Consider the following 67349-nt stretch of genomic DNA (forward strand, 5'->3'; position numbering starts at 1 on the left):
GAGCCTGAGAATGGTGGGAAAGCCTCTTCCAGCAGAGTGCGTGGGCAATGGTGGCCACAGGGTAATAACAACCCTTGGAGAGACCCTGCTGAGGAGTGGCCAGGGAACAGAGGGGAGCAGGGGCAAGTCCCAACAACCCCCGGAGGGGGGTCCAGGGCAGAGGCTGCGTCTCCAGGATCCCTTGGAGAGCTAGCTAGCTCCATGCTCTTCCTGACTGTCAGAGCTTTGGCCTGGGCAGAAGGAAAGAACAGGGCGGAAGCGAGCTCTGGAAAGTGGGAAGAGGGGGGTGTGGGGGGAGACCCAGGGCGGGATCCAGGCTTTGGAACGTTGGAGGTTTCCGGCCACAGAGGCAGGGCCTCAGGGGAGCCAAGAGAGGCGGAGAGAGACACACATCGAGGAACAGAGAGACGGGAGTTGGGAAGAGAGGGACCAGGGAGGAGCTGGGAGAGGTGGGGACCACGGAGCTAGTGATCTGCGCACACGCCAGTCCCCAGAGATACCCCCTCCCCAGAGACATTTGTCTGTAGCCTTGGGCGTTGTGAGCCCACCCTGATGCAGGCAGCCTGGCTCCTGGGGGCCCTGGTGGTCCCCCAGCTCCTGGGCTTCAGCCACGGGGCTCGGGGAGCTGAGAGGGAGTGGGAGGGGGGCTGGGGAGGAGCCCAGGAAGAGGAACGGGAGAGGGAGGCCCTGATGCTGAAGGTGAGTTGGAGAATGGCGAGGGTGGGGGGGGGGCAGGGAAGGAGTGGGGGGGTGGTGGGGGAGTACCACCACGACCGTGGGTTTGGGAGGGGGCATTCTGGGGTCAGGGAAATGGGCAAGAGGGAGGGATGGGACAGGCTCAGAAGATGGGGGTGACTGGTTCACAGAAGGGACTTGAGGGCAGTGAGCCAGCTTACAGCTGGAGAGGGATGCTTGGCACATCTGGGGAGTCAGAATGGGGAGACAGGTTGTCCCCTACTGTCTCTGCCCTGCCTCAGCATTTACAGGAGGCCTTGGGGCTGCCCACTGCGAGGGGAGACGCTGCGAGGGGGGACGAACATCCTGAGGGAACACCTGAAGACAAAGGGGCCAGGGAGACTGAGGAGGATCATCAGGGGGAGGAAGAAGAGGAAGCAACGCCAATCCCCTCCTCCAGCCCCAGCCCTACTCCCACCCCAGAGGACACTGTCACTTACATCTGTGAGTTATCATTAGCTCCGCCCTGCACCCCAGGCCTCCGCCATCATTTTCAGCCAAGGGAACTGTCCTGTTACTGTCCGAGAGCCTTTCGATTGTTCACTGTCCAGCCCGTGGCGCCCACACCCCCGTGAAGTTCCAGCCTTGCCTCCCAAAAACCCAGGGCCACCTTCTAGGACCCCCGAGTTTCCCCAGCCCCACAAACTCTGTCCCCAGAGGCCTTAGGTCCCTGTGCCCCTCAGGGCCTCCGGTCCCCCGATTTCGCCCTCAAGGTCCCCGTCCAATGTGCTCCCTGTCCGTCCGCAGTGGGCCGTCTGGCCGGCCTGGACGCGGGCCTGCACCAGGTGCACGTTCGTCTGCACGTGTTGGATACCCGAGTGGTCGAGCTGACCAAGGGGCTGCGGCAGCTGCGGGAGGCGGTGGGTGACACCCGCGACGCCGTGCAAGCCCTGCAGGAGGCGCAGAGCCGCGCCGAGCGCGAGCGTGGCCGCTTAGAGGGTGAGTCTGCACGGCGCGGGGCAGGGAAAGAGGGATGACCCGGGTCTGGCGGGGGACTAGCGGGAGGAGGGGGCCCAGAGAGGTCTGGGGACCCTGGGCATCACGGCTGAGGGGGTTCCTGGAGACTTGGGTGTGGGTTGATGCGGAGGTTAGCGTGGCGGGGAAGGTGAATGCCGAGAGCAGGCAGGCGGTGAGGGGAGTACACTCCCCACGAGGCAGTAGAGCCTACCCCACTCTACACGCGCCACGCCCCCTACAGTCCGGTCCTCGCAGTCTGGCACCGCCCGGGACGGCCCTGACTCCTCCTCCTCGCTGGATTCTGGCCCCGCCTCCTCCTAGCTCTAGCTGATAGGCTCTTACCCCTCCTTCTCCCCGCCCCGGGAGATTCTGACCCCGCCCCACCCCGCCCTCCCTGGACCTGACTCCACCCCGCCCGCAGGCTGCCTGAAGGGGTTGCGCCTTGGCCACAAGTGCTTCCTGCTATCGCGCGACTTCGAGGCGCAGGCAGCGGCGCAAGCGCGGTGTGTGGCGCGGGGCGGGAGCCTGGCACAACCCGCGGACCGCCAGCAGATGGAAGGGCTCACTCGCTACCTGCGTGCGGCGCTGGCTCCCTACAACTGGCCGGTGTGGCTGGGCGTGCACGACCGGCGCGCCGAGGGCCTCTACCTCTTCGAGAACGGCCAGCGCGTGTCCTTCTTCGCCTGGCACCAAGCGCCCCGGCCCGAGCCCGGTTCCGAGCCCAGCGCCGCGCCACACCCGCTCAGCCCCAATCAGCCCAACGGCGGCGCGCTGGAGAACTGCGTGGCGCAGGCCTCGGACGACGGCTCCTGGTGGGACCACGACTGCGAGAGGCGCCTCTACTACGTCTGCGAGTTCCCCTTCTAACGGGGCCGGTCCCCGCCTCGTCTTTCCATCCCTCCACCCGCCCTTTGCCAAGGCCGAGCACTTTCCGAAAACGCCCTTCCCTTCCTCCCTCTCTTCCTTGCCCGTGTTTTTCCTGGGAGCAGTGAGCACCAGGCTTAGGTACGGCGACAATAAAGCCTTGTGGAATCGGACTTGAGCGGGCAGTGGAAAGCACTTGGCATTTGTCTCTCGCCGCGTGGGAGGACGGGAAAGGCAAGAACCTGGCCTTTGGATGCCCCAGAATCAGTGATGGAGAACACCTGTACATATGTACACATGGTCATCCACTCCTGCACATAGATGTCGGGAGTACATAAGTGCACACGCTGCTGACAGCTTTATCCCCATTGTGCCCTCCACTCAGGGCCTTGGGGACCAAGGGCCGGTCAATCATTGTCCCAGGTCTTGGTACGGATCAAAGATATTGGAATCACAAAGGGGCTAAAGGCTCTGACAAGCTTTGCAAGAAATTCCTCATGTAATATTGTTTAGTGTGTCTCACACTTGTTTCACCAGATGGTACTGAAACAGTATCAGACACCCCTCTGCTCCCTTCCTTTTCCCCCGCCCCCAGGGGCCTGTGTTGAAACACAAACTTGAAGACCTTCTAGCCTGGAAGGGTAGCCTCCCTCCCAGTGTTCCCTCCTCCACTCCCTGCCTGTGAGGCCATGAGCCAGCCTCTTCCCTGCCCTGAGCCTCAGTTTCCTTTTCTGAGCATAGACACAATCCTAACTCCTATTTTGTATGACTTTCGGGATGTCCAGGCAAGCCCAGGAACATGAGCCACACCATACCTTTCCTTCCCCACGATTTTTCATACTTTTTCCCTGGGGCAGAGATAACACCCAGAAATCACCCCAGTGTCCCCCTGAATACTGGCATCATGGTCCTGACCCTGACATAGTGTCACCATTGGGTCAACCAGTGTCAGTCACCCCTTTTTGGAAGGGGTGAGCACCACACAAACCCTCTAGGAGGCATTTCTGTGCCTCACCGCTCCCACAGGAGGTGCAGAACGAGAGGCTGAAGGGTAAGGTCGTGGCCTCTGTTCAGGAAGAGGTCAGTCCGGGGAACTGAAGACCTTGCTCTAAATTCTTTCCCCTGAGCTTGTGTCCCAGGGTGGGGGTGAGGCAACCAGAGGATATTGACGAATATCTGCTACTCCTCAGGAGGGGTCCATCCTTACAGACTGGACATTTTGGAAACTAAGTGGATTGGGCAGTTCCACGGTTGTGTCTGCCTGGACTCTGCAGCTGGATGGCCCAAGTTCTAGTCCTACCTAGACCGTTTCCTACTGGGCAAACTTGAGGGAGACTTGTCTCCTGAGTCTGCACTTATCAGCCCGACCAGGGTACCGCTGTGGGGCGGAGCTGGGTGTGACCAACTCCCTGCGCCCAGCATACCCTGGCGCATGGGAGCCGGCTGAATGGAGGATGGCTGTGTGGGGCCAGGTTGGGCACCTTGAGATGAGTCGGATCTCTAACTGCCTCTCTCCCCCGGGCTCCCACAGGGTCCGAGGCTTTCCCCATCACACTCTCACTCTAGATGCTACTGTCTGGTGAATGTCTGTCACACCAGCCCAGAGAGAGAGTTGTGGGGACACACAGAGAGGTCCGAGGTGGTGAGTGGAGGGCATTTGCTAGGACTGTTTATGCATCAAATCAGCACGCCTGTACGCGCAGCATTCTGATTTGATTTCTGACTCAGTTCTACGTATGAGACCCTTACCACTGCTCCGAGAAGCCCTCCCAGACCAACCAAGGGGCACCATTCGTAAATGCCCCCTCCCTGTCTTTCCGCAGAGCATCTGCTTTGACAGCTTGGAGCTGCGGAACAGAGAAAGCCTCAGCAACTGATTGGGGTAGATTCGTTTATGGATCCTAGGGAAGTGGTGGAGAAAGACACAGGGACCGAGATGTCTCAGCTTGGGGAAGAACTACTGGTAGCCTCACGGGCTTGTCAGGACTACAAATCCCAAGAGGCTAAGCGACAAGCCCACTAAGGCCTTCTCTGAACTGCGTTGCCCGGCAGCCATCGGGTGCCTCACGCAGATCCATCTGCAAGCCCTGGCCCCTCCTTCCACGTGAGAGTCGCCCACACCCCCCCCACCCCCCGCCGCACTCCACTCCGCAAGCTCAGGACCACGCCCATCGCAATAACCTCTGCAGTCTCCAATTAGAGTTCGCACTCCCTTCTCGCCCCCCCCCCCGCCCAATCGGGCTTCGCCCCGAGGTACTATGGGAAATGTAGTCCAGCCACTCAAAAATCGGTAGAAAAACCCAAAGCCGCAGAGTGTAACAATTTGTTTAGGCTTAGACTGTAACCAGCGCTCAAATCTTTCCCACAAAGAGTTTTTTCAAAATATGGGTGAATTTTTATGTGTAGATCCTAACCATTTTCAAAACAAGTGAAATAAGTTCATAGAAAACGGTTAGAAATAGTTATCACAATTTGAGTGCTTAAGTACTAAATTACTAAGTAAAAATTTTTCCTTTGCCTGCAAAAAGTTTGCTGAACACTGGTCCGAACCAACTTAACTTTTAATAATAAAAAACTTTTTATTCGTAAATAATTTTGAAGTTACAGATAACTTACAGAAATACAAATAGTGTGTTGTATTTTATATACCCTTTCCCCAGATTTATTTATTGTTAACAGTTGACTGCCACTGCTTTATATCTTTCGATCTATCCATCCACCCACCGTCCATCCACTACCCACTCATCCATCCTAATTCAATCACCAAGGACAAACTAGAGTCAGGTTTACTGACCCAGTGCAACGAAGGAGACCACATTCCAGTGGAGGAACTGTGATCGCGCAATAGGATTTGGTGAAAGAGAGGAATCTGCGTGAAATTTAAGTGAAACGTTGTTTCCATAGCTTCAGAGCAAAGCAGTAATGTGTATAAATGAGTCAATGTTAGCTCTGGCTGGTGTAGCTCAGTGGATGGAGCGTGAGCCTGCAAACTAAAGGGTCTGTGGTTTGATTCCCAGTAGGGACACATGCCTGGGTTGCATGCAGGTCGGGTACCCAGTGCGGGCCGGGGGTGGGGGGGCGTGTGAGAGGCAACCACACATTGATATTGCTCTCCCTCTCTCCCTCCCTTACCCTCTCTAAGAATGAATAAATAAAATCTTTTTAAAAATACATGAGTCAACATCAGGTCTGAACTGAACTGCAAAGTGGACTCAGGGTCCTGTTTCTTCGGAAACCACAAAGTTAAGATAAATGTGGTATATGTTGTGCCCAGCTCTTGCATCAAGGCTGAAAACTGAGGCTTTTTGTCTGTGACAAAGTGCCTTAGCTCTTCCAGGCAGGAGTAGGATGTCTCATTCTTTATTTTTTTTTCATTTTCCTTTTTTTGTTTGTTTTTTAGATTTTATTTATTTTCAGCGAGAGGGCAACAGTAGGAGAAAAACATCGCTCTGTTGCCTCTCTTGCGCCCCCAACTGGGGACCTCGCCCTCAACCCAGGCGTGTGCCGCATCAGCCAGGGCGGATGTTTCTTCCTCTGCCCTTGAATGGCTATGCTTTCAAATAGTCGAGTTTCCAAAGTACATTAGAGAACAAAGTTTCTCAGTGGGCAAGGTAGCCACAGCCACAAAAGGGGTTCGTTAGGACACTTTACATCCTATCGCTAGGAGAGATATTTCCCGTTGACTTGGCAGCTGGCTTTGTCTGTGTCTGGAGATGGTGGGCAGATTTTTTACAGTCCTAGGTGGCTTTTGTTTCTCTCTCTCTCTGTTTGTTGAGGAATTTAAGGGTTAACTACCTACACACATCATGGCCCTTCACCCCTATTTCAATGCGTATTTCCTGAGAGTGCAGATGCTCTCTTCCACAACCACAGTGATCAGCCTCAGTAAATGCAACATTTACATAATTATTCTATCTAATCTATTGGTGATATTCCAGTTTTGTCCGCTGACCCAAGTGCACTTTCTCCTCCAGTTCAGTTTCCAGCCTCGAGGTCCCGCGTTGCACGTAGTTGTGATGTCTCCATGAATCTAGAACATTTCCATTTTTTAAAAAAGATTTTATTTATTTACCTTTAGAGGGAAGGGGAGGGAGGGAGAAAGAGAGGGAAACATCAATGTGCAGTTGCCTCTCGCACGCCCCCTACTGGGGGCCTGGCCCACAACCCAGGCATATGCCCTGACTGGGAATTGAACCTTCGACCCTTTGGTTCACAGGTCAGTGCTCAGTCCACTGAGCCACACCAGCCAGAGGTAGATAGAACATTTCCATTCTGATGATACCGACATTATGGAAGAACAACTTCCCCCCACCCCACTCCTTAAAACAAAAGAAAATAGGAGTAACTCACTCGAGTTTACTTGATGTTTCCTCATAATGATTAGATCCAGGTAATACGTTCTCCACCAGAGCATAGGAGGTGAGGTCAATGGTACAAAATGTGTAAAGCATGGAATGGTTTATTTTGTTGTAATTACCTCATTTCTCTACCGTCGGTGGTTCACCTGGCCTGTGACTCCTTCCTGGCTTCCCCAGGTTTTTCCCTCTGTTAGCCTCGGGTCCTCCCTCATTCATTTGAACGGCCTCTCCTGGGCTCCGGCCGCAAGCCACCACTTCCTTCTGAAATGCCAGCCGCATCATTGCCAGCCGCAGCAGGATGCTTCTTTTCAAACCATGCGTGGTTTGTGTGAGCCACACCCACGTCAGGGTGAGCATGGGTTTTGTAAATTCCTGTGGAGAGGCAAGTAGCCGCCGCCTCTCTATCTCTCTTCCCACCTGTTCCAAACTTGAGTGGGTTCTGACAGCTCCTGGCAGCCTTGTGGGCAGGAAGTCACGGCTGGTGGAGTTGGGGGACAGAGGGGCAGGGACTGGAATACCAGCTCTGCCTTAAAAACAATCTTCTTGGCAATTTTGTAATGTCTGATCCATGTAAAATAATATATGTGTAAATACTGAGGCACAAAAAGACTACCCATTAGCCCACAAACCTAAGAATACTGGGTTAGTCCTGCGTGTGGCTCAGTTGGTTGTAGCATCATCCCATACACCAAAAGGTTGTGGGCAGCTCTCTCACATTGATGTCTGTCTGTCTCTCCCTTCCTCTCTCTCCAAAATCAATTAAAAAAACACATATCCTTGGGTAATAATGTAAAAAAAAAGAATGAAGTATTACTCTTTAAAAATTTTATTTCTTTATTTTTAGACAGAGGAGAAGGGAGTGAGAAAAAGGAAAGAAACATCAATGTGTGGTTGCCTCTCACATGCCCCCTACTGGGGACCTGGCCCACACCCCAGGCATGTGCCCTGACTGGGAATTGAACCAGCGACCCTTTGGTTTGCAGGCCAGCTCTCATCCACTGAGCCACACTGGCCAGGGCTGAATAGGGTGTTACTCTTTTTTTTTTTAATTTTTAAAAAAATTTTAATCATTGTTCAAGTACAGTTTTCTCCCCCCTACTCCCATTCCAGCCCACCCACCCAACCCTCCACCCTTCCCCCCCATTACCCCCCACCCCTAGTTTTTGTCCATGTGTCCTCCGAATTTGTTCCTGTAAACCCTACCCATTCCCCCCTGAATTCCCTCTTCTCTCCCCTCTGGTCACTGTCAGACTATCCCCTATTTCAGTGTCTTTGGTTATATTTTGCTAGTTTTTTTGTTTTGTTTTGTTTTGTTGTTTAGATTCCTATTAAAGGTGATATCATGTGGTAGGGTGTTACTCTTTAAGTCACCCTTCCCTTATTCCATCCTCCATCTCTGGCCCCCTAGGGCTGCCATAGCAAAGTGCCACAGATTGGGTGCTTTAAACAGAAATGATTTCTCACAGTCCTGAAGGCTAGAAGTCCAGAATAAACGGTGTCATCAGGGTTGGTTCTTGGGCCTCTCTCCTTGGCTTGCAGATGGCCACCTTCTCATGCTGCCCTCTTCTTATGAGAACACCAATCAGCTTGGAATAGGGCTCACTCTGGCCTCATTTTAACTTAATCATTTATTTTTTTTAAGATTTTATTTATTTATTTTTAGACAGAGGAGAAGGGAGGGAGAAAGAGGAAAGAAACATCAATGTGTGGTTGACTCTCATACAACCCCTCCTAGGGACCTGGCCCACAACCAGGCATGTGCCCTGACTGGGAATTGAACTGCCTGGCCCTTTGGTTCACAGGCCGTCACTCAACCCATTGAGCCAGGGCCAGTTTGCTTGAGTGTTAACAGGATATTTCCTTTCCTCATTTGAATGACCAATAAAAACCAATTGGCAAGTGAAAAGAGGGAATAGCTCATTTCTTTTTAGCACTGAATAATATGCCATTGTCTGGCTAACCACAGTTTATTTATTCATTCACCTCCTGGAGGGCATCTTGGTTGCTTCCAAGATTTGGCAGTTATGAGTAAAGCTGCTATAAACATCTGTGTGCAGGTTGCAACTTGCTTTGTAAAGGTAAACTTATATTACAAAGATTTGCTGGTGTTGCTATAGTGAGTGCATTGTCGCCGTGGTGTGGGGCTCTCCGGGAGAGGTGCCATAATGAATCTGCTCAGTTCTGGCTGACATTCGTGGCTTTCACAAATGAGCATTTGTGTTTCTATTTTCCGCTATTGTGAACAACGCATCTTTCTCACTCTCTACGTCGTCATCATCATTGCTCCTCACCATCAGGTGTAAAATTTTTGTCAGTCTGGTAGGTGGAATGTGGTATCTCACTGTGGTCTTAACTTCCATATCCCCAATTATTAATGAGGCTGGGCTTCTTTTGATCTGCTTATTTGCTCTTCTTATGTTCCTCTCCATGAAATACCTGTTGTAGGCTTTTACATATATTTGTAATATTTTTTTATACTGGGTGCCTCCTTCCTGGTAATTAGTAGTCTTTATATATTCTGCATACTAATACTTTGAAGGCTATGCATTGCAAATCTCTGGCTTGTTTCTTGTACTTTCTTGATAGTGTATTCTATTGATCAGAAATTTCTTAATTTAATTTTTTTATTTTTATTTATTTATTTGTAAAGATTTTATTTATTTTTAGAGAGAGGGGAAAGAGAGAGGGAGAGAAACATCAATGTGTGGTTGCCTCTCATGGGCCCCCTACTGGGGACTTGGCCAGAAACGCAACCAGCGACCCTTTGGTTCACAGGCTGGCACTCAATCTACTGAGTCACACCAGCCAGGGCATCACTAAAAATCTTTAAAAAAAAAGTTTTAACTTCCTTCCATGGCAGGTTGCTCATTAATTATAGCATCATCCCCGTGCACCAAAAGGATGCGGGTTCAATCCTCAGGGCGCACATGGGAGGCAGCTTATCAATATTTCTCTCCCTCTCTTCCCCTCTTCTTCTCCCTACTAAAAAAATCAATAATAATGAAAAACATCCTGGGTTGAGAATTAAAATTTTTGACTTCCACATTTAAGTCTTTCATCCATCTAAAGTTGGTTGCTTTTTTTTTTGGAGGTGTGATGTAGAAATCCAATTTCATTTTTTTCCCATCAGGATGACAAATTATTTCTACAGCATTTGCTGAACACTCATCCTTTTCCAGGTTCTCTGTGGTCCCTGCTCTGTCATATTTTAGGGTTCGTGGGCCTTTTTGGTGGCTCTCTGTCCTGAACCTTAGTTCAAAAACCCCTAAATAAAACATTACCATCTGATGTCATCAGCATATAAAAATAGGGTACTTGATGAGGACATACCAGATATGAAGGTTGTTTAGCATTAGAAAAATATATTGTCACATTAATAGAGTAATGGAGGAAAACCAGGTGGCAATTTTCATAGATGGAGAAAAAGCATTTGATAAAAATTTTATCAGCCTTGGCTGGCATAGCTCAGTGGATTGAGCACGGGCTGCGAACCAAAGTGTCACAGTTTCGATTATTCCCAATCAGGGCACATGCCTGGGTTGAAGGCCATGGCCCTCAGCAACCACACATTGATGTTTCGCTCTCTCTCTCTTTCTTCCTCCCTTCCCTCTCTAAAAAATAAATAAATAAAATCTTAAAAAGAAACGAATTAGAGCTAAGTTAGGACAAAAATTTAAAAAATATATTTTTTGGTAGAATGAGCTAAGCATCTAACTCAAATGGTTGGAAATTAGCAGTAAAGCAAATTCACAGAAACAAACACAAAATAAATGATAAACATATGGGCAGAAATGAAAGATGAATGGGGTGAAGAAGACTCACAAAGGCAACAGCTGTAGACTGACTTTAACAAAACTGGATAAGAAAAAGAGATAGACCATGAAATACAAACTATGAAAGTGAATAATTATAGCCAGGCAGAGCTATAAAAAGTAAGGAAATAATAGTATGATCAACTACTTGCTAACATGTAAAAACCTGGATGAAATGGCTAAATTACCAGAAAAATATAAAGTGCTAAAAGTTATACAAAAATAAAAGAACTTGAATAAATCAGTAAGTACTGAAGTGTTTGAAGTTATAGTCAAAGATCTCTCTTTCTTTAAAAAACACAGGTGGAGACTATTTTTTGGGTGAGCAATATCAAACATTCACGGAATGCTTAATTCTTATCTTTTTATTTATGTATTTATTTTTAGAGAGGGGGAAAGAAAGGAGAAAGAGAGGGAGAGAAATACCAGTGTGTAGTTGCCTCTTACTTGCTCACTACTGGGGACCTGGCCTGCAACCCAGGCATGTGCCCTGATTGGGATTCGAACCAGTGATCTTTCAGTTCACACGCTAGCGCCACAGAGCCACACCAGCCAGGGCTTAATTCTTATCTCATACACATTGTCCCAGAAACTGGAAATCATGTAAAGTCTGTCTAGCTCTCTTTGGGAAGCTGCTGCAAAATTGGTTCCAAAACCAGATAAGAAATATATACAAGAAAAGGAAATTAGAAGTCCATTTCACTGTGAATGTGGGTATAAAAACACTAACTCAAATAATGGCCTACTAAATCCAAGATTATATCATAAGTTACCATCATCGAGTAGGATTTATCCCACTAATGCAAATACGGTTCAAAATTTCAAAAGGAGTCTTTTAATGTAATCCATCATATTAATGGACCAAGAAATAAAATGTAATGATTTCAACCAATGTAGAAAAATCATTTGATAAGGTTTTATATCTATTCATTATTAAAAATCGAAATAGTAAACTAGGAAGAAAAGGACATTTTTTTAAACTTCTTAAAGCTTCCAGCAAACACCATAGAAATTTTGGGAGACTTCCTTGTAAGAGTAAGAATAACATTAGGATATTCTCATCATGGCTAGTGTTTAACACGTATTGTCCATAAATCCTGACTAATGCTTTATTAAAAAATAAAAGGAAAGAAGGTGTGCAAAGACCAGAAGGGAATAAAAAAAGCTTTCAATATCTGAACACGATGTAATTATATACCCAGTAACACCACTGGAATGAACAAACCATAAGAACAAATTATAAGAGATGTCCACAAGGTTCCCAGTTACAAGATTAACTTACAAAAATCATTTCCATTTCTCTATGCCAAAAATAAAGGTTTTAGAAACATAGGATGTGATGAAAACACCAGTCACAATCCCAACAAAATCTTGAAATCATCTCAGAACCAGCAAATAAGAAAACATAAAATTCTGTGAAGGAAAAAAAAGTCTAATAAAGCCCCTAAAAAAGATGATCTGAATAAATGCAAAGGTATGCCGTGCTCTTGGTTGGGGTGATTAAATATTATACAGTTGTCAATACCTCACAAATAATTTATAGATTCAGTACAATTGCAAGCAAATTTCCATTTGAATTGTTTTATTTTTAAAAAATATTTTATTTATTCATTTTTAGAGAGATGGGGAAAGGAGGGAAAAAGAGAGGGAGAGGGACATCAGTCGGTTGCCTCTCACACATCCCCAGCCTGGGACCTGACCTGCAACCCAGGCATGTGCCCTGACCTGGAATCAAACCAGCAACCCTTTGATTCACCAATCAATTCCAATGAGAATGAATTGTTAGTCCTATACAACTCTATTCCCTTTACTCTTTCTTTACGTGGTATTACTGTTATACATACTGATGTTACAGATCGAAGAACACACAGTGATCATTGATACTTTACCATCTGTAGCCTCTTCCTTAGGTTTACTCTCGCCTGCCTCCTTTGTGTTATTATGGACAAATACTTACAAAAACATTACATTCCTATATCGTGTAGTCTCAACAATAAATTATATACATATTATTTTCTACAATTGCTTTTTTTTAAAATAAGATTTTATTTATTTCATTCTTAGACCGAGGGAAAGGGAGGGAGAAAGAGAGGCAGAGAAACATTAACGTGTGGTTGCCTCTAGTGCACCTCTTACTGGGGACCTGGCTTGCAACCCAGGCATGTGCCCTGACTGGAAATCGAACCAGTGACCCTTTGGTTCATAGGCTGGCACTCAATCTACTGAGCCACACCATCCAGGGCTGCAATTGCTTTTAAAATCAGTTAAGAGCATAAAGGAGAAAAACGACGCCTGTATACTGTTTTATAATACCATCATAACCTTTGCTAGTTTTGTTTTTTTTTTTTCCCCTGTGGATTTGCATTAGCTCCTGGAGTCCCATTGCTTTCAGCCTGAAAAATGTTAAAATTTTTTTTTTTTTGTAAAGCAGGTCTGCTAGCATCAAACTCTCTCAATTTTTGCATATCTGGGCATGTCTTTATTTTGCCTTCAGTTTTGAAAGACAGCTTTGCCAGGTACAGGATTCTTGGTTGACACACTTATTCTCTGAGTGTTTGGAGTATGTTATTCTACTGCCTTCTGGCCTCCATCCTGTCTGCTGAGAAGTCAGCTATTTATCTTATTGGGGTTTCTTAGCAAGCAAAAAGCCATTTTTCTCTTTCTGCTTTCAATATCATCTCCCTGTCCTTGACTTTCAACATTTTTACTAGGATGTGTCTGACTGTGGGTGTCTTTGTGTGGATCCCATCTGAGTTCATTGAGCCTCCTAGATGTGTAGGGAGGTTAGTGTAATAAACGTGGGAAGTTTTCAGCCATTACTTACTTGATTCTCTCTCTCTCCCTCCCCCTCTCCCTCTCCCTCTCCTTCTGGTACTTCCGTGCTATATATGTTTGCTTAATGGTGTCAACAACAGGAATAGGCTGTGCTAGAGACTTTCTATGTTTGGGCTCAATATTTAAAAACAAAATGGCTAGAGGAATGAATTGTCTACTCTGCACGTTGGTTCTTTCAGCTCTCCTGTGTTTCAAAATATTTAAAGTAAAAGGGGTGCAAGGGAATTTTGGGGTGGTGGTCATGCAGCATGTATGTTTTTCAAAACCCTAGAATTGCACCAACAAGGGAGAATTCTCGTACGCAGATAATGCCTGAATTTTCAAAATACTTAGTTTAGCAGAGTGGCGCAGCGGAAGTATGCTGGGACCATAAAAATACTTACTTTTTTCCATTTTTTCTTGTATTAAGGATACAGGTTTGACAACCTGAAATTTAAAAGCTCTTTGTAGAACAAACAACTTATGCTAAAATAAAAAGTGAAGAAATTGACTTGAACAAAATTGTACTTCATGTGACAGAAATCACACTAATAATCTCTTCATGTCAAGTGACAGAAAAGGGAACAAACCTCTTGGATTCCAGGAAGCCAGTGGGCAAAAGATAGGAAGAGACAGTTCATAAAAGAGTGGATGTTGCCCTGGCTGGTGTGGCTCAGTGGACTGAGTGCCGGCCTGCAAACCAAAAGGTTGCAGGTTTGATTCCCAGTCAGGGCACATGCCTGGGTTGTGGGCCAGGTCCCCGGTAGGGGGTGTGTGAGAGGCAGCCACACATCGGTGTTTCTCTCCCTCTCTTTCTCCTTCCCTTCTCTCTAAAAATAAATAAATACATAAATAAATAGTCTTTTTTTTTTTTTTTTAAAGAGGGAACATAGTGAGCAACTGACCATTCTGGGAAGATATCTCACCACATAAAAAACCAAAATCATTCCAATAAGTCAATAACCAGGGAACGTTTTTTAATGAGAAGACTCAGAGCTGGTGGGTGAGGCTGGGGCGGATCCTCTCCTGCCCTATGGCCTATCCTCCCATCCTTCTGGGTAACAAAGTCGAGATCTTTTCTCCTTTGGGGTCCACTTCTGGGAATCCAAAGAAACAAAACTCACTGTGGAAAAAAAAAAAACACCTTTATCTCTCCAAGTGTTATTCACAACACTGATTAGAATAGCAAAACACGCGGCGGCAGTGGTGGGGGGAGGTGGTGCGACAACTTCAATTTGTTCCAAAAGGGAATCGGGCAAGAATGTCCCAACCACAGAGACGCAGGGACGCGGGAAGGTTCCCAGGACTGAAGCCTGCCTCTGTGAGTGGACGTCAGGGGAAGACAGAAGAAAGAGTCTGCCACTCCAGCCCCCTAATGAAATAAAACTGATTACGGGCAACTTCCATCTGAGGCGCGCATCTTGGGTTGCTGCGAGACGAAATGGATCCCCACACTGCTTAGCGGGAGCCGGAGAATTAATAATAGAGGGGACGACGGGACAGTCACAGGTACGTGAATGCCGGCAGACACAGGAAATTACACGTTTGAGCCAGCGGGTCAGCACGACCTCCGGGAACCGGCGTGGGGGCAGGAGGCGGGGGAGGGTGCCAGCTCCCGTCAGAAGGAACCTCCAGGAGGCTCAGGCCGTCCGCGAGGAGGGTTTGCTGGAACGAGCAACCTCTGCTCTGGTCTCATCCCCTCCGTAGGTCACAGGTCACGTCACGGAGCTGTCTCTCCTCCACACACTGCAGGAGGTGTTACATTTTTAAAAGGTTGAAGACTCTAAAGCAGCAGGGGAAATACCGAATTCTAGAAATCAACGATACGAAACAAAGCTCCCTGCTTGAGTGTACCAGGTAGGATGTCAACGCTGCGAGAAGCGATCCCAGAATGCAGGCAGAGCGCAGCCTGGCGAGGACTCAGCAGCTCCCCGGCCGCTCCCCGCGGCGCCCTCCCTCGGAGAGGGGAGCTGGCTTTGATAAAGGGGGCGACGCGAGGAAAAAGGCGACATGTTCGATCAACCCTTAGAAGCACATTCCCCCCCACCCTGACCCCTCGGAAACCGGGAGACATCTTTCAACAGCCAGCACCACACAGCTGCTCCTGGTGCCGCGTGAGCATCTGCAGAAGGGGCGCCATCCTTGGAGAAAACCCTGTAAATGAGACCTGGCTGGCTGGCTCGGTTGGTTGGAGCATTGTCCCATGGACCAAAGGGTGCAGGGTTTGATTCCCGGTCAGGGCACATACCTAGGTTGTGGGTTCCCTCCCTGGGCAGGGTGAGTACAGGAGGCAGCTGACCCTGTTTCTCTCTCACATTGATGTTTCTTTCTCTCTCCTTCCTCTCTTTGTAAAATCGATAAACATATCCCCAGGTGAGGGTTTTCTTTAAATCCTGCAGGTCCTGGCCAGTGTGGCTCAGTGGATTAAGTGCCAGTCTGTGAACCCAAAGATCGCCAGTCCGAAACCCATTCAGGGAACATGCCTGGGACTCAGGCCAGGTCCCCAGTTAGGGGTGTGCGAGAGGAAACCGATAGATGTATCCCTTGCACACTGGTGTTTCTCTCCCTCTTTCTTCCTCCCTTTCCCTTTCTCTAAAAACAAATAAAATCTGCCCTGGCTGGTGTGGCTCAGTGGATTGAGCACTGGCCTGTGAACCAAAGGGTCACCAGTTCTATTCCCAGTCTAGGGCACATACCTGGGTTGCAGGCCAGGTCAGGTCTCCAGTAGGAGGCACTTGAGAGGCAACCACATTTTGATGTTTCTCTCTTTCCCTCTCTTTCTCCCTCCCTTCCCCTCTCTCTAAAAATAAATACATAAAATCATTTTTTTTTAAAAGAAAGAAGTCTCCACCAGATAAGAAGGGGGGAAAGGCAGTTACAGAAAAGCAGATACAATCCTCAGCACCTTTGCACCTGTGGCCACCACTCTTTCCACCACATTCCCCTCCCTCGCTGTGTAGGGAACTGTCATCTTCCTCATTGCTCTCATTTCTCATTAGGGAACTGTCATCCTAGGCATCTCAGTTTGATTGTCATGTACTCAGCAAACACTGGAAACTCTGGCCCTGACGCCACTTCCTCTGTTGCAACTCTGCTTCAAGGACGCTCGCTTATTCAGAAGCTGGAGCCCCGTTTGTGAATAGATACATTTATTTGTGAGTCTGTTGGTTTCCTGTTCTTCTCTCAGCACTCAGAGTTTCCCCGAGGCAGGGCCCAGGTCAGTCAGTGTGTTTCACCGGCTCTCCCCCCTCATCCCGCCCCTGGGGAATGTGAATACTCCGATCTCCTCAGGAAGAAAGCCGGTGACATTGACGACAAACACACAGCCTATGAACCCAGTATTCCTAATCTGAGGATCTAGTTCAGGCAACAGCTCAGTTGGTTAGAGTGTTGTTCTGATACGCCAAGGTCATGGGTTCGATCCCAAGTCAGGGCACCTACAAGACTCAGGCAGTGAATGCATCAATAAGTGCAACAATACATCTTTCTGTCTCCAATCAATCAATGAAAACATACTTTAGCTTATGCAATATAAAAAAATAAAAAGGGTGGGACCTGTGTCAAGGAAGACGAGCCCTTCTCAGTAACTCTCAGCCTACACCTGCTACCCCCGGGCAGTGCCACGGGGCCCCCACCCGTCACCAGGCGCCCCAGGAGAGCAGGTCATTCTGTCTGGGCCCATGCGCCCTGAGCAACACTGGGTGCTGGAAGGCAACAAGGAGAAAGTGGGCGTTGGGTAGGCAGCTAGCCGAGTCTGACAGGAAAAAGGGGGGCAAACCAAGAAACAGCAGAAATGGCTCCATCCCGCTTAATGTGAAAACATGTGCCATGATCCCCGTTGATCCATGTGCTGGAGAAAACTTTGCTCTTAGTCTCCAAACTCTGCTTTGAGGACACCTTGCTCATTTACTTATTTAACACTCACAAGAGATGCAGCCCATCCAGGCACAGGTTGGGGCTCAGCACAGATATGAACTCATATTTTCCATACAACTGTCCCAGGGGACTGTCTGTTACTGCAGCCAGAACTGTGCCCGTGACCGGAACACCCACAGAAATAAATCCACACCCTGGGTTACTCAGAGCTGACCTTCACCAAGCCGAGCACAGTGAGATAGGAACCATGATCCTCTGCATTTTGCTGATGCAGAAACTCAGGAATAGAGTGGTTAAGGAATCTACCCAGGATCACACAGCTCAAAAGAGATGAAGCCAGGATTTGAACTCATGGTCACCTCTCCCTGAACCTTCCACTGTGCAATAATACATGGACAACGCATAGTAGGTGCTCACGGAAGCCGAGCTCCCTTCCTGAGATGGGGCCCAGGGCCGGGACCCAGGAAAGGACAAATGCAGAGAGTTGGAATGACACCGTGAAATGAGTCCTCTGGAGTCTCTCTCCTCTTTAGTCCCCCAACTCCCGGCCGCCAGGGCCTATCAGCACCCACATCTAGTGACACGTCACGGGCTCTGATACTGGTCTCTGGAGCCACCACGACTCTTGCCCAAGAGTCTTTCCTGGACCCTTATCTGCTCCCAAATTCACTGACAAGCTTCCTGCCGCACACCCTTGACCCCAACCTGGGCTCAAGGCTGGTAGCTGCCCTGGAGAGACACACAGACAGTGGAGACAGACAGAGCTTCCTCGGCCTGACCCTTGCCCTGGGACACAGGACATGGTGACACGAGATGGGAATTTGGTGGGAGGGGCCTCAGACAGCTCAGAGGGTGGGGGCATGGGGGACAAGGTCAGCTGGGGTACAGCGGGGGGGGGGGGGGGATACAGGGGGAGCTTAGCTGGCCAAAGAGATGGGAAGTTCTGCGCCACCTCCCCTGGGGAAGGGCTTTCTCATGCCACCTGTCAGCGCCACCAGGGAAGAGGTTTCCAAGTTCTGACTATTTTCATTGCAGTTGTGTCTGCAGTGCTGAGGTGTGTGTCTGGGAGACACCATGAGTTCAATGCCTGTTTTTATTTTTTAAAAAGATTTTATTGATTTATTTTTAGACAGGGGGAAGGGGGAGACAGAAAAAAGAGGGAGAGAAACATCAATGTGTGCGTGCTTCTCATGCATCCCCCACTGGAGACCTGGCCCGCAACCTGGGCATGTGCTGTGACTGGGAATCGAACCAGCAACCTTTCGGTTCGTAGGCCTGTGCTTAATCCACTTAGCCACACCTTCTTTATACTGCAAAGAGCCCCTTTTCTGTCTCACTCCACATTCCTAATTCCCCTTACCTTGATTTAAAATCAGTTCTGATCTTCTTTCCTTCCTGTAAAGATGAGTTAGCATTTAGCGTCATTTCCTTGGCCTAAGGAACTTTCTTAGGAATTCTTGTGGATGGATGCAATAAATTATCTCAGATTCGTTTTATCTGAAAATATCTTTATTTCACCTTTTGAAGGATACTTTTACAAGTTACCGAGTTCTGCATTGACAGATTTTTTTTCTTCTAGCAGTAACCTTAAAGATACTGTTCCATGTCATATGGCCTCCTTTCCACTACAGTGAGAAGTCAGCTGATGTTAATATCAATGTTCTTTTGTATGCAATGGGACATTTTTCTCTGGCTGCTTTCAATATATTTTTAAAAAGATTGTTATGTATTTATTTTTAGACAGAGGGGAAGGGAGGGGCAAAGAGAGGGGAGAAACAGTGATGTGTGAGAGAAACATACATCAGTTGCCTCTCACATGCCCCCTACTGGGGACCTGGCCTGCAAGCGGGGCATGTGCCCTGACTGGGAATCGAACTGGTAACTCTTTGGCTCACAGACCCACTCTTAATCCATTGAGCTACACTAGCAAGGGCTCCTTTCATTTAAGATTTTAAACATATTTGTATTAGGTGCTTTAACATCTTTGTATATTGTGATATCCATGCTATTGTGGAGTTGTTATCTTCGTTTCTTTCAACTGCTTCTTCTGTTGAATATGCCTCATACTTTCCTGTTACTTCACACGTGTAGTGGTTTTTAATTGGATCCTTGGCTATTATGCATGAAATATGGTAGAGACTCTGCCATTGTGTTATGTTCCTCTGAAGAGTGATTCTTGTTCTGGCAGGCAGTTCAGTTGGATGAACTCAAGCTCCCAACTCTGAGTACACTCTGTGACAGGCAACAGCTGAAATCTCTGCTCAGTGCTTTCAAATTTCAGCTGTTGCTTGTTCACCAGGCATCTGGGGGTCTCCAGTGAACATGCATAATTTAGTAAGCTAAGAATTTGGATGGATTTTTTTTTCTGTTAATTTTTTTATTGTATTTTTCCCCCATTATCATTTATCTCCCTTATTGGATGGATTTTTTAATATGCAGATCTTGGAGTTTACCTTCTCTTGGGCTTTCTTTTCTCCACAATTCCCTGCCTCCTCACTACCTTTCTGGCTAATCTGCCCACTAATCTGTGATCTCATGCCTCCAGCCAGTGAGGATGCAGCAGTCACATTGCATTCACATCAGGAAGGTGCGAACTCATAACTCTGACCCCCATCAAGGGTGGACTCTCTTCTGGTTTATGATTGAGCTTGGTCACTCCCCAAGATCTTTGAAAATGGAGTGATTTTAAATATTTTCTCCAGATTTTATAAACTTTTATTTGCAGGACTATTTATCTGACAAAGATGCTCTGACATTACCCCAAATCAGAAGCCCCTTAAACAATTTTTAAATCAGCCCTGGCTGGTGTGGCTCAGTGGAGTGAGTGCTGGCCTGCAAACCAAAGGGTCGCTGGTTTGATTCCCAGTCAGGGCACTTGCCTGGGCTACAAGCCAGGTCCCCAGTAGGGGGCACATGAAAGGCGACCACACATTGATGTTTCTCTCCCTCTCTTTCTCCGTCCCTTACCCTTTCTCTAAAAATAAATAAAATCCTTACCAAAATAATAAATAAATACATAAAATTTTAAATCATGTTTTTCTTTTTTAGATTTCATGTATTTACTTTTAGGGAGAAGGGAAGGGAAGGAGAAAGAGATGGAGAGGAACATCGATGTGTGGTTGTCTCTCGCACGCCCCCTACTGGAGACCTGGCTCACAACCCAGGCATGTGCCCTGACTGGGAATCCAACGGGCAACTTTTTGTTTTGCAGGCTGGCACTCAGTCCAGTGAGCCATTCCAGCCAGGGCAAACCTTTTTATTTTTTTCATAGCTCTTGTAACCTTCTAAAGCAGGATTTTACGGCTATATTTACTACACATATAATGTTTCCCATCGGATAGCCCCCACTAGAGGGCCCGTTTTGTTAAAGGGCAGTACCTAGAGCAATACCACAGTGACTTATGCAGCAAGTGCTCAACAACCGTGGGCTGAGTGGAGAAATACATAAAGGGGCCTCAGAGGGGACCACGAGCTCCAAAAGGCAGTGGAAGGTCGCCTGTGGCTCTGACCTGCAGTCATCGCTCTTGTTCTAGAAAGATGAACCGCGCCGCGGCTCCCACATGCCAACCTGCGGAGGCGCAGTGTCTCCGCATGCTGACCATAGCCACCCTGTCTGTGTCCTTCAGGGTCGGCGTGGTGGCCAACGGGCTGGTGCTCTGGATGACCGACTTCCGCATGGCCCGCACCGTCACCACCACGTGGTTCTTCCACTTGGCCCGTGCCGACTTCGCGGTCCTGGCGTCCCTGCCTGTTCCCATCTACAGTCTGGCCAGCGACCAGTGGCCCCTGGAGGACTTGCCTGCAAGCTGTACCTGGCCTTCCTGTCCTTCACCTTCTTCACCAGCATCTGCCTGCTGATCCTCATCTCTGTGGACTGTTGCATGTCCGTCCTCCACCCGGTCTGGGTCTGAAACCACCGCACGGTGCAGCGAGCGAGCTGGCTGGCTGTCGGGGTGTGGCTCCTGGCTGCCGTCATTTCCTCTCCGTACCTCTGACTCCAGGCCACTGAGAAACCGGAGGGGTGTAAGTATTGCTTCTTCAAGTTCGACACAGAGCGTGAGGGGAAGGGAAGCTCCAATGACTGGGGTCCAGTGACTCGCAAAAGGTGCATGGTGGTGACTATCACTTACTTTGTGGTGGGCTTCTTGGTGCCCCTGGTGGTCATCAGCACCTATGCCCACCTCCTCCTCACCAAGCTCTGGAAGGAGGGCTGTGTCTACCCCCACCGACCAAAGAGGTTGCTGCTGTTGGTGGTGAGCGCCTTCTTCGCCTTGTGGTTGCCTTTTAATGTGGCACTCTTGGTCCACCTGGGGCTGTGGAACCCTCATGACCCCACAATGCTGCTCATCCTCTAGGCTACCTTCTCCTTGGGCTGTTTCAACAGCTGCCTCAACCCTTTCCTCTATGTCTTTGTTGGCAGAGATTTCCAAGAGAAGTTTTCCCACTCTCTGTCTTCTGCTCTGGCCAGGGCATTTGGTGAGGAGGGCCTTCTCATTCACCTTGCTCCCCAGGGGAAATGCCCAGGGGATGATGGAGACCTTAGAGTGGAAGCTGAAAATCCTGTGTAGTTTGTAGCTCCTTTAGCAGGCTGGCTTCCAAGACACTGCCAAATCTGGCCTCTTCTTTCAGGAAGTCCTCCTGGCACCACTTCAGCTAAATCTCCGTATTAGACACCTGATTATTTCCCTGTAACCATCTATCCTTCCTTTATAGAAGATGTCCTTTATAGGAAGACTTCAAATAGAAGTCTTCTGTGGTTAGCCAGAAAAAAAAAGAACAAAGCTTCCCAGTGTTCTTTGCAACCAGGTACAGCCACGTGAGTATGTTCTGGCCAATAGATGTGAGCGGAGGTAATCAATCTAACTTCTTTGAAGTGCCCTGGAATGGAAGAGGGCCTGCCCTATAGTCCTCCCATTCCATGGTCTAGAATGCAAGTGTATTAGTTAGCTTTTGCTGCATAACAAACACTCCAAAACTTAGAGGCCTAAAACCGTTACCTTTTCTGATTTCGGTGGTCAGCAATTTGGGCTGGGCTCAGCTGAGCAGTTGTGGTCTGGGCTGGGCTTCCTCACGTGGTGAGCTGAGTGACTCTGTGCTTCTGGGAGGGGTGGCTGGGTCGATGGCAGCTGACTGAGCCACGGAGCTCTCATCGTCCTGCAGGCTGACTGGGGAGGGTTCCATGAGCAAGATGGAAAGTCTGAGACCTGCGGTTGGCACTTGACACAATGTTGCTAGGTTCAAAGGGTGGGGCAATTCATTCCACCTCTGATGGGAAAAAATCTGCAAAGTGACATTGCCAAGGAGCACAGGTACAGGAAGGTATGTGGAACTGGGGCCATTTTTGCAATCTGCCACAGCATGTGTGGTGGTGAGCCGCGTGGAAAACAACAAAGCAACTGTGTTCCCATCTCTGCCCCGGAATGTGTTAACCCATGCTGTGAAGAGAGAGATGTCAGTTTCTAGCTCATTGAAACCAGTGTTATTTTGTATCTCTGTTGGAGCAGCTGAATCTTTCCCTTAACTATCATGCTGCCAACCTCTGGAACTTGTGCAAAGTGACATAATAAATTTCCTTATTGTTGAAGCTATTTTGGAGTCTGGTTTTCTGTTACTTGAAACCCATAGCAGCCCCACTGACATGTGCAATAAACACTCCCTTCTGGGGACTGAATCTCAGTGGTCTGTGGTCACAATGACCGTTCCTTGGATTCTGGGTAGAGGCAAACAAACAAACACATATTCAAACCCAAAGCTACCATGGTACTTGTTCATAACAGGAAGAGGCAGCTCTGGCCCTGCTCTGATGCCCTGTGAGAGCTCCCCTCAGAGCCTCAGATCTCTCGACTCTGTGTACCAGCTGCTTCTGTGGTTCATGGGTGAGGAGAGGATGCAGTGATGCAAAGACTGAGTATCAGGAAGGACAGAGGCATGTAAAAAAGTCAGCTGGGAGCCCAGGCCGGTGTGGCTCAGTTGGTTGGGCATCATCCTGCAAACTGGAAGGTCACCAGTTTGATTCCAGTCAGGGCACATGCCTGGGTTACAGGTTCTGCTCCCAGTTGGGGTGTGTATGGGGTATGGCATACAGAAGGCAGACAATCAATGTTTCTTTTCCTCTCTTCCTCCCTCCCTTTCCCTCTCTGGAAAATAAAAGTTTTAGAAAAAAAGTAAGCTGGAAGCCCTGGCCAGGTGGCTCAGTTGTTGAAACATCCTCCCATATACCTAAAGATTGCAGGTTCAATTTCCAGTCAGGACACATACCTAGGTTGTGGGTTGGATCCCTGGTCGGGGAGCGAATGGGAGGCAACCAATCAATGTTTCTCTCTCTCTCTTTCTCTCTCTCTCTCTCCTTTCCTCTCTCTCTAAAATCAATAAACATATCCTCGGATGAGGATTAAAAAGAAATAAGTTGGAAAAAGTGGTTTATCCAAAATCAAAATATTAAAATAATGTAGGCTCGTGGTAAAGAGAAAATAATTTTTCCTGTCCTTCTGGACCCCCCATCCCGCCTTCTTCTCCTGAGAGACTGCTAGTTTCTGGTGTACATCCTTTCAGACCCCCTACCCATGCCTAAGCATCTTTGATTCAAAGAGAACGTGTCATATACATAGTCCTACACTGTGTGTGTGTGTTTACGAAGAGTATATCGTGGAGATGGTTGCGTGTAAGTACAGGAGAGATCGGCCGAGTTATTCTTCCGTGCAGGTGGCCAAGTATTCCCTCGTCTGAATGCACTGCACTGAGTCCCCTACTGATGGGTGTTCCGGTTGCTTTCGAATCTGCTGTGGTAATATTTTTGAAGCGTAAAAAGCCATTCCCTCTAACCCACACCCTGAGCGATAGGAATGCAGAAGCGGAGGCATTCATCAACCTGTCAGAGTGACACCCGTGCGTCTCAGCCAGGTCACAGGCCGGAAGGCGCCCGGCCACCCCAACCGTCCCCATGATCCTCCTCCTGAGAAGACTTTGCCCTAAATATTATCGTGAACCTTTTTCTTTAGCCTTGTCTTTCTCTTGTCAAATCTTCGTCTGAAACATTTCAAACCTACAGTTACGAGAATAATACAATAGACCTTTCAACTGAATTTACCCAATGTTGCTATTTGCATACCCGCTCATCCCATATATTTAGTCTTTCTTCTCTCTCCCCCTCAGTCACTCCCCCTCACCTCCCTCTCTCTCCCTCTCTCCTTCTTGGTCCTGCTCTTTTTCTCCTTATCTGAGCATCTCTATCTGCTTATCTCTGTCTCTATCTCTGTCTTTATTAATTTCTCTCTCTACTTATCTGTGTATCTCAGCCATCTATCTATCTATCTATCTATCTATCATCTATCTTTCTATCCAGCCAGTCGTCCATCTGTCTACCTGACTCTCCACACACACAGACGTACACACCGTGGCACACCTGCTGTGATGAACAGACCCACCGGGATGCTTGAGGTCTATGAGGAGGGAGCCCCACAACTGCTGTCCTTCAGCGGGCCAGTGGTTAGAGACACCTCTAGAAAATGTTGAACTTTTCAAAAGTAGGTGCAGACATCATATCATCCTGATTAAATTCTTTACTCGGTGTCTCCTAAGAATAAGGCACAACCGTAATATTATTGCCACCCTCCAGAACGTTAACATTGATATTAATTAATACAAGGTCTGTGTTCAAATTTCCTGATTGTCCCAATAATGAAATCTATAGCAATTTTTAAAATATCAAGAGCTGCCCTGGCTGGTGTGGCTCAGTGGATTCAGTGCTGGCCTGAGAACCAAAGGGTCACAGGTTTGATTCCCAGTCAGAGCACATGTCTGGGTTGCAGGCCAGGTCCCCGGTAGGGGGCATGCAAGAGGCAACCACACATGGATGTTTCTCTCCCTCTCTTTCTCCCTCCCTTCCCATCTCTCTAAAAATAAATAAATAAAATCTTTTTTTTAAAAATCAAGAGGTTGTAATGACATTCTCTTTCCACCCTGCAACACACACACATGCAAATTGACTGAATAGTAGGTCAGAAACACACCACAAGTTGGTTCCCTAATGCAGAAGTAATACAGGCCACGTTCAAAATTAGATATTAATAACAAAGGATAACTGAAAACATTCAGATTTGCCTTGGACATTTTAAAACACCTTCTAAGTAAATCCTGGGTTACACAAAGAATAAAACAGGTATGCCACTTTATTTAGAAGTGAGCACACTACAGATCAGAACTGGAGAGGTGGGGCCAAAGTTGTACTCTGAGGAAAATTTATAGCTTTAAAAATGTTAATTAGAAAAAAGTCCAAAAGGGGATGGGCAAAGCAAACAACTCAAGGGGCCAGAAGAAAACCAATAACCCCTGGCTGGTGTCACTCAGTGGATTGAGTGTCGGCCTGCAGACCAAAGGGTCGCCGGTTGGATTCCCAGTCAGGGCACATGCTGGCCAAGTCCCCAGTAGGGAGCGCTTGAGAGGCAACCACATACTGATGTTTCTCTCCCTTTTTTTCTCTTTCCCTAAAAATAAGTAAGTAAAATCTTATATATAAAAAAGAAAACCAATAAAATAAATGCTCAAAAACTTGAAGGAAAGCATTGATAGATATTAATGAGACAATTAACCAAAAAGAAAGTGGATAAGAAACTGGTTCTCTCTCTTTTCCTAACAATGATATCCTTTTATATTTGTACTGATGTTCTTTCATGAATACTCCCAAAAGGCAGGATGGCATGCTGGCCACTTACACCTGGGTGACACCCGTCAAGTTGCTTCCACCCTCTGTGCCTCAGTTTCCGACAGAATGAAATGGCATAATAATAGCCCCTCTCTCAAAGGGCTGCTGTGCAAATTACATGCATTATTGCTGGTGCTGCGAAGGTGCAATGGGAACGTTTGCTATTATGGGTATTTTGGTCTGTTAAGATTCCTCCTAGGAGACCAGGTGAGGTCAGAGGGCCCGGTTCCCACTGCCCGACTCTGCCAGAGGCTCTCAACAAGGCTGTTTCCCATGCTTGGCCTGGCTGCTGTCAGTCTCTTGGATCTTAGCCTTCCCTGAGGAGGAGAGTGGGATTGTGGTGAGGTTTTAAATTCGCATTGATTTTCTAGTGAAGGCGGTTAAGCAGTCTTCCCCGGAGACTGAGGGTTTTTGAGCTGGCTGCAGGATTCTCCTGGTGGCAGGAACAGATGTGACTGGTAAGACAGGTGTTGAGAACCAGCCCAGAGAGGGTGCAGCTCCTGGGTGTGGTCCAGCCCAGTGAGACACTCAGCCTTTCCCTGAGCAGCCTCCACGAGAGAGGTTTGTGAAGGATGCCCTCCTAGGCCTCGGATTCTTACTGGGCCAAATAGGGGCTGAAAATCCTTCTCTAATAAGATTTCTATAAGAACCCAAGAAGGTGGTTCATTCCTTCAGCCTTCAAACAAGGGCTGCTCACAGGTACGGATCATGTCTTGTGCACTGGCGCCTTATCAACGTGCAGACTCCCCAAAGTGGCATCGTGCAATTACGCTCCTTGGACAGATGAGAAAAGTGAGGCTCAGAGAGGTAAAGTCACTTACCAAAGGTCACACAGCAAATAAGAGGTAGTCGGGAACTGAACGGTCTTACCCCACTCATCTATCCGGTCATGGTTATTGGGCGCCTGTCAGGTGAAGGGGTTGGTTCTAGGCACTGGAGCTAGAAAGGTGAAGGAGTAACATTAGAAGGGGAGGGGCCTACGTTTGATGGAGAGGGGTTGCCACTCCAGGGGGCGGGGCCACGGGGCTGCCTGTCCTGGGCTTGTCAGTAGGTAGGGTACTCTGGGGGGAGGGGCTGACACTCCTCATCCTTCAGGTCCCACAGCCCCCACCTCCACGCCATCATCCTCTGACCCTACAAGTATCCACTGAGCACACCGTACGTACAAATCTCTCCCACCCCCCGGGATTCACGCTCGCCTGCCATGATTGCAGCCTCTGCCCTCGGAGCTCCCAGCTGGGGGAAGACAGCCCTGCAGCACATCCCACGGAAAGACACTCAGCTCCCCGGCGGGAGGGCGGCAGCCACTCTCTTAATCACCACCTCTGTTTCTGTCAACAAGGAGAGAGGGGAGGCGGAGCCCCAACCCGCCGGGTGTGATGTGTTCGCAGCTGCGGGAGACAGACAGACTGTCATCCAAGTCGGAAAATAGCTGTCATGAGACTCCTCAGCCCCTGACACCTGACACCTTCGCTCTCGCTCGCGCTCTCGTCTCGGGCTGCACAGTCGGAGGTTCTGTTCCCGTCGTGTCTGAGCCCCGACTGCTTTCCGACGCACATCACCTGCCCCAGTCCAAGGTCCCAGCCGGGGTCAGGAGGTCAGGGTCGGGTTCTCATTCTCGTTCCCGTGCAATAAAATGAAGAGGGGCCATGTGACAGCCTTACCGCCTTGTCTGTTCCATTTGCTGCTGTGCCCCTCCCCCTTTCCTGCCCCTGGGCTCCTGGGGCGGGTCCTGTGGGGAACCACGCGCCGTCCCACCCCCTCGGTGTCCCCCTGGCCTGACCGAGGCCTGGGTTTCAAGTGCTAACGGTGCCTTTCTGTATGTTTCCTGTCGTGAGCGATGCGGGGGACCCCAGGGGCGGCAGGCTGGCCCCGGAGAGGGACACTGACAGTGAGTGACCGAGGGGTGCACGGTAGTGCCAGAGCAGGCGCCAGGTGTGAGGGCCCAGGGCTCCAGTCGGGGGCTTTGATGGGCCTCCGTGGAAGTGCAGGCTGAGGGGCTGGGACTTTGTGCAGCGGCACTGGGGAGCCATGGGGGGTGGGGGTGTGTGTGAGCAGGGGAGGGGCAGCGTCAAGGCCAAGGGTGAAAGATCCCTGTGGGGCCCTGCAAGGAGGTAAAAAGGCCAGGAGAAGGCTGGAGTGGGGGTCCAGCAGGAGGGAAGGAGGAGCCGGGAACAGGAGCCGGGTGGTGGAGCCAGAGAGTGGGGGGAGGGGCAGGCCAGGCCAGGAGGGGCTGGAGGGAGAGGCTGGTAGTGAGCTACCTCTAATCCAGGACCCCCCTCCCCCTCCCTCTCCTTGCCACCCTCCCAGTCTTGGGCACTCGGTGGCCCACTGGAGCCACAGTATAAGGAGGGTAGGGCAGGGTCCCCACTTCCCTGAAGGGCTCCCTTCCCTTCCTCTTTCCAGACCACAGCCCCACCCCTCCCGCTGCAGCCTGGCCACTCCAGGGTGGGGGGCAGTGTCTTTGCTGCCCTTCTGCACCCCCTTCCACTCACCAGGACCCCAGGAACTCCCTGGGCCCACCTGGATGACCCAGGGTCCTCTCCCTAGTTTAGGGTCACCTGCTTAGCACCTGTAGTTCCCCTTTGCCAGGTGATATAACATGTAGCTTCTGAGGATGTGGACATGGACACCTTTGGGGCCATTACTCTGCCCACCACAATGGGCTCGGGGATCCTTCCTTGAACCTGTGAAGCCCTGTATTCAACAGTATTTATTTCCTTAGCAGCTACTGTGTGCTAGGCACTTCTTTGGGATGAAAATCCCTAACCCTTATGGAATTTCTACGGCACAGGTTGGGAGTTAGGAGTGCGGACAGACAACAAAACAAGACAGGAATTTAAAAAGTGATACATGGGCCCTGGCTGGTGTGGCTCAGTGGATTGAATACCAGCCTGTGAACCAAAGGGTCGCCTGTTCGATTCCCAGTCAGGGCACATGCCTGTGTTGCGGGTCAGGTCCCCAGTAGGGGGCACATGAGAGGCAACCACACACTGATGTTTCTCTCTCCCTCTCTTTCACCCTCCTTTCCCTTCTCTCTAAAAATTAATAAATAAAATCTTAGGAAAAAAAAAAACATAGTTCCTGTCATTGCTGTAGCTTGAACCCCCTCTCAGAGACCCTGCCCACCGGAGAGGTGTCACGTGACCCAGTCTGGTCCAGTGAGCAGTGGTCAGCGAAGGGTTTCTGGGGAAGGTGGCACCCAGTAGGGTTTTGGAGGATGAGTAGGAGTTTGCCGGCGGAGCCGATGGGGCACAGCAAAGTGCTCCAGGATGAGGAGACAGCGAGGACCGAGGCTGGGGGTGTGTGTGTGCATGTGTGTGAGTGTACACGGAACCGTGGTGCTGGTTTCAGGAACTCCAGAGCAGTGGGCGGGGAAGTGGTAAGTTTTGAGGTCGGCGTTGTGGGCGGGGCCACCAGAAGCGAGGCTTCAGATGCCCGGCTGAGCGGCTCAGACCTCATCCCAGGGCGATGGGAAGAGACCGCCCAGGCAAACACACCATCCTTCAGCTCACAGGTGGGGAAATTGAGGCTCCTGCCCAGGCTGTGCGTGGCAGTCCCTCTGGTTTCCAGCTGGACCCTGGCTCCCACTTCCTCTTCTATCCACTGGTGAGCTGCCCGCTCCTCCCTACCGTGAGTCCTCAAGAGAAGACCCCTGCTGCCAGCTCCTGCTTGGATGCCCGGAAGACACCTGGCCCTCCACCTGCTGGTGAGTGCAGGACCACAGAGGAACAGAGTGGGTAAACTGAGGCTCACAAACAGAGCAAAACCTGGGTGCAGATCTCTTGAGTTAACATCCAAGGCCTCTGAGTTTGCACGGATGTGAGTTCAAATCCAGGCTGGGTTTCTGCTTAGTCTGTTTTGATTTTGAGCAAGGGAATCTCCCTCCCCAGCCTCAGTTTCCCTAGCTGAAAGGCAGAGCTGTTAAGAGCAGCTGCCTCCTAGGGCTTGGCACAGCACGGCTCCTGCAGTCCTCGGGTGGTGCAGGCTTCCCGAGGGGATGGGGAGGGGCAGCAGGCTCTGAGGCTGGAGAATGGGCTGGTTCTGGGGGCGGGCAGGGCCAATCCACCTGGGGGCTTCACCCCCAGGTGGGAGGAAGGGCTGAGACTTCATCCAGGGGCACTGGGGAGCCATGGGAGGCCTTTGAGCAGGGGAGGGGCAGGTCACTTCTGGAGCCCTGGGGTGGCCAGACTGGAGGCTGGAGTGGAGGCCGAGCTGAGTCCCCAGGGGAGGTGGTACCCGAACTGGGCCAGGGCACAGGGGCCGGGGCAGCGGGAGTCAGCGTGAGACTGAGGGGTGGCCGGAAGACATGGGGAGAGGGCAGCACCTCGGGTTTGCGTGGACGGTGATTGTCCCCGAGATGGAGGGCCAGGGGAAGTCTGGTGTGGGGCGGGGGACGTGGGGCATGCTCACGAGTTGGCCTGTGGGTCCCCACAGCACGACCCAGCCCATGGAAGGCCCTTCAGAGACTCGGCGGCCGGCACCCCTTGGAGTCCTGTGCCCACCAGGTGCTGCCCTCTTCCTCTGCTACTCCCTGGCTGCCCTTGCCTCCTACCTGCTGGAGGTGGCCAGCCATGTCCTGGTGATCCGAGTGGCCGGGCCCTGCCTGCCTCCCATGCTCTCAGCTGCCTGGTTCGGCCACCAAGCCATAACCGACGTTGCCTTCATGGTCCTCCTGCCGCTGGTCCTCACCTGGACACCTTCCGGCTGGCCCCTGGGTGGCACCTTCTGCCACCTGGACCCCGGCCTCGCCTTCCTGACCTTCTATGCCAGTGGCCGCCTGCTGACCCGTGCGGCTGCTGACTGCTGCTGCTGGGCTCTCTGGCCAGCCTGGGCGCTGAGCCACCGCTCCGCCCGCCAGGTGGTTCTCTGGGCCGGTGGCTTCTGGCTCCTCCTGCTGGTCCTGGGCGTGCGGGCCCTGCGAGCCCCTCGGGGCTGGGTGGCCCAGGGTGAGCTTCCTAATGGGACCTCCTCCCAGGAGCCGCCCCCCCTCTCCCCCGACCTGGCACTGAATCAGCTGGTATTTGGCTTCGGGGTGCCTCTGGGGGTCCTGCGTGCCTTCCACAGCCTTTTGAAGGCCAAGCTGTGCCTGGCAAGGCTCACGGGGAGGCCCCCGCTGCTGGGGCTGCCCTGGGCCTTGGGGACCATGTTGTTTCTCTGCTGGTTCCCCTTCCACCTGCTGCTGCTGGTGAGGCTGCTGGGGGCTCGGGAGGCCGGGCTGGGCACAGAGGAGGTCTGGGTGCTGCTCGGGCCCCTGGGGCTCACCCTGGTGGGGGCCAGCGGCTGCCTCAACCCTCTGCTGTACTGGTGTGGGCACCAGAGCTTCAGGTGGTGGCTGCTCGGGCCCCTTGTTCCTCCTGCCCAGGTGGAGGGTCTGAGGAGGAGACAGGGCCGGGCGCTGGGGATGGAGACCCGGCCCTCCTGTGAGAGTCTGAGGGAAAGTCCTGAGGGGTTGCAGCGAGGGGGAGGAGGGGGTCTTGCCACCTGTCCATCCTCTGGAGAATGGGGGACGTTGATGTAGTGAGATGATGAGGTGAGGGGGGAGAACAGAGACCCAGAGAGAGGGGGACAGGGACCCAGATGGAGGGGCACAGAGACCCAGAGAGAGAGCAGGTAAAGTGGAAGAAGAGGGAGCAACGGGGGTGATGCTGCTGGGATGGGACTGCCTCGTCCTGGTGGCAGACGGAGGCCTAGTCAGGGAGGGGAGGCGAGGCTGCCGGGAGGGGCGGGGGGGTGGGGGGAGACGAGACAGGAAGAGGTATGGAGACAGACGTCAGCAGAGACTGAACTGGGGAGAGCTCTGGGGCAGGTGGAAGTAGAGCTGGCGTTGGACTGAAGGACAGGAGAATGAGTGGGGAGAGAGACAGACGGACAGGGAGACAGCGCCCAGAGAAAGACAGATGGAGAGCCTCGGGCCTGGGTCTGAAGACGGGAATGCAGGCACGGGGCAGGAATTTGGAACTAGACTCCCAACCAGCCTGGCAGCCAAGGGACTGCGTAGTGTCCAGATGTGGGGTGTTCAGGCCTAAAACCAGGAAAGCCCCACGCACATCGGGACCCCTCGGTCTCCTCGGTGGACTGGGTAACAGCCCTGGGCCCCCAAATTTCACGGGTCCCCAGGCCCTTAGGTGCCACTCGTCTTCTCTCGAGATACTTCAGCCCCTCCTCACCGCCTCCTGCCTGTCGGGTCCCTGCCTGGAAGCCCTGCTGTTTCCTGTCTTTCCAGCGCAAACTCCCAAACGTTTCCAAACTAAAGGTTAATTTTTGCTCCATGTTGCACGACTTCCAATGTGTCCACGGAGCTACCTTGGAAATGCACGGAGCCCCAGGGGGGAAATCTGTCTCTCTCAGTCTTCAGGAAATGCATTGCCATGGTGCAGCTTGACCCTGTCGGCGCATTAGAATCTCCAGGGGGAGCTTTTAACATCTGATGGATGGCCAGGCCCCATCCCCGGGCGTTGTGGTTTCAGTGGGCCTGGGTGGGGCTGGGAGCTGGGAGTTTCAAACCACCCATCACCCTGGGAAGCCCACTGGCTGCTGGCCTGAGCCCCGTCCCTCCGCAGCGTGTGTGGTCGCGCAAATGTGACCCTGATGGCTCCCAGGGGACCAAGAAACCAGCACTAAGTGGTTGGAAAGCCTGGGGGACGCCAAGACCAATGTCTTTGTCAATAAATTGTTTTGCAAACACTGACAGCCACGAATCACACACTGGGGAGGGGGGAGTGTCCAGTAGGAGCCAGAGTCTGTTCTGGGTCCTCTCCCTTCAAGCTCCCAGTTACAGCCACCAAGGACCGGAGGGGAGAGTGGGAGGGGGTGGGAGGGGTGGAGGCAGATGGAGACTCATGCAGATAGGGAAAGATTTCCAGGAAGCCTTCTGGAAGGGCCAACACAGAGGTGGCAAAGGACACTCCAGGCAGGAGGCACAGCATGTGCAAAGGCACTGGGGCATTTAAAAAAAGGCATGCCTGCCCTGGCTGGTGTGGCTCCCCCAGACTGCGAACCAAAGGGTTAGGGTTAGGGTTAGGGTTAGGGTCAGGGCACATGTCTCAGTTGCAGGCCAGGTCCCCAGTTGGGGGCGCTCGAGAGGCAACCACACATTGATGTTTCTCTCCTCTCTCCTTCCCTTTCCCTCTCTAAAAATAAATGAAATCTTTAAAAAACCATCTGTGAGTTCTGTGTGGTTAAGGATAGGCCATGGTGGGAGGTTAGGCGATTGACGGAATTTTTAAAGAGGAAACACTGGAGGGAGTCAGGTCACGCAGCCTTGGATGCCAGGCTGAGGGGCCTGAGTCTTGTCTGGGCGCTGGGGAGCCCCAGGAGGGCTGTGTGCAGGGAGGGAGGGGGTCAACTTTGAGTGTAGAAAGGCCCCTGTGAGGGATGCAGAGAGATAAGGGGGCTGAAACAAGGGTCCAAGGTAGCCCAGGCAGGGAGGGGGGGTGGTGGTGGTGAGGGGGTGGAAACAGCAAGGAGGACGCCTCCTCCCTTCCCGCCTTCCTCGGTGTCAGAATGTAGGTTTCGCAGCCAGCCTCTTCCTTCCTGGACTGGACTAACTTCTGCCTGGGAAAATAGTCCAACACTGCCCCTATGTGGTCATTCAGAGTATTGCAACCAAGGCCTCCTATAAGGAAGGTTGTCCAGATCAGATCCCGCCGCTGGCGGACTGAAGAGGGCGCGATTACTGAGGACGCGGGAACCACCTGGCCGGGGGATTTGTCACCCCGCAGGCAAAATGGGAACCTATGGGAAACTAAGATCCCATCCGTAATGAGAACTTGCCGGGTCTTTCCCGGGAAACCCAGGCTGTTCGGTCACCTTATTCAGGAGTCGCCTTCTCAGATCTTGAGTTCAAATAAAAAAAATTAATACTCATTTGAGGATATATTTTTATTGATTTTGGACAGACAGAGCGGGGTGGGGGGAGGGAGAGAAACATCGATGTGAGAGAGAGACATCTATTAGCTGCCTCCCTTATGTGCTCTGACGGGGGATTGAATGGCAAGCTTTTGGAGTATGGGACCGTGCTCCGACTCGCGGAGCCAGCCGGCTCATGCCTGTGCCTTTGCAGATGAGAACGTGGCTAGAGCTCAACCCAAGGCTGAGGTGTCCCCTAGGGCATGGCACCCGCTGGGGATGGAGGCAGGGTGTGGGGAGGCGGTGGTCATCGGGGGGGCTCTGTCTTGGACATCAGGACACTTCTGCAGGGAGGGACATTGACAAGGAGTATTGAAGGTTGAATAGGAGTTTGCTAAGAAAAGAGAAAGACCTGGCTGGCGTAGCTCAGTGGATTGAGCACGGGCTGGGAACCAAAGTGTCCCAGGTTCGATTCCCAGCCAGGGTACATTCCTGGGTTGCAGGCCATAACCCCCAGCAACCGCACATTGATGTCCCTCTCTCTCTCTCTCTCCCTCCCTCCCTTCTTTAAAAATAAATAAATAAAATCTAAAAAAAAAGAAAAGAGAAAGATGTATTGATATAATATAACAAAAGAGATGATGACGACAGACCCTTGGCTGCTTTGAACTTCCATTCTTGTCTTTGATCTCAGGCTGTCCTTGCTGGGGCCTTCTGGGGCCCAGTGGATGAAGATTCTTATCTTGGTCAAGCTGATAAGAAAACCAGGACTCAGAGGAAAGGAATGAAGTCTGATGTGTGCAGAGTCTGAGTTGGGGTCACGTGGTGAATCAGCCCTGCTCTTTCTCTCCACTGTGTTCTGGCACCCAGCATCAGAACACCCTTCCCTTCTCTGAAGACTCCTGACAGACTCCTACATGTCCCTCAACACCAAGCTCAAATTCTGGGCCCCTTAGCTCATACCCAGGAGTCCAGGCCCCCAGCCCCTCCTCCCTCAGACCCAAAAGTTCAGGCCCCCAGCCCCTCCTCCCTGAGACCCAGGGGTCCAGGCCCATGGCCCTTCCAACAGAGCAGGCCCAAGATGGTGGGATGGAGCTGGATGTGCTGGTTCAGTCACATTTATTGGATTTCAGAGTCCAGAGTCATGGTCGGGGCAGAGCAGGGCTCTTGGCTTAAGCTGTCCTGTGTCTTTTCATTGCTGAGCCTAAGAGAGGAGGAGAGACAGAGGCACAGAGGTACACAGGGACAGGGGAGAGAAAGGGAGGCCAGAACTATGGAATGGGGCCCAAATGGACATAGACACAGCCCACCGCCTGGCGCTCTTTCCCTCACCTTGTTGAAGAAGTAGATGGAGGCGAGGATGGTGAAGACGGCGATGGCCAGAGTCACGTTCTGTGGGGGGGTGGGGTGTCAGAGGTCAGGCAGGACCCATCCCCTCTCTCCCTGGCCCCTGGCCCCCCTTCCCCCACCAGATCTGTCCTCACTTCTTGAAAGTTCATGGCCATGGGTCCTCAGCTGCCCAGTGCTTGACCTCCCTCTGCTTTGCTTGGGCCTCTGACACAGAGAGGGGAGGGCAGCCACCTGAACCTGAGTGGGGGTTGTCTAGGAGACCAGAATGGTGGCCGAGGTGACAGAGAAAGGCATTCTGGGTAGAGAGGACCCTGGGGCAGAGGCTTGGGGGTCCAGAGCATCCAGTGTTCCATGCCGCATCAGAACTTGAGATCAGGACCTTGAGATAAGAGAGCCCAGACCCTCCACACTGCACCGAGGAGTTCATCTCCCTCCACCCAAGGGTGCTGGGGAGCCACGGGGGAGGGCTGTGAGCAGGGAGGCATGGGGACAGCTCAGCAGAGAATAGGTAGGTGGCCCAGGCCCCTTCCCAACAGCTATGTCTGCCAGACGCAAGGCTGCGAGGTGCAGCAGAGGTTGGAGTGGACATTCCCGAGACCGGTTGCCCTTTCTGGGGGTGGGAGCGGCAGTTACAACGGTAGAAACCATGGTGGCGATGCTGGTTTGCTTCCCCACCTCTGGGCCTCCGGGACGGGGACGCACTGGTGGCTCCCACAGAGCACCGGCCCTTGCTGAGGGGTACTCCGCCAGCCCTCCTGATGCCGGTGTAGACACGGAACTCTCTTTTGGTCCATCGCACCTGTAGAACTGACCTCCAGGTTCCTGGAGACACACAGAGGGAAACAGGGCAGCTGTGCCACGAGCCCACCTTGCTAGAAGCTGTTTCTCACCCCAGAATGAACACACGAATACCCACGGTGCTCTGTGGTCATTTATGGAATATATATAATATATATATAGGGTCCGGCACAAATAACGCCCCCATTTATGACAAACTATTTTATTACAAAATCATAAGCATGTCATTCTGTAATGACACAACAATACCCCCCTCAAGCATACCCTATGACATTTTACATGAGATGTTCCAGTTAAAACTATACATTATTACACCCGTGTTATTACCCCACCGACCACACTAGAGCAGGCCTTACTTCGGCCGGACTCTGTGTGCATATAAAAGATATTTCCCCTACAAGCAGTGAGCCGGGGTTTGCTGAGTCAATGTCCCCAGCGACATCTTACAACATAACCACTGGGAGTGATGAGAATCGGCTGTGCGATGACACATTGGGATGCCAAGCAGAAAATTCCAGAAGGCAAGGCATTTGACAGGTCTCAGCCATGCACAAAACAGAACAAAGTAAACAAACAAGCAAAAACCCCTCAGGCAAGGGAACTTTCTGTATTTTAGAAAAATCCACAAGAAACACGCAGGCAGTTTCGATGGGCGATCTGAACTGGGTTCTGCTTTGGACAGAGCAGTTGTCAATGATCTTCCGGGGGAAAAGCGAAGGCATTGGAAAGGAGATTGGGGATTAGAAAGGAGGAGACATTAACTGAAAAAAAACCCAGGTTACAAAACTACACTTCTGGTAACATCTCATTTCACTAAGAAGCGAGTGTATGCCTAGAAGTGCCTGAAACACTCTGGCAGGGGTTTCTGTCTCAGTGTCACAGCTGAAAGCAGCAGGCCCAGCAGGAAGGGTTAACTGGAGACGGCTTCATGCTGGGGCCACGGCTCAGAGGTGGCCCAAGTCCCAGCAGCCCAGCTGAGGAGCTGCTTCCCCTGTGTTGGGGGTTGAGTCGAGTCCCTCCCCAACAGATCCACTCGAGTCCTCACCCCTGGGACCTGTGGATGTGACTTCATTTGGAAACAGGGTCTTGGCAGGTGTAATCAATTAAAACGAGGTCATACCTGGTGTCCTTGTAAGGAGAGAAGAGACCCAGAGACAGGCACACGCAGAGAAGGAGAACTCCATACCTACAGATCAAGGAACACTGAGGGCTGCAGGCAATGCCTGAAGCGAGGGGAGAGGCTGCAATCCGAGCCCTCCTCACAGCCCCAGGAACCACCAACCCTGCCTGAACGTGGTGACATTCCTGGCCTGGCCTGCAGAATGAGAGAGAATAAATTTCTGGTGTCTAAGACACCCAGTGTGTGGTCATTTCTTATGGCAGCCCCCCAAAATGAATTAATACAGAACTCCAGGGCAGCAAGGGGCTGGGGAGGGGTCCCGGTTGCCTGAGTCCCAAGAGACCAGAGAGGCTGGAGATACATGAGTTCCCACTCCCCTTAATGGCTGACTCCAGCTGGAATCCAGAGAGCAGCGCCCAGGACAGAGTCTTGCCCTGAGGGTGGTAAGTGGATGGGAGGGGTGGGGCAGGCCTTGGGGGAAGAACCTCGATCCCCTCCTCCGAAGCCCAGTAGTGGGCTGAATCATGTCCCCTACGGTGCCCCCGTCCTAATTCCCACAACCTGTGAATATGTCCCCTCACAGGGCCAAAGGGAGATTCCATTAAACATCTTGGATGGGGCCTGCCTCTCCTTGTTCAGGGAGCTCTAACAGAACGGACCTGGGGCGTGTAAACAGCATGTAGGTACTTCTCCCAGTTCTGGAGCCTGGAAGTCCAAGGTCCAGGTGCTGGCCGACTAGGGTTCTGGCTGGTTACAGACAGCCCGCTTCTCTGCGTCCTCCCGTGGTGGAGGGGGCCAGGGGGCTCTGTGAGGTCTCCTTCCTAAGGGCATGAATCCCACACAGGAGGGCTCCTCCCTCCCTTCCCCCCTCTCTAAAAATAAATAAATAAAATCTTTTTAAAAGAAATAACGAACACTCTTCAGTATTTACTGTGCAAAAACCCCGTCCAAAGCACTGAATATGTTGGAACACATTTAATCCTCTGAGCAACCGACTGTGCTCCCTCAGTTCATGAATGAGGAAGCCGAGGCACAGAAAGGCTTGGTAACTTGCCTGAAGTCACACAGCTTGTCAATGGTGAAGGTAGGGTTTGAACCCCATCTGTCTAACGCCAAGGTGGCTTAGCCCAGCTGTGGGTGAACATCCTATTCTTCACTGGAAGAAGCTGAAATCTCCATGAAGCCCAAGAGATCCTCAAAGAGCCCCAACATTTAAGGGGTGAAAAAAAAGGAAGAACAGCCTGGCTGGCGTAGCTCAGTGGAGTGAGTGTGGGCTGCGAACCAAAGTGTCACAGGTTCGATTCCCAGCCAGGGTACATGCCTGGGTTGCAGGCCATGACCCCCAGCAACCGCACATTGATGTTTCTCTCTCTCTCTCTCTTTCTCCCTCCATTTCCTCTCTAAAATAAATAAATGAATAAATAAATAAATAATAAATAAAATCTTAAAAAAAAAGTAAGAACAGACTGGGGTGCAGAGTTCTGGAAGAGAGCAGAGACTGTGAGTGTAGAATATGGGGCGGGGGAGGAGTCCCCTTGCCTCTGTGTTTTGGGCACCTGAGTTCAAAGTCCACCTTTGCCTGCTACTCACCTGTGTTCCCTCAGTCAGGTTACTTAACTCTTCTGTGCCTCGGTTTCCCCATCTGCATTGTGGGAATCATCATAACCGATCAACACCTCTTGGGGTCATGGTAACAATTGAAGAGCTTAGTCCCCAGGCTAATCAGGCTGGTGAAGGCCGGGGGAGCTGGCTCCCAGGGAGGCGTGCCGGGGCCCGCTCTGGGGGGGGGTGTGGGGGGGCGGGGAGGTAATGGGCAGGTGTGGCTGCGGCACAGCCGGCGGCTGAGCTCAGCGTCTGGCTGTGTGGACATGGCCGGGCCAGGGTTTCAGGGCCACCCTGCCGGACCTCTCCTGCTCCTGCTGCTGCTCCTGCCCCAGGGCCTGACAGAAGGACCCCTGGTGTTCGTGGCTGTGGTGAGGTGCCCCCACCCCAGCCTGGCCCCTTACCTCCCCCAGGCCGGCCCTGATCTGGTCTCCTCCCCAGGTGTTCCGCCATGGCGACCGGGCCCCGCTGGCCTCCTACCCCACTGACCCGCACAAGGAGGTGGCCTCCAGCCTGTGGCCGAGAGGCCTGGGCCAGCTGACCTCGGTAAGAAGCTGGGGTGGGTGTGAGTGGTGGGGCTGGGTGGGGAGGGGTCTGCTGAGCCTGCTCTGTCCCCAGGAGGGGGTCCGCCAGCAGCTGGAGCTGGGTCGCTTCCTGAGGAGTCGCTATGAGGCCTTTCTCAGCCCTGAGTACCAGCGGGAGGAGGTACTGCCATATTGACCTTCACCTGGCCTCTTGACCTCCCACTTCTGACCCCCACTTGACTCTATTGCAGTCCTTGGGCCCCCACCTCTGTCTGGCCTTGGATTCCTATCAACCTCCTCTGCACCCTATGTCTGATCTCTGACCCTGAATCATTGACTAACCCACCCAACCTCTGACCCCATCCCAGTCTGAGTCACACCTTGACCTCTTACCTCTGACCTCCAACAACCCTGGCTTTATTTTCTGGCCTTCACCTCTGTCTTCTCACTTTCACTGACACCAGCCAAATGTCTGAGGAAAAGATGAATGAGCCAGACCTTCTGCTCTCCACACTCCCAATGCCAAAACTTGACTGATTCTGTCTTTGGCCTTCATTGAATCAACTTGCCCTCCTGACCTCAAACCTTTGACCTCTACCTATCATCAAACCTGAGTCTCTAACTCTTCTGTTCTCTGACAACCCCCAGTTAGGATCATCCCTCCTGATCTCTGACCTCTGACCCCAATAGGCATGCATTGAATCCTGATCCCATGTCTTCCATCCCACTCTCCTAATCTTGACCTCCAGCTTCCAGTCAACATCCATTCTGATCTCCCTTTCTGACTCCTTTTTTCTTTTGACTTTTATTGACTCAGCGGACCCCCTTAATCCTACATGCCCACCCAATGTCTGACTTCCAGTAGGATTGTTCCTGCCATTGACCTCTGACCCTTGACCCCAACTTCCAACACTGAAGCTCAGACACTCCAATCTGCCCTGATATTTTGACTCTAGACACCTGACATTCGACTCCCAAGTTGAAGCTCCCAAGAGCTAAAAGGATTTAGCTCTTCTTTGGTTTGCCCCTGCCGCCGACCTCTGACCCCGGCTGTGGGCCTGTGTGACTGTGGTCCCCTTGCCTGCCCTCCCTGCCCCCAGGTGTACGTCCGCAGCACCGACTTCGATCGGACGCTGGAGAGCGCGCAGGCCAACCTGGCGGGGCTATTCCCCGAAGCTGCCCCGGGGCGCCCAGAGGCCGCCTGGAGGCCCATCCCTGTGCACACAGTGCCTGCCACTGAGGACAAGGTCAGGGGCCTGGACAAGGCCAGGGGGCGGGAGGGATGGAGAGGGCCAGAGGCCCTGAGGAGAGGGCCAGAGCAGCAAGACTGTCCCCGGGGGCAGAGTTCTCTGGACGGGTGAACCACTGTCTCCAGGCTGCACAGCCAGAGCCAGGGCCACCCAGCCCCGGCTCCCCCACCCCCGGCCATGCTGCTGTCCTCTGAGCCCCAGTTTCCCCCAGCTGCTGAGGTTCCCCACGCGCAGCTGTCCCCGATACCGCGAGCTGCTGCGTGAGGCCACGGAGGCTGCCGAGTACCAGATGGCCCTGGAGGGCTGGACGGTGAGCAGGGTGGCGGGACCAGGCAGAGAGGGGCTGGGGAGGTCCAGTTCCTCTCCTTTACCTGGCCTGGTCCGTCCAGGACTTCCTGACTCACCTGGAGAACTGCACGGGGCTGTCGTTGGTTGGGGAGCCGCTCCGCAGGGCGTGGAAGGTTCTGGACACCCTGATGTGCCAGGTCAGACTCTGCCCCGTCCCCCACTCAGCCAGGGGGTGTAAGGGACTCAAACCCCAGCTTTGCTGCTCAATACCCACGTTCCCCTCAGGCAAGTCCCTTGACCCTTAGTGCCTCAGTTTCCCCGTGTGCAGGATGGGACTGGTGACCCTGGGACGAACGCCACCTGGGGTTGGTGAGAAGATTAAAACTGGTTAATCCCCGCAATGAGCTTAGAACAGTGCGAGGCACTCGGCGAGGCCAGCACCTGGGCTGGAAAGGTTACCTGTTTGCAGTTTCTGCCTCGAGGTTCCTTTGCCTGAGAAGCGCCCTGGCCCGAACCCAGGCAGCAGGAGCTGAGCTGAGCGCACGATGCTCCTCATAGGCTTGGTCCCCTCGCTGTGGGGGACTGTCCCTTTGCGCAGTGGGACTAGCCATGTGTGAGACTAAGGGCTGCCCGGGCCCCACTGGGAGTTACGAGGTGTGTGGTCTCGGCACCACCTGACCAGTCCAAAATCCCGAACGTCTGATCCTGAAACACCTCCGGGCCCTGAGGTTCAGATAAGGGCTTCTGGGCTGGCAATGATGGCGATTCCTGATAATAATGGCCCAAGCCACAGCTTGCTGACCGTTCCCAGCCCATGAGGGGTTCCAATGGGGGCGGGGGCAGGGGTGGAGAGAGGATCGCAGGGAGTGGAGGGGAGCACAGACTTGGAAGGACAGGACATCCCAGTGATGTTGTTCTCCCTCCTTGTCTCCCCCCAGCAAGCCCACGGTCTCCCCCTCCCAACCTGGGCCTCCCCGGACGTCCTGCGGACACTGGCCCAGATCTCTGCTTTGGATATTGGGGCCCATGTGGGCCCACCCCGGGCGGCAGAGAAGGCCCAGCTGACAGGGGGTGAGGTGTGGGGCTGGGAGGCTGGGAGGCCATGAGACCGGGTGCCTCCCTCTGGGGGCCCTCAGCACCCTGGTTTCGCACCCTCAGGGATCCTGCTGGACGCCATCCTGGCTAACTTCTCTCGGGTCCAGCGCCTGGGGCTGCCTCTCAAGTTGGTTATGTACTCGGCTGTGAGTCTTCGGGAAGGGAGGCAGCCAGGGCCAAGTGGGCGCAGGGATGCGGGGCCTGGCGGTTGGGGTGAGGAATAGCCGCGGTCTCGCGGGACCCTCAGCCCACTGGTTTGGGTCGCATATCTGCAAACCATCCCCTTGGACCATACGCCACTAGAGGGGTAGCACCTGCAAGGAGGGAGGAGGTGGCGTTCGGAGAGAAAGAGTTTAGCTCTTCTGGAAAGGCCGGCCGTTTCATGGGGCTGTCCAATTTCCCTTAGCGCGCTTGACCAATCTTTATTGAACGATTACCTGTAACTGGCCGGACTGCCTCCAGGGGGAGCCGGTTGGGGGTGGGCGGGGCGCACGTCTCGGGGCAGGCTTCCGAATGCGCGAGGCTGGAGCTGGGGGGAAGGAGGGCACCAGGCGAGGAGCCGGCTCAGCTCCGATCCGCCGGCAGCACGACAGCACCCTGCTGGCCCTCCAGGGCGCCCTGGGCCTCTACGACGGCCACACCCCGCCCTACGCCGCCTGCCTCGGCTTCGAGTTCCGGAGGCACCTCGGGGACCAGGACGGAGACGAGGGGTGAGGAGCGGGGCCCTGGGACTGCGCGGGGGCGGACGGCTTGGGCGGGAGGAGGGATGGGGAGCCGGCCTGGGGCGCCGCCGCGCGGAGCTGGACCGGCGGCCGTCGGGAGCCCCGTTCTCCTTCCTGATGCGCTTCTCTGGACTGAAGGTCGGGGTGAGGGAGGTGAGCAGGCGCCCGCCGGCCACCGCCTCCTGTCTCCCCGCAGGAACGTCACCGTCTCCCTGTTCTACCGCAACGACTCCGCCGGCGCGCCCCTGAACCTCGGCCTCCCCGGGTGCCCAGCGCCCTGCCCGCTGGGCCGCTTCCGCCAGCTGACTGCCCCGGCCCGGCCTCCGGCTCGCGGGGTCCCCTGCCACAGCTCCCACGAGCCTGCCGCTCCCACGGGTGAGGCCTTGGCGTCGGGGTGGGGGCAGGAGGGGTAGGGTCCCTCGACTGACGCCCCCGCCTTCTCCCTGCAGCCGCTGTGGTGCCTCTGCTGGCTGGGGCTGTGGCCGTGCTGGCGGCGCTCAGCCTGGGGCTGGGCCTGCTGGCCTGGAGACCCGGCTGCCTGCGGGCCTGGGGAGACCCGGTGTGAGCCGCGAAACCGGGCACCCCGTTCCCACTGTTGCCTCTGCACCCCAACACGTCTGCTCACCCGCTGCGCTGGCTCCCGTGACTTACTCTGTACTCCTGCGCGCGTGGGGGGCGCCGAGGGCTCGTGGGTCTGGAAGCCAAGAGCGGTTCTGGGGGAGTGTGCACGTGTGTGCATCCGTGTGCATGTGCACGGCCTGTGCACACACACGCGTGTGGTCTGAGAGTAGACACCGGCATGAATGTTTCTGCACTTTTAACGTATGAGTGTGGGAGACTGTGTCGCTGTGCCTGTGCATGTCCATGTATGTCTGTGTGACAAGCATGTGCCCCCATGTTGGTATGTGCAGAGGTGCCAGTGTGAGGCATGTGTATGGGCACATTTATGCGTTCCCACGTGCGTGAGGGCAGTGGGTGGGGACATGAAGTGCCTGTTTTTTGCAGGCGTGGCACGTGTGCCACGAGGGGCCCAGAGGCCCATGACACCTGGCAAAGCTGTGGCTGCTCTGGGAGCCCCCCCAGTGGACCCCGCATCGCCAGACCCAGTGCCCTGGAGCTGAGCGGCACCAGCCACACCCTCTGCTCCTGGGGTGCAGGTCCAGGCTGCCTCGTGCAGGGACAGTCGGAAGCCAAGCCGGCCCCAAGGCTGGGCGGTCAGTGCTGCCCATGAGGCTGTGTGACTGGGCAAGGACTGGCCTCTCAGGGCCCCCAGCCCGTCCGGCAGAGCCAGGACTCAAACCCGTCAGACCACCCGGCCTCTGAGATGGACCTCCGGGGACTGGCAGAGGTGCAGCTGGTACCCATCTCTCAGCAATGCACTTGGCCGTTTAAGTAAAATGCACAGTGCGGGTCCCAGTCACAATGGCCACATCTCCGTAGCTGGGCAGTCCTGCACACGTGGGAGCAACACTGCAGGCCTGGTGGGGGCTCGGGGCCAGCACTGTGTTCAACCTTCCTGGCTGCCAGGAGGCCCCGCCCATCCTACCCAAGGGCGGGGTTGGGCTCCTGAGACTGGGGAAGTTTCCTCCTGGTGTGGCCTTGCCCTCCGTGTGTGGCCCCGTCAGGCAAATGTGCGAACACCCCATATTAGAGCACTGCAGGGTGGGGGGGCAGCCTGGTGTGCAGTGGGCACTCCGTCACGTGGTGCCCATTCTAAGTGGTCCTTGGAGGATCAGAGGAGGGGCGGACTGTGGCTGGAAGTCACTTCCAGCTGCCAGGACCTTCCCAGCCTCCCCTGGGGAAGCCAGGGTCCAGGCCCCCCAGGACTGAGGTAAATAAAGGCTGGGGCTCCACCCAATTCCCAGCATTGAGGGCAGAGAGCTGTGCCCTAAAGGTAGCCTCACCAGGAGCACCCAGACACCCACCCATCACTGTTTCTGGAGGTATGGAGTAGCCATGCCACGGAATGCCGTGTCCTTCTGGGTCCTGGGCAGACACCCAGCTTCTTGCCAAGGTCCAGGGAGGGCCCAGCCAGCTCTGGCAGGTGACCCTGCCCTGCTGCTGAGTGGCTCCTGCAGGCCACTCCCCCTGGCTGCTGTGCAGACCCTCATCTCTGCCCTTGGAGGAGGGTTCTGGGTTCACTTTTGCAGGGGGGCTGCAGTCTGTCCTCACACAGGACCCAGATGCTGAGCAGAGAGGTCACAGGCACTGCTGGAGAAGCCAGCTAAGGCGGACCTGGCCGTCACTGCCCCAAGCATGCAGAGCAAGTCTGCTTCAGAAGGGAAAAACATTATAGAATAAGTGTTTTCTACAAGAGATTTTGTTTATTTTTAGAGAGGGGAAGGGAGGGGGACAAAAAGGGAGGGAAATGCATCGATGTGAGATGTGTCAATCAGTCACCTCTTGCATGGCCCCCACTGGGGACCTGGCCTGCAACCCAGGCATGTGCCAAGTGGGAATCAAACCACTGACCTTTTGGTTCACAGGTCAGCACTCAACCAGTGAGCCACACCAGCCAGGGCTACAAAATAGTGTAAGAGAAAAACCGTGACAAGAGGAAAGAGGGTTCCAAAGTGCATATATGCTTAAAGTATTAAGTAAAAACAATGCATTAAAAACAAATACACAAAAAGCCCTTAGGAAAACGGGCACAAACTTCATGTTGTGGGCCAGGGGGCCTCCCCATTCGGCCTGTAGTGCTTTGGGGGCCCGTGGGGCAGAGGGGTGGGTGCCCACCCATCATGCCACTTGGGGTGAAATGTACGGCTGCTGGGGTCTCCAGGGAGCCACCGTGCACCAGACAGCTTGCTTCCTGCCACTGGCTCTGGCCGGTGACACTCATGGCATGGCTAGGGGCCAGGACACATCCTTCTGGGCTCCTCAAAAACTATGTGGGGGTCACCTGCCCCCAGAAGTTCAAGAGCAGGTGGGAGGCCCTTCAGTCCACCTCAGGGATGCTCAGGGCTTTGCATCATGCCTCCAAGGACTCAGCTCCTCAGCATAGGGTCCCCTTCCCGGGCTCCTAGTCAGGGCACATGTGCTGCTCCTCGCCACAGGCCTGGTCCGAGTAGGGCTCGGGCTGCTCCTCCCCCAGCACGTAGGCCAGGTGGCTCTGGCAGCCCTTAGCCTCTTTGACGTACAGTTCCAGGAGGACCCTGGTGGGCTGCTTGTACACCTTCTCCTTGGGCATGCCGTGGCTCAGGAGCCAACACAGGAGGTCCTTGCGAGTTGGGTTGGGTCCCAGCATGAGCTTGGCGCGGCCTGGCTGATTGTGGCGCCAGAGCAGGCCGATGTCGGCGATGGCCCGGATCTGCATCACCGCCTCCAGCACTGTCATGCCCTTGACGAGCACGCTGACCAGCGTGACCCGCAGCTCAGGGGGTGCAGCCATCAGCAGGTGCTGCTGCAGGTGGTGGGTGAAGGGCAAGTCCTCGGGTGTAGGGGGCGAGGCGGGTTCGTGGTAGATCCAGGCCAGCATGCCCAGCTCTCGAATCAGCTGGATGCCCTCCTCCATGGTGGCCCAGGGCCGGAAGGGCAGCTCGGCGCCCTCAAAGTGCAGGAAGGACTTCCAGCGCTGGCGCCAGGCCTGCAGCAGCCAGGTGAGCAGCATCTTACAGCTGCCCTGCAGGCCCTTGCAGTGGTAGTTGAAGACAGCATCGCTGGTCAGGGTGCCCAGAAGTGTCAGCTCCTGGGCGGTCAGGGCCAGGGCTGAGCCACCTTGGTCGTACACACGCAGGATCCAGGCGGTCATGGGCTCATTGGGGCTCTGCTTGAAGCGCTGCGAGATGGCCAGGAGCTCAGTGTACTTGTAGTCGTCCCCCAGCCCCACCTCGGTGGGTGCCAGCGCTCTTGTGGCCATGGTCGTGGTCATGGCTGCCCTGGAGGGAACAGCAGGCAGCCCGAGGGACACCGCCACAGGAGCTGTTGTCAGGTGGGGGAAACAGGTATAGCTCCCAACACCTGCCCGGAGCTGGTGCCCCTCAGACCCCCGGGTGTCAAAGGTCCCGGGGGGCACAGTATCCTCACGGGAGGTCAGCGCCCAGTGCTGGACATCATGGGGGCCCCAAGCTCAGCCCTTTTGGGACCCTGACACAGAATGTCTCCCTGTGATGCCCCAGCCCCTCCTTTGTACAATTCCCCTCACTCCCCCCACCAACTGCACGGCTCGGCCCGACCTCAGCATTTGCCATCATACCACCACCACCACCACCACCACCACCACCACCACCACAGTGCACATATTCCAAGTACAGACCGGGGAGCCAGTCCTGCTCTTACCGAGGGACGGACAGGCCCTTCCGCTCCTGGAGGAACTGCCTGCAGGAAGGGCAGGGAGGCATGAGGAAATGAGAGGGGTTCGGCGCAACCATGCCCCCAGCTGCCCCTCCCCAGAACTGGGGCCCCTCAGACCCCTGGGTGTCAAAGGTCCCAGGGGGCACCATGTCCTCAGGAAGGTCAGAGCCCAGTGCTGGACATCATGGGGGCCCCAGTCCCCCAATCCCCGCCCTCACCCAGGTCCCAGCACCCTTGCCCAGAGTGCTAAGGAGATGACACAGACAAGAACTCAGAGATCCAGGCAGGATGACCAACAGTTGGCCCCTGAGCTGCAAATAGGGAACCCATAGCCTGCTGCTTTCTGGTACCACACCTCCCTACAGCCACCTCTCAGTGGCTTCACTCCGGGTGTCACTTCTTGTGTGACCCACAGTAGCTGCCCTAAGCCCCAGCGCTTAAAATGAACATATTTGCCCCGCAGACAAGAACCCAGTGAGACAAAGGGGGCGCCTCCCGTGGCTCAGCCCCCAAGTGGCCCCATGAGGCCACGTGGCACCTTGGAAACCTCTAGCTCTGGGAGAGTCCTGCATCGCGCTTCCTTGCTCTCTAACTTGGGGAACCCACTTCACCAGAACCTCCTGGGAGCCAGGGAGGAGCTGGTGAGTTACAAAAGGTGGTGTGAGCTACTCTTTAGCAGACAGAAAACACTTAAACCCAAGGCTCGGGTAGGAAGGCATTGTCCGAAAGACAAAGACAGTATTCAAGTTTACATAAAGTCAAAAAGTGCAGTTCCCAGGGGCACTAGCCACACTGCAGGTACTCAAGAGCCATACACGGCCAGTGGACTGGATAACACAGAACAGAGCGCCTGTTGGACTAGACTGCCTTAGAAATCTGTACACATTCCATGACCCTCTTCCCCAGCCTGCCCTGGACATTGTTTTTTCCCTTCCCCCCCTGGCCAGCGGGCACCTTTGCCCTCCACTTTTTCCCAGAAAGTCCCCATGTGCAGAGCCCTGCAGAGATGCCTGAGTGAAGAGTGCCAGCCCACCAGAAAGACAATTAGGGCCCTAGAACCTGAGTTCACCACGGAGAGCAATTTCTCTTCCCTGGAGGGCCGCTGAGAACCCGGAGAACACTTTCTGTCTGATTTCACAGCAGCCAGCCGTTGCCGACACCCAAGGGGTAGAGCTGAGAACACATGTGCCTCTTAACATGTATCCAAGCTCATTTTATGACTTGGGTCTTTGAAACACTTGTGAAACATGTGCCAGATACATTGCGTCCCTGTAAGAATAGCTACTTGTGTCAATCAAGGGAGCTTTAAGAACTGTATCCATTTTTGTGCATTTGACTCAGGGGATGCGGTCTCAGCTTGGCTGAAAGATTCACTGCATCCAGTCAACCCCACCACATCGACAGAGATAACACTGGGAGGCATTCTGTCTCTTCTGCTAAGTCTGAATATTGGACTTCTGGTTAGCCTCCCACTTCAAATACATGTATATTTCTCCCTTTCAGAGCCTGTGTATGTCACGTGATTCAACCCTCTGTGCCCGCCTCCCACCAGCTGTGAGAGGACAGACTTGTCTGCTTCCTGATGCGCAGTGTCTGCTCTACAGACACAGAAACTGAGGCTCAGGAACAGTCTCTTGACTGACACCTTCAAACCCACAAACAGCAGAGCTGGGGTTTGTATGTAAATACTGAACACAATGGTTGGCATATAAATTAGGTCCCAAGGATATGTGAAGTCACCCAAAATGTGGGTGATTTTAGACCTGGGTAGGTCAGGAAATGGGAGCAAGGGTTCTTACCCAGATGGGGTGGTGGTGGGTGGCTCTGGACTCTTGAAGAGAGAAACCTGTAACACAGGAAGGACTTGGTGAGGGTGGGCAGAGAAAGCAGTCTGTGCATCCAGAGAACACCCAAACCAGGGCCCCTCAGACCCCCAGGTGTCAAAGGTCCTGGGGGGCACTGTGTCCTCAAGGGTGATCGGAGCCCAGTGCTGAACATCATGGGAGCCCCAGCTTGCCTGAGACCAGGCCCTGAGGCCACTCACCTTCAGGGACAGAGACAATGCTAACAGCATTTACAGACCGGGAAACATTAAGGGTGACAATGGCATCGTCATTAAGTAGAAAATGTTATTTTAGGCACGTAAGTGGTAACTCTTTTGGATGAAATAAAAAATTTACTTTCAAAACACCAAGCAGAAGCAATGCAGACATGGTGACTTTACCACTGTTAAGAAACTCAGCTCGAGGGAGTTCTGGCTGGGTTCCTGCAGGGAGATGGAAGATCAGGCGCAGCCCGCAGGCTGCGAGCCGTGGCCAGGGCGTGGCACTGCTCAGCAGCCAGGAGACCAGAAGTCTGAGACCTTAGGGCCCGATTAGCCCAGCACTAACATTTAATAAACTATGTGGAGTGACTGTGTCAAAATGATTCCTGAAGGTGAACACAGGCCTCGTTTACTTTCTCCTAAGAGCACTCCTATCTGCTTCTCAGAAACAAAGCAGGAATTCACTTAGAGACCCCACTCCCACTTTTCCCTTAGTGACCCTTGGGATCCTAACCTCCCCGGCCAAGGACTCCAGAGTCTTTGGTCAAAGTTGCAAAAACTGCCAGCCTCCTGGGATTAAAGGAAGCACGTGTATCTAGCACAGAGTGGGAAAAATCTCAGAACGCGCTGTCACATGAGCTCCCCTCCCCACCCACCGAAAGAGATGGACAAGATGGCGCGTCCCCGCGAAGTGGGCCGCAGACATGGCGCAGCCCATTTGCGATGCATACAAAGAAGGGCTAGACCCGGAAGTCCCGGTTGGCTCCGGGGGCAAGAGTCCTCCCCGCTGTGAACACCCCCGAAGAGCCACCACCCGCTGCAGACGCCGTCGCCCGCTCCGCGGGGGAACCCCCGGCCTCACCTCCGAGCGCGCGCAGGGCCACTACGAAGGCCGTGATCCCAACCTAGAGGCAACAAGGCCTCCCCGTCGCAGCCCCGGGCACCGCATTACACGGGCGGCCCAGGCCCCAAAGCCGCGGAAAGAAGCCAGAAACTTACAGAAGCCTCACCCAACCTTCACTTTCTTCCAAGTATATACGGGTTGCCTCGTGTCCGTTCTTATAGCGCGCGCGCTCGCAAGGCCCGCCCCACGGCCAGCCCGGACTCCGCCCCGAGGTAGCTAGTGTACCCGCCGGTGCCGGAAACCCCGCTCTGTTGCTTGGGGACGGGACAGTGTCTCTCTCATTAGAATCTTCCTGACAAGGGCGTAAGACGTTGTATCTGGAGGCGGAGAAAAACAAGCAAGGAAATGTCGCCGCCCGGTGTCTTGCCAGGAGCGTTAGGCAAATCTGTGGATGTCCCCTAAGGGGGACCGCGAAGGGGAAGGACCCCGAGTGTGGGCGGGGCCAGAAAGGGAAGCAGCGGGAATTGCCAGCTTGACACCTGTGGCTGAAGGGGCGGGGCTGACCCAGACGAAGTCCAACCCCCACGCAGAGTCGGAGGTGGGGCCCGAGCTGAGATTGACGGAGGCGGAGTTCTGGGAAATATCCCGCGTGGCGCGGAGTTAGAGGTTGAGCTGGGACGTCGGGACGGGATGGTTAGGCTTTGGTTCTGGGGAAGGGGGAGGAGACTGGGCGTCCTGGACTCCCGGGTCCGTGGGAGCAGGCGCTGAGAACAGGACCCCTGAGGCTGAGGCTGCACCGGAGTTTGGGGCTCATTTCCCGGTTTAGATCCTCAAAGACCTGGGGGCTTGGATTCTTGGTAGGGTTCGAGATCTCAGGCGTCTTTCAAGAGACATCATTGCAAACATTTTTTTCCAATGATAAAAAACCATGAAACTTCTGTATACCAAACCCACTCACCAGAGGTCGCCACTGTCACCAATTAGACGTGGATTCTTTACAAGCTGCGCACGGGTGCGCGCGCGCGCGCACACACACACACACACACACACACTTGTATTCCCTTGTATGAATAGGACACGTTTTCTTTAGCTGGGTCTCCAGGTCATTTGGGTTTTTTTCTTCTTTCTAGTTGGCAGACTCCTCACGGGAAGTCTGTAGTCTGAAGTGAAAGGAAGAAACGCAGGCTCCTCTCTTAGGAGAGCAAGGCATTTCCTACTCTGTCCTCTGGCAGAGTAAAGCAAAGTCCTCACTGTGGTCACAAGGCCGAGAGTGACCCCCCCTCCCCCTCCGCCCCCGTCTCCTCTCTGCGTTTGTCTCCTTCCTCTCTCCCCCTTGCTCAGGCTACACCAGCACGTTGGGTTCCCTGGTCTGCTAGGAACCTGCCAAGGACATTTGGGCCTTTGCATTCGCTGTTCCCTCTGCCTGGAACTCTTTTCCCCAGTGTGACCCCATGCTCTCTTCGTCTCCTCGGTCATGATTCTGCTCAAATGTCACCTTCGCAGAGAGCCCCATACCTTTGCTCTATGTAACAGAACCCCTCCTTCCCAGACTGGTCTCCCTTACCTTTATTTCTCTTCATTGCACAGGTCCTCTAACATGCCTAAGTCTTTGTTTACATATATATTTATATTATATTAATTAAAATTATATTAATTATATTATACAAAAAGTATATATATACTTTTTTCCCTCCCAGTTGAAATGTCAGTTCCAAAAAAAACAAGGATTTGGGTTCAGTTTGATCATTGCTATAGATCCAGGGTCTGTCACATAGTTACAGCTCAGTCTGTGTTAAAAATGAACAAATTTGAGCCCTGTCTGGGTAGCTCAGTTGGTTAGAGTGTCATTCCAATATGCCGAGGTCAAAGGTTCAATTCCTGATCAGGGCATACAAGAAGCAACCAATGAATGCATAAAGAAATGGAACAACAAATCTATCCCTCTCTCTCCCTCCCATCCTCTCTCTTTCTAAAATCAATAAATTAAAAAAAATTAAAGGATGAAGCCCAAAGGCCTTGGGGAGAATCAGCTATTCGATGAACATTGATTGAGCACCAGCTGTATGCCAGGAACCATTGGCCCAATTCTTTGCTGACCTTGTGCATCAAGTCTCTCTCTCTTGCGCCCCTTCCCTCAACTCTACCCCTGAGTTCCATCCTTCTACTCTAGAGGGCCCGAGGGATGGCCCCAGGGAGGGATGGCAGCTCCATGCACACTTTTGAGGTACTGGACTAAAAGGATTTTCTGGGCAAAAATATAGATTTAAAAATTCTGATTAGTAATCTGAATGGGGGAGGTTCCGAGGGGGCTGAAAAAGGACAAGAGTCTTGGTGGGTGGAGGGGCCAGCCAGCAGGGTGGTCAGGAGCTTGGCAGAGAGCCGGGTGGGCGAGCAGGCTGGAAGTAGGGTCGTTCTCGAGTCCTAAGTCCAGATGGCCTGGAGTGCCAGGATGGACCAGAAGTTAATGTAGTTCAGGAAGGAAAAGAAACCTGGAGGGTGGGGGGAGGGGAAGAAAGCAGAGGGCTGAAGTGTAGAGCTTGCCAGCCCAACCTTGACCACAGTCTTCTCCCCAAACCCAATCACACCCCCATCCTGTCCCCAAGCCCCACTCCCTGCACTGTCCTTAACCCATGTCCAAATCCAACCCCATCCCCAATCCCACCTCACCCACTACCCTGTCCCTGGGCCCATCTCTACACCTTCCCCCACCCCCATCTTCAAACCCAAACCTAACCCATCCCCTGCCCTGCCCCCAGTCCCTGTTCTCACCCAAACCCAACCCCATTCTCATCCACCCGGCCCCCATCTGTATCCTGGAACCATGCCCCCACCCAACCCCATCCCAGCCCAGACCGGTCATCAGGAAGAAGAAGATGCCCATCCACGCCAGGTAGAAGCTGCGCCCCAGCCTGTAGGTCATGCCTTCTTGCAGGAACTCATGGGCCTGCATCAGGTAGAACAGGACACCCAATATAATGCTGGTCCCTGCATGAGCACAGGTGTTAGGAGGCTGGGCAGCAGGTGTGTGAAGCCCCGCTGCCCACAGCTGTGTGGCTGCCTGGCTCTTGCTCATGCTTCTCCCACTTTCTTTCACCTCCCTGTACCTCTGCTTGAAAGGAGGATAACAGTTCCCGTCCATGTCATGGTGGGAGACACTGGAAGTACAAATCTTGGTCTTTCAGCAGGCGGTGGTGGTCTTGAAAACCACAGGCTTTGGGGCTGACTGTCTGGAGCTCTTGAGCTCTTGTTCTGCATCTGTCTCCCACCTCAGGGCAGGCGCTCCATCTCTCTCTCTCTCTCTCTCTCTCTCTCTCTCTCTCTCTCTCTCTATCTCTCAAAGATTTTATTTATTTAGAGAGAGGGAAAGGGAGGGAGAAAGGGAGAGAAACATCCATGTGTGTTTGCCTCTCTCACACCCCCTACTGGGGACCTGGTCTGAAACCCAGGCATGTACCCTGACTGGGAATCGAAGTGGCGACTCCTTGGTTCACAGGACAGCACTCAATCACTCAGTCTACTGAGTCACACCTGCCAGGGCACCATTCCATCTCTCTGAGCCTCCTTCCCTTCATGTGTAAGGTGGGCATAAGCCCAAGAACCACCTCCTTGGCTGCCATGAAGAGTTATTGAGATTGGCACATCTCCTGGCACACAACGAGCCCTCGAGGATCGAGATTGATTGTTATCCTTACATTGAGCCTTTAATTTGGGGCTTTTGAGGTAGTAGAAAAGGAACTCTGTCATTCTGGATATAGTTCACTATCTTGAAATGAAATGAATTAAAACCAATTCATGAAAAGTAAAAAAAAAATTTTCAGGCAGTGGGTGGAGTGCTGGGTAATTTTTTTCTTTATGTTATTGGAAAAAATATAGGAAGCATTTTCCACTTAATTAAAAGGGAGAATAGGCAGAAATGATTTTCTTATAGAAAAATGTCCTAGTTTAGCCCTGGCTGGTGTGGCTCAGTGGATTGAGTGCCAGTCTGCGAACTAAAGGGTCACCGGTTTGATTCTCAGTCAGGGCACATGTCTGGGTTGCAGGCCAGGTCCCCAGTAGGGGGCACATGAGAGACAACCACACATTGATGTTTCTCTCCATCTCTTTCTCCCTCCTTTCCACTCTCTCTAAAAATTAAAAAAATAAAATATTAAGAAAAGAAAAATGTCCCAGTTTAGAGGACATAAAACTGAGTGTTTTCCACCCTACGTACTTTATGTTTAAACAATCAGAAAAAACTAATAGAGGAACTGTACAAATAACATTTGCTAGCAAGGAAGTAGGAAGTTGCATGGTCTCCCCTCTTGGCCTTACTATCATTCTCTAAAAATGTTCTCTTGATGCAACTGAAAGTTGAGGTCAGTTACTACAAGCAAAGACAACATCCTTCATTTCCAAATTAAAGTGCTCCCCACTGCTTCCTTTTCTTAAAAGTGTGGTTTGGCATGCAAGTGGAAAACTGAACTACTCTAATCAGAATATAAATTTTGAGTAATTTGGGTGGGAGCAGGAAGATCAGGACATGCACAATAGCTATTACCGAGTACTGACATTTTCTAACTCAGTCCTTCTGACATCTCCACGTGGTAGGAAATTTTTCCCCATGGTACAGAAGAGAAGACTGTGGCTTAGAAAGATCAAGTAGCTTGAACAAACTCACAGAGCTGGTGGTGGTGGGGAGATAGGAGTTGGGTTGGGGCTGGAACTGGAAATGGAGTGGAGTTCTGGGTAGAGGCTGAAGTCAGAGTGCTAAGAATGGAGGCTGAGGTTGAGGCTGGTGCTAGGGTGGGGCTGGAAATAAGGAAGGACTGGAGACTGGTAAGAGGACGGAGTTGGGAACAGGTTAGGTTGAGTTCGAGAGCAAGGTTCACAGGTGATAGAGATGGGGTTGCAGCTGGGTGTTGAGATTTGTAAAGGGGTGGGGGTGACTTAGATATTGGAGAAAATATCAAATGGGAATGTGGTTGGGGATGGGGAGGTGGATGAGTTTGAGATTTGTTGGTGATGGAGATGGAAGGTGAAGTGGAGGCTGGTGTTGGGTCTGGAGAAGGGGTTAGGTGGAAATGTGATATTTCTTACTGGGATGGGTTGGGAGATAGGATTTGGATTGGGGCTGAGGGTGAGGGTGGAGCTGGTGTTGAGCATCATGGCAGACACTGGGCAAAACACATCTTGTCTCGGTGTCCCTAACGGAAGGGTCTCAGGGCCATGCCTGTCAGGACACTGATGACGATGATGGAGAAGTCCAGAATGGGAAAGTTGGAGCTGCTGAAGAAGATGAGGTTTATGAGTATGAGGCAGAGGCAGGAGCCGGTGACACTGGCAATGATGAGGGAGATCCAGGCTGAGTCCAATAAGTCTGGCGAAGGAAGAGGACCAGAAACACCAGGGTGAGTATCACATAGGTGGGGATGAGCGCAAGGCAGTGAGGACCAACCCGGGGCAGTGAGGACCGTCCCAGGGAAGATGGAAGGGGGTCCCGGGGGAAGAGGAGAAATGAGTCCCAGGGACGGTGAGTCCAGGGTAGGCCTTACACGCTTTATAGTCGTGCTCCTGCAGGCAGGAGATGTCGGTGCACCGCACAAACAAGATGGTGTCGATGGGGATGGTCAGAGGGCCTGCGGGGTCCCCGGGAGGGGTCAGTGGCACCTGGAAGTGCATCCAGGGCTGGCCCAGAGAGATGAAACTGAGGATCGCCATCCCAGCCAGGCTCAGCAGCAGGCTCAGATGGCGGCTGATCTTCCTGGCCTCGTGCAGCAGCCGCCGGCTGAGGGGCAGCTGTGACTGTTTGCGTTTGCGCACATCCCGAAACCTGCCGCAGAACACCCACCGCCAGGGCCAGCGCTGAGGCCAGCCACCCCAGGGTCAGCTGCCAGACCCCGTCCTACCCGGTCTAGCCTTCAGACTCTCTCTTTCTTGTGTCTGTCCTTCATGTCCTCTGTCCCCACGGGCCTACCTTTAGGACACAGGTTCACCTGGGTTTCGCCTCCAGATCTGGCTTCCAGGCCCTGCCTCCCCCAAATTCAGTTCCTGGGTTGAGTCACAGGTCCTGCTCCTGTGCCATGCCCTCTCCAGGGCCAGCCCTCAGATCTAGCTTCCAAGCCCTGCTATGCTGAGGTCCAACATCCAGTCTCTGATATATCAGCCATGTTTCTGGTCTCTGACCTTTGACTGTTGTTGCCCCTCCCTCCAAATTCTAACCCAGAACCTGGCCTTTTGCCTGGACCTCTGCCTCTCACCTGTTAGAACTTGTGTCAGCAGAGCTGCCTGGTGGCATGTGGCGGATTCTGGGGTCTAGAGTATCTTCAGTGAATTGGAAGTTGGCCAAAGAGCTTTTGGAAGTCTCATGGGAGGCGCGTAAAATTGATTCGATGCTATTGATACTGGCCTCTGGGCTATTAGTAATCGAAGGCGGGATATCAATTTTCGCCCGGATGGGTAACTTGGAGCCTTCAGTACTTGAGCGGAGGCTGTGGGTTGTCAGCAGGTGGCCTTGGAAACCGACAGTACTAATGGTGGCAACTGATTCTCCATGGGGGTCGTGGGTAATTGAGGAGGAAGAACTTTGGAGACTGAATTGGGAGGTTTGGAAACCTGGCAGAGCATGTTGGGCATGGAAGTTGGAACTGTAGGGAACTGATGATGAGTCTTGGAAACTGGCCTCATGGCTATTGCTAAGGGGTAGTGTCTCTTGGATGCTGACCCTGTGAGTGTAGGTCATGGATGGAAGTTCCTGAATGCTGATCCGGCGAGTGTGGGTCATGGGTGAAGGTTCCTGAATGCTGACCCGGCGAGTGTGGGTCATGGGTAGAGGTTCCTGAATGCTGACCCGGCGAGTGTGGAGAATGGATGGAGGTTCTTGGATGCTGACCCGGCGACTGTGGCTAATTGGTAGAGGTTCTTGGATGCTGACCCGGCGACTGTAGCTTATGGCTGAAGGGTCTTGGATGCTGACCCGGCGAGGGTGGATCATGGGCAGAGGTTCTTGGATGCTGACCCGGCGAGTGTGGCTAACTGGTGGAGGGTCTTGGAGGCTGACTCGGCGAGTGTGGAGAATGGATGGAGGGTCTTGGACGCCCACTCTGGGCCTGTAGGTAATTGGTGAAGGTTGTTGAGTCTCATCTTGGGTGTCACTGTTGGGAACGTCTGGCAGGAGATCTGACTGGTTGCTCTGCTGGCCAGACTGGGACTTCTGGGACATGTGGAGGTGCAGGGCAAGACCGGTCCCCAGATGCACTCAACGGCCTGCTAACTGCCTCAGCCTTTCTTTCCAGGCACCTCTACGGCCACACGGAAGTCCATCAGTCTCTCTCTGGGGTTCGGGTTCTGTCCCTTGGGGTTTGGATATCTTTGTCCCCTTTTCCGTGTTTCTTGAGCTCCCCTATTGTCCACAGGTGAGCTTCAGGGCTTCAGTCCGGCCTGCAGCTGGGGGCAGAGGGGCAGGTTCCATGACAGTTGGAGGAGTTCCAGGAGGTTGGGACATTGGCCATGGACTCCAAACTAGACCTGTGTGAGTGACATGGGGGGTGGGGTTGGGGCTGGGTGTGTTGAGTGTGGGTCAAGATTGGGTCAAGAAGAGGTTATGGCTGGATAAGAGAGACCTCAGGACAGGGCAGGCATGGAGTGGGGGGTAGGAGTGGAGATCGATCTCAGGGTAGAGACAACGGGGCCAGAGTGGGGTCAGGACTAGGCAGGGCTGAGTCAGCAGCATCTCTGAGATTAGTTCTTACTGCTTCAGGGTAGGGGTGGGGGCTGAGATCTGAATTTACTAGTACCTCTTCCTACCTGCCCCCCACCCCCTGGCTGTCTCTGAACCCACTTCATCTCTTTATTTATTGCCTTCTTCATTTCCATGTCTCTCCTCTCTTTCTTTCTCTTGTCTCTGCCTCCCTTTACCTATCCACAAGGCCTCAGGGACCCAGGGAAGATAGGGCTGCTCCCTGCCCTCAAAGATCGACAAGTCACAGCTCAAGCAGGGTTCGAGAGAGGCTCATGGGGTGGGGGGGTGCAGGTGCCCCAATGCTTGTGTGCAGCCATTCCCATCAGGAGTGGGGGATGTGCAAATTGCTTTTTCTCTCCTCCTTTCCTTTGGCTTTTGTGATGATCTTTTGAAAAGCAGACAAACCCAGAATAAAAGAATAAATAAATAAAATAAACAAACCCCGCCAACCTTCATATCTTTAATTACATGAATATCCACGTAACTATGCTATGCCTGTTTCCTCCTCTGCCCATGGAGGTAATGATCCTTCAGAGGGTTGGTTATAAGGATGAAATGGGCTAATAGCATGAAATAGCACTCAGAGCCTGCTCTGATAAAAAACCTGTGGCATGTTTACTCTTCATAGCTATTGATTTTTGATTCTAAAAGATTTTTTTTATCCCCCAAGCTCCTTCCTGAGATCCAGACCCATATGCCCAACTTCCTCTGAAATCCACGTTACGTGCACTGCAAAAGGAGAGAAAGGAGTTACTATGAGTGGATACCATTAATGAGACCCCCCTTCACTTATTTGCACATCCATTCCTGTGCGAATATATTTATCTAAAAATAGCAAAGCAGGAAACACAAGAGATTTGCCCCCTATCCTCACGGATGTCTGTTGGGGAAGGCTGGTAGGGACAAACAACGTGAGTGAAATAATGAGTGACTTGTTGGTGAAGAATTGCACCTTGTACACCCAGGAACATTTAATGGGCAACCTGTCCAGGAACTGAGGCTGGGGGGTGGGGTGGGGGTGTCAGGAAAGGAGATGTGAGGGAGGGACATTGGAGGTGAGCCTGGGCAAAGGTGGAAGGAGTGTCCCTGAGGCAGAAGGAGTGACCTGTAGTATGTAGAGTCTCATCCTGAGGCAGGAAGACTCTTGGCGTGTGAGAGGCACCCTGTGAGGTTTAGCCTGGCTGGAGGTAATCGAGCAGTGGGGGCCAGGGGTCCCTGCCACCTGGGAAGGTTAGCAGGATCACAGGGGCTTGGTGACTGTTGGGTGCCTTGCCCACATTCATTCTTTTGACCCTATGGGTCTTGGCCTTGTGAACGCACTCAGGAACCTGTGGTGGAGCTGTGTGTGTCCTGGGTTGGGACTGGCGACCGGGAGGGAGATAGGGGATGAGGTTGAGAGTGGGTGTTGCTCTAGGGTTTGGGGACTCGGCACCAGAGGATGGAGTTGAGCTCGGAATGGGGTTATTGTGGGTGGTGGGTGAGCAGGGCGTGAGGGTTGGAGATGGGGATGGAGCTGTGTTTGGGCTTGAGGACAGAGAATAGTGTGGATGACTCGGGGCTGTGAATGGTGCGGGAGACAAAGGTAAAACTGGGGGTGAGACGGGAACAGAGGTGGGGGTGAGGCTGGGATTGGGGTTGGGGTGGAAGGGGATGGGGCCTCGGGGGAAAGGTGAGGCTTGGGTGGGGGCTGGGGTTGGGGATGGACACTAGGCAGGCAACGGAGGGACACAGGCAGATCCAGATCCCCAGAACTCCCTTCTCTCCCAGTGAACCCCAACAACTCCTGGGAGGAGGACAGAAAGTTCGTGCTTCGGGGCTGGTCCCTCGTCTTCAGCATCCTCTCGACCCTGCTGGTGCTCAGCGTGCTGGACGGGCGCATGGCCTACCTGCAGGGCCCCTACACCGGCTACGTGGGCTTCTGGATCGACTGTAGCAGGCACCAGTGTGCCCACCTACACCAAGTCCCGGGTCAGCAGGGGCTCCGGCAGGCTATGGGTGACCCTGGCAGGGGGTCATTGGAGATTATTGGGGGCAGGGATCTTCAGGTGTGCTTTGGGCAAAGTCTCTGGTAGCCCAGAGCCTGGAGCCAGATCCTGGATCAACCACTTGGCAGCTGGGTGATCTTGGGTACATCTCTTCACCTTTTTATGCCTCAGCTTTATTTATTTATTTTTAGAGAGGGGAAGGGAGGGAGAGATACATCGATGTGTGAGAGGAGAGAAACATCCATCAGCCACCCTCTGGGTGCCCCCAACTGGGGACCTGGCCCGTAACCCCAGCACGTGCCCTGACTGGGAATTGAACCAGCAACTTTTCAGTCCACAGACTGGTGCTCAATCCACTGAGCCACAGCAGCCAGGGCAGTTTCCTCACTTCTAAAATGACAGTGATAGCAGTACTAGTCCCTGGGCTATTTACATGTGAGATAAAACACGTAAAGGAACCAGAACACTGGCATACATATTAACTGCTATGCCAGGGTCAGCTATTATTATTATAAGAACATTTTTCCCCCAGCCAATGCACCTACCTTCGTTTTATTTCTTATCCTCATGTGAGGACATGATTATTGATTTTAGAGAGAGAGGAAAGGAGGGAGAGAAACATTGATGCAACAGAGAAACATCAATGGGTTGCCTCTCCCACTCACCCAGACTGGGTACCAAGCTGGCAACCTACCTGTGCGTCCTGACTGGGACTCAAACCCGTGACCTTTGGTTTATGGGCTGATGCTCCAACCAGCCGAGCCACACGATCCAGGTCCCTACCTTCATTGTAGATCTCAAATGAGCACTTACAAAATTTCTGGAACATGGTAGAGTGTTAATATTATTTCTTTATTTTGAGTATCTTTTTCTTTCATACCTCCCAAACTCCAGCTTGTGTTAAGTAAGATGAACATGTTTAAGGTTTCAGGTTATGGGAGAGCCCACATTTCCCGGGGTTCATGCATGGCCGGACCCAGGTGCCCAAAGGGTGGCATCAGGGGTCTGCCTCTTGCCATCTCTCTGGGGAGACTTCCGCTCCGTCCGGCGCTTGGAGAAGCTGCCGTGCCCACAGTGGCAATGGGGCCGCCAGCAGCTCTGGGGTGCTCCCCTCTCGGTGAACAGCAGGAGGAGAAGACCATAAGTCGCCTTCCGTGGCCCTCGAAGCTCTCAGGACGAGCCCTACTGGGATCAGACTTGCTTCCCTGAGCTTTGTTGCTCCTCCTGGAATCAGCTGATGTGGTCGGTGGGTCTGTCCATCAGACAGGAGGATGCGCTGTTTCTCTCTCTCTCCCTCTCTCCCTCTGTGCTGTGATTGACTGGGTCACACCCTGTCCTCAAGGGTCAGTGGAGGGGTCATTTCTGTCAGAAGTTGAGGGCACAGTGTGGGCCGAGTCCCTCTGAACAAAGCTGCTGTTGCCAGAACGGGAGCAGGTGCTGGGGGGGCAGAAGCAACTCTGAGCGTCTCTTACACATATGTTAACCTAGATGCATGTATACATATGTATGCATGATGATATAGAGGTATGTGTATACATACATGCTTATTTTTTTTTATCATTCAGAATAACACACAGCAATATTATCTTCTTAAAGGCAAAAATCACCATGTATGGAATGTCAGTAAGAATGCATAGCCTTGGCCCAGGCTGGTGTGGCTCACTGGGTCAGGTGTTGTCCCCCAAACTGAAAGGTTGCTGGTTTGATTCCCAGTCAGGGCACATGTCTGGGGTGTGGATCAGGTCCCTGGTTGGGGGCGTGCGAGGGCAGCTAAGCGTTGTCCTGATACACCCAGGTTTTGGGTTCCAACCCTGGGTCAGGGCACTATGGGAATCAACCAATGAATGCGTTAATAAGTACAATAGAACAACAAATTGATGTTTCATTCTCCCTCTCCCTTTCTCCCTCTAAAATCAATCAATAAAAGATGAAATAAAAGAATGTACAAAACTTTATGATTGGCATAAAAAGTAACACATATGGGTTACAAAAAAGATTTTTTGTGCAGAAATTCAGAATTTTTGTGTAGTTTCATTTCTCGCCTTTGCTTCTGTGACTTTACTGATTACTTCTCAGCTTCAGGAAGGCCTTCTCACTCTAGGTTTTTGGTGAACATTCAATTCTGTGATTTTGGAGGGTGGGGCGTTTGCAATTTTGGTGGATGGTATGCAGGCAGCATTGAATCCTGTGCTTCTTGCAGACCTATGAAGGGCCCTGTGAATTAACCAAGAGTCTTTGGGTCACAAGTGACAGAAACCAACCTGAACTAGCTTGAGTGAAAGAATTTATGAGCTCCCCTACGTGCAAAAGGCTGGGAGTAGGAATGTTTTCAGGCATGGCTGAATTCAGGGATGCAAGTGATAACATCAGATATTACTTGTGTCAACGTAAAATGTCTAAACCTTTGAGAATTTTTATGAGTTTACTTGAGTCAAACTGACAATCCCTGGGAAGCAAAACCTCAGGGGATTGAGAAAATGCTCCAGACAATGGCAGGTTTGCGTCTTATTTTATATTACAATCAAAAGAGGAGGCATAAGGGAGTGACATGAAATCCATTGGTGATAGAGTAGGGAGGCGGGAGAAGGCAAAGGCCCAGGGTGCAGGGAACCTCTGGGATTGGATAAAGCGTGAAATGATAGACACATTCTTCTTCACCTAGGTGGGTACAGGAGAGTTTACAGTCAACCATTAACAGGGTAACAACAATGAGGGGAGTTTTGGTTTCTGCGCTGGTGGGTGCTTGTGCTCTGAGGGGTCTGCTGGCAAAAGGATATTACCCTGGCATTCCAAAGGTGTATTATTGTAGTTGCAGAAAGACCACAGACACAGGCTCAATTAAGGTAAAGATTGACATTCATCAGGGAAGATTCTAGTCTAGGGCAATGACTGCCGGCCATGACCTGTTTCAGTCAGAAAGTTTTGTTTTTTAAAATATTTCATTTATTTAGTTTTAGACAGAGGGGAAGGTAGGAAGAAAGAGAGGGAGAGAAACATCCATGTGTGGTTGCCTCTCATGTGCCCCCTACTGGGGACCCGGTCTGCAACCCAGGCATGTGCCCTAGACTAGTAATCCAACCGGAGACCCTTTGGTTTGCAGGCTGGTGCTCAATCCCCTGAGCCACACCAGCCAAGGCCAAATTCATAAGAGCTTTAATAGGAGACACTTATATACATGGGCAAGGCAGCTGCTCCCAGCGGTGTCCAGCCGGGAAGAATCCACACTCTTCCCAGGACAAGTTCTCTTTCTTACAGGTCAACAGTCCAACCATACGGTGGGCGGTCATGTAGACCACCAGACAGAACGCATTTCTTTTTTTTTTTAAGATTTTATTTATTTATTTATTTTTAGAGAGGGGAGGGAGGGAGGGAGAGAGAGAGAGAGAGAAACATCAATGTGCGGCTGCTGGGGGCTATGGCCTGCAACCCAGGCATGTACCCTGGCTGGGAATCGAACCTGCGACAGTTTGGTTTGCAGCCCGTGCTCAATCCACTGAGCTATGCCAGCCAGGGCTCAGAATGCATTTCTAAGTTAACAGATAACCTCAGGCAGTTATCACAGGCTGTACATCCATTAACTTCCTCCCTGGGGGCATGGCATTTATCCTTGGGTGGCACTTGGGTTTTCTGGGGAGTCAGCCAGGCCTGGGGCTCCAGAGGGTTAAGCAGAGCCCAACATTTCCCAGAGGCCTTTGCAGCTGGAGCCATGTGGCATCTAAAGTAGGTTCCCCTATAGGGGGCCAACCAGGGTTCATCTGTGAGATGCCTTTGGTGTTACGGGTAGGTGATTATGAGGGTGTCTGGGGGTCGACTTTGGGATAAATGGGGTGATGTGGGGCAACTTTGAGGGTGTGAGTGGGAATGACTTTGTGAGAGAGGGAGTCATTTTGGGGTTTCCAGGAGGTGACTTGGATGGTGTCTGGAGTCAGACTTTGGGGGCAGGGCCCTTCAAGGGTGCTCTCCATGGGTTTCAATAGGGATCAGTTTGGGGGTTGACTTTGGAGTGTCTGAGGGTGACTATGGAACAATCCTTCCCCCCTCTCCTCAGTTCTCATCCACATGAGCATGGGCTTCATGATGCTGGCCCTGGCCCTGTGTCTCATCCTCCTCCCCACTATGGGCCTCTCCTTCCGGCCGGTCTTCCAACGCCTTAACAAGGTCGACCTTGTCTTCAGCACCCTCAGTTTCTGCACTGGTAAGTGTTGGCTCGGGGGAAGGAGTTCCCACTCCTGACCCCCACCTCAGCATCTGTCCACCCGCCCCCACACGTTTTCTTTCTGGCTTTGCGGAGGTCTCTCTACGTTTCTGTCCTGCTGTCCTGTGGGTCTGTCTTGGAAAGTTTCTCAGAGTTGTCTCTGCCCACTCTCATGGATCTCCTTTCTGTCTTTCTCAGCTGGGGTGAGTGTGTGAGATATCTTCCAGGGGGTGGGGGTGGGGGGTGGTGTGTGTGTGTGTGTGTGTGTGTGTGTGTGTGTGTGTGTGTGTGTGTGTGTGCGCGCGCGCGCGCGCGCGCGCGCGCAGGCGCTTGAGAGGGGTTGTCCTGTCTCTCTTCTGTTTCCGGAGGTTCCGAGGTTCCTGTCTAGCCTCGTGCCCATCTCTGGCCCTACCCGAGCGCAGGGTTCCTGATTGTCCTCAGCATGACGCTCTTTGTAGTCAACTGCCAGACACTGAAACCGAGGCCACATGTGTCCTACCTGTTGACCACATACTCGTGCTGGGGCGGTGGCGCCATGATGCTGTGGGCCGGTGAGGGCAGGGCCACGGGCAGAAGGGGCGGAGCCTCGGTAGGGTAGGGGGCGGAGCGAATCCTGGGCGGGGCCTTGACCGGAGAGGGGCGGTCCCGAGGGGAGCGGGGCGGTGCCTAGGGCTGGGCTGGGAGTTCAATGGTCCACCCAGGCCCCTCTGCCCAGGTGCTCTGAGCTACTTAAACCACGTGGGCATGTGGGGCCCCCAGTTCATTTCCTGGGAGCGGCGGGTGAGCAGTCGGCGGATGACCTATTGCCGGTGGGCGCAGCAGAGCTCCCGGAAGCGCACGATCAGACTGCAGTCAGACGAGGACCCCAAGCCAACTGTGGACCCTCCCAGTTCACTGTCGCTCCAGGAGACTCACGCCGAACTTCTCTAAGCCACCGGTTCTCAGGACACTGACAGGTCACTGCGGCCAGGTGGCGGGCCACGCGCCTGAGACTAGACCTCCGTGCAGAACAAACCAGCCCTTCGAGGACTGCAGGCAAAGCCCGGCCCCTCGAGCTCGTGCCCACGCTGTGAGACTTTGCTCCTGTCCACTGGGTCCTCATTCTGCCCTCACCCCAGAAGTCAGAGCCCAAGCAGAATGGCCAGTGGGCGTCGCCCTGCCCGGATCCCAGCGAGGCCCCGCCCCTGGTGTCCAACCCTTGCAAACCACGCCCCTAAACCTCATGTCCTCGCCGTAATCCCGCCCCCCCCGAGGGCTAGCCGAATCCCTGGACGTCTAGACTTGATCCTGGCGGAAAGGACCCTGACCAGTTTTCGATGTAGCCCCGCCCCTACGATGAAGGCGTGGCTTGCAATAGCTTCCTTCCGTCCCTCTTCTGGTTTCCCGCCACAGTAAAATGTGGGCGCCACCCAGGGGCTAAGAGTTCGGGCCCAGCACGTGGAAGCGGTCTTTAGCCCCTGCCTCCGCTCTCCGCCTGTTTGCCTGCATCTGTCTCTGGCCCTGGGGCCCTTCCTTTCCCCCTGTCCATTACTGTGCGCCTCCCGCCGCGAGGCTGGGAGAGCTGGGCAGGCTCCAGCCCGGCCCCCGTGGGTCCTGGGCTACCAGGGGCTCTGCATCTGGAAGGCCAAAAGACACTAGAGCTTCACGCGAATTTGATGCATATCAGGTTTTATTTGGGCTCAGGGAGAGGGCAGAAGCGTTCAGGAGTTGGCTGCCATGGTCTCCTTGATCCAGTCCAGCATGGACATAATTTTGGTGAAGACCCCAGGCTTTTTGGGTCGGCCACAGGGGGTGTGGCCCCATGACGAGATTCCTTGAAGCATACCGTCGCAGATCAGTGGGCCCCCTGAGTCGCCCTACAGAACAAAGGGGAGACGGGGAGAGAGGTCAGTCTGCAGACCTGTGTCCGGGGTCCCGGGGTCCACTCCCAGAAGAAGGTGGGGAGGATTCCGATAGAGGGAACAGTGGGTCCAGTTCTAGCCAATGGGGAGGGGACACCAGGGTCCAGTTTCTGTGGGTGGGGGGCAGGGCCCAGGAGGACAGTCCCTGCAGACAGGTCAGCAGGCAGGAGAAGAGGGGTCCATCTCCAGGACCCTCCTGCCTCAGAGCTCATCGCAGACGTCACCGCTCCCAAGCAGCTTTCTCTGACAATGAGACAGGACAGGAAGAAGCTTGGGAAATTCCTGGGCGAGTGGGCTGGGGAAACAGACCGGGAAGTGAAACAAGCCCAAACGGTTAGAGCAACTTACAGCCAGTGGGTGAATGGGGTGAATCTCAAGACCTTATCTCCCCTAACCAAGGGCACTTGAGAGCCAGTGGTTTGTACCTCTGCTATCTGACCGGAGGATACGGAGCTTCCGGGCCATACACCACATATGTCCCGGGAGGGAGGAAAGCTAGTTCAAAGGAGAGATAACAGCGGAACGAGGGGAGGAGCTTGGGAAGAAGCAGCGTGCCTCCCTGTTGGCTCCCCTTCCCCTTACACCCAAGAGGAAGGGCTTCTCTGTGCTCCCCCTAGGAATCCTCCCCCAAATCCTCACGGTTCCCCTGTAGAAACCTGCTTCCGAGAGCTCGAGGGGAGGTGGATGTTGGGGTTTTTACCCGCCACCTTCTCAGGTTGCCAGCCTCTGATATTAATAACAATGCAACTGCAGTCCAGGCCCGTCTCTGCCTTTTGGCTGAGCAGGGCGGGCAGCTCGAGCCCGAGACTCAGTTGCCCTTGAAGCCAACAGCTGCACAGTTGGACTGTGAGTATGTGTGAAAGGGAGGAAGGGGTGAACTATAGTGTGGAGGAGGGGGGTGCATGTGATGCCAGGATGGGGGTGTGGGAAGGAAAGGGGGCGAGCTGAGGCACTGTGGGGAGGAGCCACATCTGGGCAGCCCTGGAGACCGATGCAGGGAGAGCCTTCAGCCCCAGCCCAGAATCTGAGTTCCGCCCCCCAGCACTCTGAGGCCCAGGAATGAACAGGTGGGCTCACTGCACAGGCGTCTTTGCCGCCCTTCACGTATCCAGCACACAGCATGACATCTGTGACCTTCTCCGGGTGGCCTTTGACACAGACTTCATTGGGCAGGAGTTCGAGGTCCACACACTGAAGGTTTTCTGGGAACTTGACTGTGGGCCACAGAGACACATGGCTGTAGCCGACGCCACCTGGCTCCTCTGCCCTCCTGCCCGAGGCCCAGGTGTCCCGACCCCAGCCCCTCCCTACACTCAGGAGTCTGGGCTCCGGGCTGGCATACATGGATATGGGTTGTAGCTGCCCCAGCCAGAGGCATAGCAGGTGCTCCCCAGCTGAGGTTCCTGGGTGGGCAGGTCCAGGACGTCCACGGTGTCTGTTATCTGGGCAGGCTCCTCCAGGCGGAGCAGCATGATGTCGTAGCTGTAGTCTTCTCCTGGGTAAGTGGTGTGGTTCTTCAGAAGGCTGAGGTTGTACTGGGGGTGTGGGAAGCTCTGACTGACCTGGGCGTACTGCCCTTCATCTTCAACATTAGACAGGCTGTGGACCCCCAGCCAGAGCTGGTAATTTCTGGGGAGAGAGTGGGGACGAAGG

The 67349-nt window shown here is 53.0% G+C and overlaps 6 protein-coding genes, 1 long non-coding RNA gene and 3 other non-coding genes across 19 annotated transcripts in view; 4 read left to right on the forward strand and 6 right to left on the reverse strand.

The window, feature by feature from the left end:
- The first annotated feature begins 409 nt into the window (after positions 1-409).
- Positions 410-2751, forward strand: CLEC11A (C-type lectin domain containing 11A). The gene is made up of 4 exons (XM_028529972.2): positions 410-699; positions 978-1179; positions 1483-1674; positions 2114-2751. Exons 1-4 carry the CDS (start codon positions 553-555, stop codon positions 2557-2559), a joined length of 987 nt encoding a protein of 328 aa, XP_028385773.1. The 5' UTR covers positions 410-552; the 3' UTR covers positions 2560-2751.
- Positions 2752-20953: 18202 nt separating this feature from the next.
- GPR32 (G protein-coupled receptor 32) lies at positions 20954-22225 on the forward strand. Its single transcript, XM_028530193.2, is given in 2 exon segments — positions 20954-21209; positions 21212-22225. Coding segments are annotated over 2 exon segments (1029 nt in total). The 3' UTR covers positions 21985-22225.
- Positions 22226-29573: 7348 nt separating this feature from the next.
- On the forward strand, positions 29574-31638 carry LOC118497679 (formyl peptide receptor-related sequence 4-like). The gene is made up of 2 exons (XM_036012858.1): positions 29574-29826; positions 30555-31638. The coding sequence occupies exon 2, from the start codon at positions 30568-30570 to the stop codon at positions 31636-31638; it is 1071 nt and encodes a 356-aa protein (XP_035868751.1). The 5' UTR covers positions 29574-29826; positions 30555-30567.
- A 3432-nt stretch (positions 31639-35070) lies between these two features.
- On the reverse strand, positions 35071-35540 carry LOC118497494. Its single transcript, XR_004900018.1, has 3 exons — positions 35453-35540; positions 35301-35360; positions 35071-35172 (listed from the first exon to the last, which is right to left on the reverse strand). It is a non-coding gene; the product is annotated as an uncharacterized LOC118497494 (long non-coding RNA).
- Positions 35541-39083: 3543 nt separating this feature from the next.
- Positions 39084-43413, forward strand: ACP4 (acid phosphatase 4). The gene is made up of 11 exons (XM_028530429.2): positions 39084-39209; positions 39280-39384; positions 39457-39543; positions 40463-40609; positions 40824-40922; positions 41002-41097; positions 41839-41971; positions 42059-42141; positions 42581-42705; positions 42914-43092; positions 43167-43413. The coding sequence occupies exons 1-11, from the start codon at positions 39105-39107 to the stop codon at positions 43280-43282; spliced, it is 1275 nt and encodes a 424-aa protein (XP_028386230.1). The 5' UTR covers positions 39084-39104; the 3' UTR covers positions 43283-43413.
- A 1614-nt stretch (positions 43414-45027) lies between these two features.
- On the reverse strand, positions 45028-50177 carry LOC114511188 (Friend virus susceptibility protein 1-like). Of its 9 annotated transcripts, none has more exons than XM_036012627.1 (4): positions 50065-50162; positions 48810-48856; positions 46996-47034; positions 45028-46595 (listed from the first exon to the last, which is right to left on the reverse strand). In XM_036012627.1, the coding sequence occupies exon 4, from the start codon at positions 46586-46588 to the stop codon at positions 45740-45742; it is 849 nt and encodes a 282-aa protein (XP_035868520.1). In that variant the 5' UTR covers positions 46589-46595; positions 46996-47034; positions 48810-48856; positions 50065-50162; the 3' UTR covers positions 45028-45739. The 9 variants fall into 9 exon arrangements, with proteins under 9 accessions (XP_035868520.1, XP_035868524.1, XP_035868517.1 ...); XM_036012631.1 differs by having other exon boundaries at positions 50070-50155; XM_028529870.2 differs by having other exon boundaries at positions 45029-46638; positions 49917-50163.
- Positions 46691-46781, reverse strand: LOC114511745. The gene has a single exon (XR_003685719.1). It is a non-coding gene; the product is annotated as a small nucleolar RNA SNORD88 (small nucleolar RNA).
- On the reverse strand, positions 47115-47204 carry LOC114511743. Its single transcript, XR_003685717.1, has one exon. It is a non-coding gene; the product is annotated as a small nucleolar RNA SNORD88 (small nucleolar RNA).
- Positions 48929-49019, reverse strand: LOC114511744. Its single transcript, XR_003685718.1, has one exon. It is a non-coding gene; the product is annotated as a small nucleolar RNA SNORD88 (small nucleolar RNA).
- Positions 50178-65446: 15269 nt separating the features above from the next.
- Positions 65447-67349, reverse strand: part of KLK1 (kallikrein 1) — a 5150-nt gene continuing 3247 nt past the window's right edge. For both annotated transcript variants that reach the window (XM_028530218.2, XM_036012632.1), the window contains exons 3-5: positions 67039-67325; positions 66774-66910; positions 65447-65651 (exon numbers count right to left, since the gene is read on the reverse strand). In XM_028530218.2, the coding sequence (XP_028386019.1) occupies positions 65496-65651; positions 66774-66910; positions 67039-67325 (580 nt within the window). In that variant the 3' untranslated portion in view covers positions 65447-65495. The remainder of the gene's footprint in view (positions 65652-66773; positions 66911-67038; positions 67326-67349) is intronic.

This window comes from Phyllostomus discolor, chromosome 12, assembly GCF_004126475.2.
Source record: "Phyllostomus discolor isolate MPI-MPIP mPhyDis1 chromosome 12, mPhyDis1.pri.v3, whole genome shotgun sequence".
Classification (NCBI taxonomy): Eukaryota; Metazoa; Chordata; class Mammalia; order Chiroptera; family Phyllostomidae; genus Phyllostomus; species Phyllostomus discolor.

Bases quoted from the DNA above. Each gene is read 5' to 3' on its own strand.
- CLEC11A (XM_028529972.2), top strand. From the start codon at position 553: ATGCAGGCAGCCTGGCTCCTGGGGGCCCTGGTGGTCCCCCAGCTCCTG. The intron at 700-977 runs GTGAGTTGGAGA...GCCCTGCCTCAG, and splicing joins GGGAGGCCCTGATGCTGAAG to CATTTACAGGAGGCCTTGGG. The intron at 1,675-2,113 runs GTGAGTCTGCAC...CCCCGCCCGCAG, and splicing joins CGAGCGTGGCCGCTTAGAGG to GCTGCCTGAAGGGGTTGCGC.
- LOC118497679 (XM_036012858.1), top strand. From the start codon at position 30,568: ATGGAAGGCCCTTCAGAGACTCGGCGGCCGGCACCCCTTGGAGTCCTG.
- ACP4 (XM_028530429.2), top strand. From the start codon at position 39,105: ATGGCCGGGCCAGGGTTTCAGGGCCACCCTGCCGGACCTCTCCTGCTC. The intron at 39,385-39,456 runs GTAAGAAGCTGG...CTCTGTCCCCAG, and splicing joins GCCTGGGCCAGCTGACCTCG to GAGGGGGTCCGCCAGCAGCT. The intron at 40,610-40,823 runs GTCAGGGGCCTG...AGTTTCCCCCAG, and splicing joins TGCCTGCCACTGAGGACAAG to CTGCTGAGGTTCCCCACGCG.
- LOC114511188 (XM_036012624.1), bottom strand. From the start codon at position 49,084: ATGCTGTTAGCATTGTCTCTGTCCCTGAAGGTGAGTGGCCTCAGGGCC. The intron at 47,035-48,809 runs GTAAGAACCCTT...CCCTTCCTGCAG, and splicing joins CCCACCACCACCCCATCTGG to GCAGTTCCTCCAGGAGCGGA. The intron at 46,596-46,995 runs GTAAGAGCAGGA...TGTTCCCTCCAG, and splicing joins AAGGGCCTGTCCGTCCCTCG to GGCAGCCATGACCACGACCA.